The sequence below is a fragment of the Ornithorhynchus anatinus genome, chromosome 5 (assembly GCF_004115215.2).
Source record: "Ornithorhynchus anatinus isolate Pmale09 chromosome 5, mOrnAna1.pri.v4, whole genome shotgun sequence".
NCBI classification, from domain to species: Eukaryota; Metazoa; Chordata; class Mammalia; order Monotremata; family Ornithorhynchidae; genus Ornithorhynchus; species Ornithorhynchus anatinus.
In genome coordinates this window covers 9,513,517-9,585,439 of record NC_041732.1, presented here as the reverse complement: position 1 = coordinate 9,585,439, position 71,923 = coordinate 9,513,517, and the positions used below count along the sequence as shown (strand labels likewise).

Genomic DNA, 71,923 nt, shown 5'->3' with positions numbered 1-71,923 from the left:
AGGTAAGGAAGGAGGGAGCAAGGTGACTGAGTGCTTCAAAGTTGGCAGTAAGGAGTTTTTGTTTAACGCTGAGGTGGATGGGCAACCGCTAGAGGTTCTGGAGGAGTGGGGAGACAGGAACTGAATGGTTTTCTTCGGTTTTGTTTATGGTTCTGTTCACCTAGAGAGCGATGGCCTGACAGATATGAAGGGGCAGGGCATTCCAAGCCAGAAGCAGGACGTGGGTGAGGGGTCCGCGGTGAGATAGACGAGATCGAGGTACGGTGAGTAGGTTGGCGTTAGAAGAGTGAAGTGTACGGGCTGGACTGTGGAAGGAGATCAGTTCGATAAGGTAAGGACGGGGCGAGCCGATCGACTGCCTTAAAGCCGACGGCAAGGAATCACTTAGCCTCTCTGGGCCGTTATTATTGTTGATTACCTTTAAGGTCTTTATCCTATGTAATTAATCACTTGTATATATCGAGCACTTACCGTAATGCAGGGTACTATACTATGAATTTGAGAGAATACAATAAAAGAGTTAAGTAGGCACGTTCCCTACCCACGGATTTACAGCCTAGAGGAAGAGTTTATCGTTCAACGGATGAGCTTAGAGACTAGGGGACGAATTTACAGTGTAGAGGATAAGCTGAGTCTAGCGGATTCATTCATTCCTTTCATTCATCCGGTTGCATTACTATATGCGGAACACTGTACTGAGCGCTTGGAAAGTGCGATTTGGCAACGGATAGAAACAATCCCTACACAACAATGGGCTCACAGTCTAGAAGGGGGGGAAACAGACAACAAAACAAGTAGACAGGCAACAATAGCATCAATATAAATTAATAGAATTATAGATAGATAGATTAAATAATAGATATAGGAGGAGTTTACAGTCTAGAGGAGGAGTTTACAGTCTGGAAAGATGAGCTTGTAGTCTAGAGGACAAGATTACAGTCTAGAGGATCAGTTTACAGTCTAGAGGAGGAGCTACAGTCTAGAGGATGAGTTTACGGTCTAGAAGAGGATCTTACAGCCTAGAGGAGGAACTTACAGTCTAGAAGAGGATTTTACAGCCTAGAGGAGGAGCCTACAGTTCAGACGATGAGCTTACAGTCTAGAGGAGGGGCTACGGCAGAGAGAAGGAGCTTGTGGTCTAGAGGAGGAGCTTACAGCCTAGACGACTAGTAACCTAACCCCAGGAAGCCTCAGAGTCCTGGCTTACTCCGAGTTTCCAGGTAAGCCGAACTCACAGCTGAGAAGAGGAGCCAGGCTCCCCGACCCAGCGGCCTCTCACCCCTGTACCGAGTCTGTGGTGACTGAGGGGGGGTTGATGTGGAACCCGAGAGCACAGTCGTCCGGCCGGAATTCAACTTGGGAGTGACATTCCCCTAACGGGCTCCCACTTCTGGCTCAGGTGCAACTCTCTCGTTCGCGATCCTCCTTTCACGGACCCTTTCCCTTATAGGCTCCCACTCCTTATAGACACGGCGATCGGCGAGGGGCTCTGGGATAGTCGAAACCCCCTTGGGATTATCTCCCAGAGCTGCGAATCAGTTTCCGCTACTCAGGCCTATAGTTGCCAACCATCCCGAGCTTGTGGGCAGGGAATATGTCTGTTATATTGTTCTACTGAACTCTCCCAGTGCTATACCAACAGTCAGTGCTCAATAAATGCGATTAAGTTATCCAGGGCTTTGGGAGTCAGGAGACCTGAGTTCGAATGTCGGTTCTGCAAACTTGTCTGCTGTCGTGTTCAAGTCGCTTAGTTTCTCTGCGCCTCAGTTCCTTCATCTGTAAAATGGGGATAACAGACCCAATCTTCCCCCCTCTTGGACTGTGAGCTCCATGTGAGTCAGAGACTGTGTCTGATGTGATTCTCTTGTATTCACTCATCCTTCAATCATACCTATTGAATGCTTACAGTGTGCAGAGCAGTGTACTAGGTGCTTGGGAAAGTACAACGATGAACGGACACATTTCCTCTCAGCAGCATTTAGCCACAATCATTTTTGGGGGTTTTGCCCTGGAGTTAGGAGTCCTTGGTAGCAGAGACAAGTTGGGGGCGGGCGGGCGCGGCGGAACCGGCGTCCCGATGCTTCGGCTCCCCATCCTCCCTTTCCCCTGTCACAAATCCTAAACTTCCACTAGCTTCTGGCCCTGGAGGGGGGGGGGGGGCGCTCTGTTTTCTGTGATCCCAGATGTTTCTGCCACAGCGCTCACCTGGGTGTCTGGAAACCAGAGAGCCCACTGGGCTGCAGGTGGGCAGAGGGTCACCTCTGGCCTCTCTGCGCGCACTCGAGCCCTTCGCAGTCCGCAGCCCCAATCAACCCCGACGAGCTGGATTGACCAACCGACCAACCGCCCCCTTGCACATCCCCGGCCTCACCTGCCCCAGGTCCACCAGAGGCAGGAGAGCTTGCCGCTTGGTTGGGGCGGTCTTACAAAGGACACGGTCTCTGATTCATCGTGAGGAGATGGTGTTCACTTCTTCCACGGGTCTCTTGAGTTCCCTTCCTGGGGCCAGATGAACTCAGAGCCTCAGCCTGGGGTCAGGGAGAGGGACGGCACTCCGACGGGAGACACCCGGAACCATATCCATCCCGTACAGTGGACAGGTCAGCTGAAAACCGGGCTGCCCAGAGTATACAGCGGGATGAATGGCCACCTCCCTTTATTGTGGAATCAAAAATGGCTGCCTGCCACCCAACCACTGGACCATTCAGGGCAGGCGCGGGGAGTCTGTGGAAAGGTTGGTTGACTCATTCATGTTCCAGGGAAGAGCATGGCCTAGTGGATAGGGAACGGGCCTTGGACTCAGAAGGGCCTGGGTTCTAGTCCCCGCTCTGCCACATGTCTGCTGTGTGACCTTGGGCAAGTCCCTTCACTTTTCTGGGCCTCAGTTACCTCATCTGTAAAATGGGGATGGAGACTGTGAACCCCATGTGGGACGGGGACTAAGTCCAAACCCGATTACCTTCTATCTGCCCCAGTGCTTAATATAGTGCCTAACACGTAATGAAGGTTTAATGAATACCACAATCATTATTATTATTATCACTATTATTGTTATCATTCTTTCCAAGGAGCAGAGGTCAAAGGGCCAGGACTGATGAGAAGCAGGCAGGGCCCGAGGGAGAGGCCTGGAGTACTCAGGGAGCAGCATGGCTCAGGAGAAAGAGCACGGACCTGGGAGTCAGAGCACCTGGGTTCTGATCCCGGCTCCTGCCTGCTATGTGACCTTGGGTAAGTCACTTCCCTTCTATGTACCTCAGTTACTTCATCTGTAAAATGGGGATTAAAAACCCGTTCTCTGTCCCCCTCGGACCGTGAACCTCAGTTGGGACAGGGACTCCATCCGACCTGATTGTCTTGTATCATCCCCAGCGCTTAGAACAGTTCTCATGAGCTCGTTGTGGATAGGGAATGTATCTGTTGTTGTACTGTATTCTCTCAAGCTCTTAGTACGGTGCTTTGCACACAGTAAATGCTCAATAAAAACGATTGAATAATTGAATGAATTAATATTAAGCGCTTCACAAATGCCACAATATTATTATTACTTCCATTCCAGGGGCCTCTGACCACCTTCCTCCCTGGTCCAGTGGCATGTTGGCAGCAGGACAGAGTTCTTCAGTGGCATGGTGGGATTTGTCTCTCCTAACCCTTAAGATGCTCAGAATGCTGGCTCCACATTGTGACAACTGGAAGAAGATTCTAAATGACAGTGGGAAAAATTCCCTGGCCACAAATATTTATTCCTCTCAGACAGAGGGAGCTTCAATTAGAGCAGAGGCCTGAGAACTGGGCCCGTCTAGTGCAGGCTGGATAAGAATAATAATAATAATTTAAAAACATTTTTAAAACACTCACCCTTCCTTTCCTCCCTCCTTGACTGCCATCTTCAGCTGCTCATTTCCCAACAGATCCTTCCTCACTGCTTTCAAATGGCTTATGTGTCCCCTGCCCTCACAAAATCCTCCCCTGACCCCACGGCTCCCTCCAGTTATCGCCCCATCTCCCTCCTGCCATTCCGCTCCAAGCTTCTCGAGAGAGTTGTTTACATCCACTGTCTCCATTTCCTCTCCTCCGATTCTCTCCTAGATCCCCTCCGATCTGGCTTCCGCCCCCTCCACTCTAAGGAAACAGCTCTCTCTGAGGTAACTAATGACCTTCTTCTGACCAAATCTGCTGGCCTCTACTCCATCCTAATCCTCTTAGACCTCTCAGCTGCCTTAGACACTAGACCACCCCCCTCTCCTTGAAACTTTATCCAACCTTGGCTTCACAGACACTCTTCTCTCTTGGTTCTCCTCCTATCTCTCTGACTGCTCCCTTCTCAGTTTCTTTTGCGGGCTCCTTCTCTGCCTCCCGCCCTCTGACAGTGGGTGTCCTCAAGACTTAGTTCTAGGCCTCCTATTCTCCATCTACACCTTCTCTCTTGGAGAACTCATTCCTTCCAGTAGTTTCAACCACCGTCTCTGCGCAGATGATCCCCGAATCTACATCTCAAGCCCCTACCTCACTCCTTCCCTAATATCCCGCATTTCCTCCTGCCTTCAAGTATCTCTACTTGGATGTCCTTCAGTCACCTCAAACTAAACATGTCCAAAACCGAACTCCTTATCTTCCCACCCAAAGCCTGTCTTCCACTTGTCTTTCCAATCACTGTAGACAATACCACTCTCCCCTCATCTCACAAGCCTGAAACCTTGGCGTTGTCCTCTACTCATTTCACCCACGTGGTCAAGCGGTTACCAAATCCTGCCGGTTCCATCTTCATAACACTGATAAAATCTGCCTTTTCCTCTCCATTTAAACTGCCATCACGCCGATCTAAGCACTTGTGCTATCCCGCCTTGACTCCCGCATCCGCCTCCTCGCTGACCTCCCTGTCCCCTGCCTCTCCCCCGTCTCCAGTCACTGAGCTGCCCGGATCATTTTTCTAAAAAAAAACACTGAGGCCGTGTCTCCCCACTCCTCAAGAACCTCCGGTGGCTGCCCGTCCAGCTCCACATGAAACGGAAACTCCTTACCGTTGACTTTAAAGCAATCAGCTTTAACCCGATCAGCTTGTCTCTACCCCGGTGCTTAGAACAGTGCTTGACAGATAGTAAGCGTCAACAAATGCCATCATAATTGTCATTATTAGGGACTGAGGAATTAAGGAACTCATCCCAGGTCACACAGCAGATCAGGTTTAGAAGCCAGGTCCTCTGATGCACAGACCCCTCTGCTTTCCTATAAAGCCACACTGCCTGGTCTGTGGGAAAGAACCCTGTTTAGGGAGGGTCGCCAGCATCCATCTTGATTTTTCAGAGAGGGGCCACCGATGGTGCTCAAAAACTTCGGACGGAGAAACACGAGGGGAATCCCCCGTGTTCCCCAGCCCGGAGAGGAATCTGCGGATGTCGCCGGCACTCCGTCCGACACCACCCAGAACCAGAAGGTTCTCCACTGGGGATCCGGTACTCGCCTCATCCCCGCCCCAGCCAGCTGGGATCCAGAGTTGTGGCGGGTCTCCGCCAACGCGCGCACCGCCTGGGAGGGGTGGCAGCTGGAGGCGGGGGGCCGTGCGGGGGTCCAGCGGTGAGTCCCAGTCAAACCAGCTGAAAGCTGGACTCTTCAGTGTGAAACTGGACAACCGGACACTCTACTTCCACGTTCGCAGCATTGCCGTGGCAATCCGTGCGTTGATGGGGAGTCGTGAGATTTTCGAGGAAGGGAACGGATGCGCACGTGACATCACGGAAAAAGCCACGGGATCTTGGAGGGAGGAGGGAGAAGGAATGCCGCTGCCGAATCTGTTTCGGGTGAACGCGCTGATTTACAGAGAAGCCGCGTGGCCTAATGGATAGATCGCCGGCCGGGGAGCCGGAAAGACCTGGGTTTTAATCCCGGCTCCTCCACTTGTCTGCTCTGCGACCCTGGGCAAGTCACTTCACTTTTCTGGACCTCAGTAACCTCATCTGTAAAAACCCCATCTGTGTGGGACAGGGACCGAGTCCAACCTGATTACCTCGTATATCTACCCCCAGCGCTCCGTAAAGTGCCTGGTACATAGTAAGCGCGTGGCGAATATCGAAATTATTATTACAGTGGCTGATTTTGGTGATCTATAATAAGGAAGCATTTGAATATTAGTGGCAGAGCAGGCCCAGGCAGCGATGTGTAAGGCATCTCATGGTACCTTCAGGTCCCGGCTACCCTGCCCCCAATCTTGGTGATTTTAACTCCCTTGTTACGACATCCTCTGTTTATTCCACTAGTAGATGCTCAGGGTGGGGCGGGAGATTGCTCCAACTCTGATACCGCTGTTTTCTTACTCATTTCTCTGACCGAGGAGTGTCGGGGTAGGGGAAGATTATTGCTCCTGCCTCCGGTTCCTCGGGGGAGCCTCGGTTTCCCCATCTGTGAAATGGAATGAATATCCCCGAGGGAGGTTGTCGAGGACGAACGAGCCAACCCTCATGAGATGCTCGGCGATCCGCGGGGGTGACGAATCTGGGAAAACCGCGTCTGCCGAGTTCCACATTGGCGACGTTTATCGGTGACATTTTTATTTAGTGCAATTAGATTGATCGTTGCAGTAATTTAGAGGGGGATGTGCCCCGCACAGCCCTCTTGGATCAATTCTTTCTGCAGTCGGCACGATCGCCCTTGATTGCACACGGGATAAGAAGCCAGCGTTGGTAAACTTTCAGCATTCGAGGGGCCCGGAGGTTGAGATGGACCACCCAACCAGCTCGGATTTCCAGCCCCCTACTAAATCCACTGGCTCTGCATTGAATTATGGCCCATACCCACTTTATCTATGCTTTTAATAACCACATAAGAGGATGTTTTACATCTGTATAACATATGCCGTTCTTGTCCGAGCCCACAAGTTTACTTAACTGGGGCGTGGGCTTTCATATTGTTTATTCTTTTACAAACTCTAAATGTATGTTCTCTTTCCTGGCAAAATGAAGGAATACAGAGTGTCAGAGCAAAGGGTCGGCTCTGTTTTGTTTCACACTCCCACCCCTGTATTCCGATCCCATTTTTTTCCCAGCTCTTAGTTCAGTGTTCTGCACCCGGTAAACACTTCATAAATATAATTGCTGCCGCTTCTACTCATCTACTACTATTACTATTATTATTATTAATAATAACAAAAAAATAATGGTATATGTTAAGCACTTACTATATGTCAAGCCCTGTAAGGTCACTGTGGGCGGGGAATGTGTCTGTTTATTGTTCTATTGTACTCTCCCAAGCGCTTAGTAAAGTACTTTGTACATTGTAAATGTTCAATAAATACAACTGAATGAATGAATGAAGCACGGTTTAAAGCACTAGGGTGGTTACAAGATAATCAGGTGGGTCACAGTCCCTGTCCCACAGTGGGCTCACAGTCTTAATCCCCGTTTTACACACGAGGTAACTGAGGCACAGAGAAGTTGAGCGATTGCCCAAGGCCACCCAGCAGATAAGAGGAGGAGCCGGGATTAGAACCCAGGTCCTTCTGACCTCCCGGCTTGTGCTCTATCCACTAGGCCAAGCTTTGAAGTTTGAAAATTAGATTGTAAACTCCTTGAGGCCGGGCGGGGATTACTAATTCTATCGGACTCCTCCAAATGCTTAGCAGTACAGTGCTCTGCCCACAGTAGGAGGTCAATAAATACTACTGATTGCTTGACTTTGATCGCTGAGGTGAACGGAAAATAAACAAAATCAAGATGTGACACTGTCCCATCAGAAACTCAAAATCTAGATCGGGGTGGACAGGCACCTGGAAAACAGAAATAAAGTAGACAACAAGATCCAGGCAACAGAAACACTCGAGATACAAGAATCACCAGACTGAAACTCCTCACCGTAGGCTTTAAGACACACAGTCAGCTCTCTCCCTCCTACCTATCCTCATTCATCTCCCAGTTCAACCCAGTCCATACGCTTCATTCCTCTAACATCAACTCACTCGCTACACCTCGATCTCATTTCTCTCACCATCGACCCCTTGTCCAGTCCTCCCTCCGGCCTGGAACTTCCCTTCATAGCCACGTTCCCTTCATATCCACCTTCAAAGACATCCTAAAAGAAATCAAACCTCCTCCAGGAAGCCTTCTCTGATTAACCTCTCATCTCCCAACACTATTTCCCCACTCTTCTGCATCACCTATGCTCTTGGATCTGTAATAATGATAGTACTAGTGTTAATAGTACGTGTTAAGCGCTTACTATGTGCCAAACAATGTTCTCAGCTCTGGGATAGATACAAGTTAATCAGGTTGGACACGGTCCTTGTCCCACCTGGGGTTCACAGTCTAACTAGGATAAAATAGGAGGCACGGAGAAATTAAGCAACGTGGGGAAACGGCATGACCAGAGGATATGGCACGTACCGGGGAATCAGAGGACCTGGGTTCCAATCCCGGATCCGCCACTCATCTGCTATGTTACCTGAGGCAAGTCGCTTAGCGTCTCTGAGCCTCACTTACCTCATCTGCAAAATGGGGATTAAGACTTTGAGCCCCGTGTGGGACAGGAACTCTACCCAACCTGATTTGCTTGTCTTCTCCCTAGCGCTTAGTACAGTGCCTGGCCACAATAAGCACTTAACAAAAACCGCAGTCATTATAATTATCGCTCAAGGCCACAGAGCAGATACGTGGCAGAGCCAGGATTAGAAACCAGGTCCTCTGACTCCCAGGGCCATGCTCTTTCCACTAGGCCACGCTGCTTCTGTACCCCTTAAGCAATTTCACCCCATTCCCAGCCTCCCAGCACTATATGTCCATGTCCTTATAGTCTGCCACTTCCCCAGTTTGTAATTTATTTTACTGTCTGTCGCCCTCACTACTGTAAGTTCCTTGAAGACAAGGATCGTGTCTACCTATTGTATCGTACTCTGCCAAACATTCAGTACAGTCCTCTGCTCACAATTTGTGATCGATAAATACCAGGGGGTGATTGATTGATCGATTAATGGAGCAGAACGGTAGTCATTGGAGGGAAGACCCTGAGAGTCTTCGCAGGTCCAGGGTAAAGAAGCACCTAAGCAACTCCCTTCCCCAGCAAAGTTGTTGGATTACTTTCCTCCACTGATTTGAAGGTAGGCACGTTATCCCAACATTGGGAGGAAAGTAGGAATAAGGGGAGCTTCATCCTCAGCTCAGCTTTCTCAAGACGGTGGATTTCCCAAATAGCCGGGAAGCCACCCAAGAAATTCTTAAAGGCACCGAGGGTCTCGCTGGAAGTCTCATCTCACTCCACAGAGGCATGAAAATCAATTTGAATTCACACCCAAAGCTCACGACGGGCTCTGAAGATTGGATCTAGGGTAACTGCCCAAGGCGGTATTCTGCCCCAGTTATGCACCCTCCAGATTCCTTGAGCTGGAAGATTGAAAAGCAGTGAATTACTATAATCAATTCTAGAAATGAGCGAGGCGTGACTCCGCATCTCCTTATCGGCTTTGCCAAGCAATGACCTTAATCTTGTAATCATACGGGGGAGTTAAGTGGCACTGGTGTGCAATTCGGTTTAGGCCGAGAAACCCGGGGGCCGAGGCTGCCAATCCAGTCCCAGATGGGGCAGAGGGGGAGATCGGAAGACCTGGAGTCCCAGGGCTCGAGAAGGATGAAGATAGAAAATGGGGCCCATCACCTCCCTCACCTCCCGCCCTCACTGTGTGAAATGGTACCGGCCGAGGTCAGTGTGGAAATCCCAAAGGTCACAGAGCCCAACCTGGTTTGTTAAGACACTTCACCGTCTCCAATTGTGTGGGCCTAAAGGAGGGCAATGAGCCTCAGGGAAATACAATAAGCTCAGGTCTCCTCAGCTGTAAACCCCTGAGCCATTTTGATAAAATTACTCAGAATTACGTATCAAGGCCTGCCTCTGTAGTAGGGTAAGGTACATTAGAAGGTTCTGCTTGGTCATCCAGGCCATTAGATGGGGTGGCCTTGGGAGACACTAAAGATTTCCAGACATTTGTCAATCAATCAGTGATATTTAGTGAACGTTTTTTATATTCAGAGCACTGTACTAAGCCCCTGGGAGAGTGCAGTACAACAGAATCGGCTGACACTTTCCCCGCCCGAAACGAGCTTACATAACATCTGTAATAGAAAACCATCATAAGGGCAGAGGCAGAGACTTTTTTTTGTGGGCACTTGCAGATCATGTATAATCATTAAAGACCATTGATTGATTTACATATATGTGTGTGCAAATATACATATTTATAAATATGTATACGTCTTGTCTTGTGCTGTTGAGTCGTCTCTGACCCATAGCGACTCCTTGGGCACAGCTGCCCCAGAATGCCCCACTCTCCATCTGCAATCGCTCTGGTAGTGGATCCATATCCAAAATATTCTGGGAGTGTATCGTTCCATATCACGTCTGCTCCCACCGGTGTTCTTCTCGCTTTAAAACAGTCAATCCCACCCTGCTCTTTATTCAAACACAGTCATACTATTGTATTTATTGAGTGCTTACTTTGTGCAAAGCACTGTACTAAGCTTATTACCCTAGCACTTAGCACAGTGCCTAGAACGTAGTAAGGACTTAACCAGCACCATAAAAAAAGAAAAGAGTAGAACAGGCTCCGTCAGAAAGATCGGGAAGACAGGAAGAATCTTAGAATATTGCTTAGTCCGTAGCCTACAGTGCTCTGCAAGCCGTGACTCCATCCTTTCTCCCACTTCGCAGATGGAGAAGGGCAGGAAATGTATCTGTTTATTGTTATACTGTGCTTCCCCGAGTTCACAGTACAGTGCTCTGCACACAGTAAGTGCTCAATAAAGACAATTGAACGAATGAATGGAACTAAGGCACCAGAGGTCAGAGAGACTGAGGGTTGGCCATTGGGGTTGATAGCAGCAAAAGCCAATCAAAGAACCTTCAACTGATCACCCCTGGGCCCTGGTCTCTCACTGATTGAGAGGTGATGAAATTAGTTCTGTCTCCTCCCTCCTACCTATTAGCTCTCCGTCATTAACACTTCCTGACTGGCCCTTGGAGGTCTGACCCACGAAGGCCTTTGGGGAGTTTGGGTGGGGTGCAGGAGGGTGTATAAATGAGAGGTGGGTAAGGCCTTGAAGGGCCGTAGATCCTAGGGAAGTGATCTTAATGTGCACTCTGATGATTTTCTAAAGGTAAGGGCTTTGGATGGGGACATGTGGGCCAATAAATATTTGTTGGGGAGGGGACAAAGAGAGCTGAGTAGGAGGAGTATTAATTAATTAGTATATTTGTTAAGTGATTGCTATATGCCAGGCACTGTATTAAGTACCGGGATGGATACTAATTAATGGGTTGGACTCGGTCCCTATCCCATGTGGAGTTCAGAATCTCCCTCTCCCACTTTACAGATGAGGGAACTGAGGCCCAGAGGAGCGACGTGACTTGCCCAAGGTCACACAGCAGACAAGTAGAGGAGCTGGGATTAGAACCCATGACCTTCTGACTCCTAGGCCCGAATTCTATCCACTACTCCATGCTGTTTCTCTAACTAGTGGGAGAAGGTTGCGGTAAAGATTATAACCAGGGGAAGGGTTGGCAGGCTCACAAGTGCTTACCGCGCTGCATTTTTTTTTTTTAATGGTATTTGTTAAACACCCATGTGCCAGGCACTGTTCTAAACACTGGGGTAGATTCAAGCTAACTAATTGAACATAATCTGTGTCCCACATGAGTCACAGAGTCTTGACTAAGCCCTTTCCTCTTCTCCCACTCCCTTCTCAGTTGCCTTGGCCCCTTTATTCATCGCTCCCTTCCCACCCCCACAGCACTTATGTACAAATCTGTAATTGTCTGTCTCCCCCTCTAGACTGTAAACTTGTTGTGGGCTGGGAATGTGGCTGTGATATCGTACTCTCCCAAGTGTTTAGTGCAGAGCTCTGCCCGCGGTAAGCACTCAGTAAGTAAGACCGACTGCTTTTACGGATGAAGGTAACTGAGAAGTGAAAAGACTTGCCCAGGGTCACCTCGCAGAGAGTAGGGGAGGGGGGATTAGAACCCAGGTCCTTCTGACTCCCAGGCTCTTGCTCTATCCACTAGGCCATGCTGCTTCTCTCTATAATAATGATAGTAAGAATAAGGGTATTTGTTAAAGTCTTGCTATGGACTAGTCACTGTACTAAGTGCTGGGATGATTACAAGCAAATCAAGTCGGACACAGTCCCCGTCCCATGTGGGGCTCAAATCCTCGATCCCCATTTTACAGATGAGGTAACTGAGACGCAGGGAAGTGAAGCGGCTTGCCCAGGGTCACACAGCAGACAAGTGGTGGAGCTGGGATTAGAACCTATGATCTTATGATTCCCAGGCAAGCGCTCTATCCATTACACCTATGGGCCTTTGAACAAAGTCAGTGCTCAATAAATACCACTGATTGATTGAGTGAGCCAGCCCTCTTGTCTAGCTGGGGTTTAGCCCATGGAGATGGAATGCCGTGTGTCTCGAGGAAGGCCTAATTGCGTTGATCCACTGACTGTTGACGTCTGAGGTTTCAGAAGGGAACTCGGAACAGCTAAACCCCTCTGCCATCAGTCCTAGAAATAAGGTCCATGCGCATAACTCCTCTTCCTTCTTCCTCCGCTCGGTAATAATTTATTCTAACGTCTCCCTACAAGATCGTAAGCTCCTTGAGGACGGGGATCCCGTCTATTAATCGGATTGAACTCTCCCAAGTGGTTAGCCCATTGCTCTGGTGGTCAACAAGTCCTCTAGACCATAAACTCACTGTGGGCGGGAAACGTGTCTACCAACTCTGTTATATTATACTCGCCCAAGTGCTTAGGGGTGAGCCATTATTATGCTAAGCCGGAGTTGGGACGCTCAGCCCTCCAGAGTCAGAGGGCTACTAGGACCCTCTGCAGGACCTGAGGGATCTAATTAGTTATTTAATTATGGTATTCGTAAAGCGCTTACTATGTGCCAGGCACTGTACCAAGTGCTTGGACGGCTCACGGTCTCAATCCCCATGTAGGAGATGAGGCAACTGAGGTAACATAGCAGAGAAGAGGGAGAGCTGGAGTTAGAACGCACGACCCTCTGACTCCCAGGCCTGTGGTCTATCCACTGTGCCACCTTCCCACCCTAGCAGGAAGTGGGACCTCTGGGAGCACCTTCCCCGCTCCCTCCCCCACCTCCGCCAGGCTGATGGAGAGGGCTCCGATCCCCCCGCCCCAGGGGAAAACCTCCTGGAGTCACAGCCATGGAAGGGGAATGATACAAGCAATTAATTAACAATCCGAACCAACATTTGGTTCACTCTGTTTGCATTAGCAAATGGTTGCGTCAGACTTTCCAGCGGAGAGTGGGGTGGAGTAACAGGTTTTAAAGATATTCTGGCTAATGGGCTGAAATATTAAACCCACAATTAGAGGCTGGCTGAATATTTTGTTTAGAGGCAAACGGCGTATCTGATTACAGCCATTGGTTTCCTCTCTATAAAATGAGGGCATAATCACATTTTGCATGAGGGATCCACGGCGCTGGAGAAACGAGCTGGGTTTGAAAAACAAAACACAACCCTAGAGAGCTTCGTTGCAGGAGGAGGATGGTGTAGTTTATGGGCTGTTGCCCACATGGCCAACTCAGGCAATGGGGTGAGAAGGCTAAGGTTATACAGCACCTATGGCTCCATAAGGAAGCAGCATGGAATAGTGGATAGAACACGGGCCTGGGAGTCAGAAGGTCATACGCTCTAATCCCGATTCTGTCATTTGTCTGCTGTGTGACCTTGGGCAAGTCATTTAATCTGCCTCAGTTATCTCATCTGTAAAATGGGGATGGAGACTGTGAGCCCCACATGGACAGGGACTGAGTCCAATCCGCCTAGCTTGTATCCACACCAAAGCTTAGTACAGTGGCTGACACACAGTAAGCAATAAACAAATACCATAATTATTATTATTATAAGGAGATGAAGTGGGGAAATAACGTGACACCTAGTGGAAAGAGTATGGGCCTGGGAGTCAGAGGACCTGGGTTCTAATCCCAGCTCTGGCAATTGCCTGCTGTGTGACCTCGGGCACGTCACTTCACTTATCTGGGCTCCAGTTTCCTCAGCTGTAAATCGGGGTTTCGATTCTTGTTCTCCCTCCTACTTAGAGTCTGGCCCCCCCCATGTGGGACGGGGATTGTGTCCTACCTGATAAAACTCGTATCTAATCCCAGCTCTTAGAACGGGCCTTTTCACTCAGTAAGCATTTAACAAATGTCATGAGGGGGGAAAAAGATCAATCGATGATATTTGTTGAGCGCTTACTGTGTGTGCTGTACTAAGCCCTTGGGAGAGCACCATACAACAGAGTTGGAAGACACATTCCCACCCCACAGTCTAGTCAGTCAATTGTATTTATTGAGCGCTTACTGTGTGCAAAGCACTGTACTAAGTGCTTGGGAGAGTAAAACATAACAGACACGTGCCCCTGCCCACAACGAGCTTATAGTCTAGAGGGGGAGAAAGACACCAATATAAATAAATTAGATATGAACATCAGTGCTGAGGGGGTGGGGGAATGAATGAAGGGAGCAACTCAGGGCTCAAGAGGAGAGAAAGCAGAATTTTTTGGTGGAAGAGACGTGACAGAGGATAAACTGAATGTCCTCATGAAACTTGAAGGCAGGGAACAAAGTTGTCATTCATTCATTCAAGTGCTAACTGTGTGCAGAGCACTGTACTAATTGCTTGGAAAGTACGATTCGGCAACAAATAGAGACAATCTCTACCCAACAGTGGACCCACACAGAAGGGGGAGACAGATAACAAAACAAAAAAAAAAACAAGTGGACAGGCATCTGAGGCAAGAGGGATTGTGGAAGAAGAGGCTAGGCGATGGAAAGGTAGATATGCAGCTTGGCCCAGAGACAGGAGCACAGAAATGGGAAGACAAGAGACCCAGATTCTAATCCCAGCTCACCCTCTTTGGCCTCTGGGCGACCGTGGCTGAGTCACCTAATTTCTCTGGACCTCGTTTTCTTCGTCTGTAAAGTGGGGACTCAGCACCCATTCTCCCTCCCTATCAGACCGTGAGCCCCATGTAGTCCGGAGACCGTGTCTCATCTGATTGCAGAGCTTCAACCCCAGCACTTGGTATGCCTAGGACGTGCCAAAGAAATGCCACCATTAAGAGTATTCCTATAAACCCTTTCAGAGAGCAAGCCGAACTCAGGTCGAGTTCAGAGATGGGTGAAAGTTCAAAGTGGTTATGTCTAAATTCTTCTCTCCTGAGCAACCCCTAATCTTCAGTTGTGCAAGGCTGCGACGGACAGTCTGCCCCCCGGCCCCCGGCTCACTGAAACACGCCTGCCTAGGTTTGGGGTGTGAGCGTGCCTGTTTGGGAACGATGGGAGAGGAGGGGAGATCCTGACGACAAAGGGGAAGGGTGACGTGGCCTTGGAAAGCGATTACTTTTGAAATCTCCATCAGACACACGAGCATGAAGAACGCCTCAAGAATGACAGGGGTTTGGACAGGGCCGATTGCGTGCTGTGGACATGTTGGCTTGGCCTTGGGAAAACAGTAATTAAATGTAATACGTGGGAGTACTATTAAGGGTTTTATGGCTTCTCTTCTAAACCTTTCTGGAGGCAGAAGCGTAAGGAGGTGACGATGCAAATGTAAACTCCGCCCGGATTAACTACCCGTCTTGGGCTCCGCATCACTGGGAGCGTTGGGGCCTCTCACTGTTTACCGAGAAAGTTGCCCAACTTTTGCCCAGCTCCTGGGCAGGTTGCTTCCAGAGGCCCGTGGGTGAAGCCCGGGAGCCTGGAATGCACTTTTGAGCTGCCTCGTAGATAGCCACCCACCCACTGGAGGGCTCAGTGCCTCCCTCCCTCTTGATAAAATAATAATAATAATGGTATCGGTTAAGTGCTTCCAGTGTGCCAAGACCTGTTCGAAGTGCTGGGGTAAATACAAATCTTATCAGATCGGACACTATCCCTGTCCCGCGTGGGGCTCACAATCGAAGTAGGAGGGAGGACAGGTTTTGAATCCCTATTTTACAGATGAGGAAACTGAGGCAAAGTGAGTCGCCCACGGTCACACGGTAGGCAAGTGGCGGAGTTGGAATTAGAACCCAGGTCCCCTGATTCCCAGGCCTCTGCTATTTACACTGTGCCATGCCGCTGTGAGCTCTGTGGGACGCGCTGACAGAACTGATTATCTCCCAAGTGCTTGGCAGACGTTATTTTTCAGTGGAGCTTGTGGATTCCATGTAGTTTGGTTCCCCCGGAGACCAGGAGAGTTGGGGTCCATTTGATTATTTGACGGCTTTATTCCTTTCCCCAATTAGGCCCTCGTTTCCCCCACTCCCTCTCCCTTCTAAGCCACCTTTGCCCTCGGATCTGTACCCTTTCAGTGCTGGATATCCACTCCACCCTCGTCCCCGCAGCTCTTCCGTCCAGGTTCATAATTTATTTATTTCTATTCGTGTCTGTCCCCCTCACCCCCGCAGACTGTAAGCTCGTCGTGGGCGGCGAATGTGTCTCTCAACTCTGTTGTACTGTAGTACTTAGAATGTTCTGCACACAGCAAGCATTCAGTAGACACTTTTGATTTTCCTAAAACACGTGGGTGAGTGAACCCCCTTATCCCCAGGGGGTCACCCTGTAACTCGACCCCCCTCAACCCTGGCCCACTGAAGCGGTTTGCTTATTGCAGAAAACATGCCTTTTTCCAAGCATGAGCTTCTGCCCACACGGCACATTCCCGTGAATCTAACACGCGGTACATCTTTCTGAACGAACCAGCAGCAGTCGGTACCACCCACGCAAGCAAGCTCCCCTGCCAGAGACACAGTGAACTCAAGCGCTCAGCGGAGAGCAATGGGAGACGGAGACAACCTTTCCTGTCAGTCCCCCTCGCCCCCACCCAACTTCCGGTGCTGGCATCTGAAGGGAACGAAATAAGGAGCAGATCGGGAAATCTGGCGGCCTTTCCCGGAGCGGAGTTCCTCGGGATGGAAAGAGGGTGCGCGCGTGGGACTGGTTATGACTGTACGTGTCATACACGGGCTATCGTAGGAGTCGTCCCCCTCTTGAAACTGAATCCCATGACGTTTCAGGCCACGTGCGTTCCGGGAGCGAGTTACGACAGGCGGGCCCGGCCTCCGTACGCAGAGCCTGAAAGTAGCCAAGATCAAACAGGTGGCCTGAGAGCAAAACGTTCGCTGCTTCCGCTTGCCGCTCGCTCTCTTTGTGTTTGTTAGAGGGCTCCTGTGGTTCTGTGCTGCAGATTTATGTACTTAATCAATCCATCGATCCTATTTATCCAACTGTGCACAGATCACCGTTCTGAGCGCTTGGGAAAGTACAAAACAGATTCGGTAGACACATCCCCTGCCCACAACGAGCTTACGCTCTTGAGTGGGAGACATTCATTAATATAAATGGAAAAAATTACGGATATGGACATGAGTGCCGTGGGGGCTGAGGGAGGGTGAATAAAAGGAGCAAATCGGGACGACGCAGAAGGGCATGGGAGAAAAGGAAAGGAGGGCTTAGTCGGGGAAGACCTCTCACAGGAGACGGGCCTTCAGTTAGGCTTTCGAAGTGGGGGAGAGTCATTTTCCATCGCATATGAAGAGGCAGGGTATTCCAGGCCAGAGGCGGGATGTAGGTGAGAGGTCTGTGGTGAGATAGATGAGATCAAGGTACACCGAGTAGGTTGGCATTAGAGGAGTCAAGTGTGCGGGCTGCGTTGTAGTAGGAGAGTAACCGATGAGGTAGGAAGAGGCAAGATGATTGAGCACCTAGGCACTCATATGCCTCCTGAGAAGAGATTCGATTATGCGTTCAGTTATTTATGTTGATTGTTCAGTTCGTAGGTCTCTCTCCCACATTAGAGTGGAAGGTCCTTATTGGCAAGGAACATGTCCCTTACTGGTTTTGTACTTCCCAAGCCCTTAGTTCAGTATGGTGCAAGGCAGCACCTAGCACAGCACACACTGAGAAGCAGTGTGGTCTAGTGGTTAGAGCACAGGCTCGGGAGTGAGAAGGACCTGGGTTCTAGTCCCTGCTCCACCGCTCGTCTACTGTGTGACCTTGGACAAGTCTTCACTTCTCAGTTAGCTCATCTATATAATGGGGGTTAAGACTGCGAGCCCCATGTGGGACATGGACTTATTAGCATGGATCTATCCCAGTGCTTAGTATAGTCCCTGGCCCCCTAATTAGCACTTAACAAATACCGTAAAAAAGAGTGCACGAAGCCCAGAGGGTGCTCATTAAATAACAGTACTCTTTCCTCAGTGTCTTTTGAAATGGGGACAAGGGAGAGAAGTGTGCAAAAACCAATCAGTGGAATTTAGTGAGCGCTCAACAGGTGCAGAACACCGTGCTGAGGGCCTGGGACAGTACGATACCAAAGAGTTGGTAAACAAGTTCCTCGCCCAGAAGGATCTTTACAGTCTAGAGGGGAGACCCTCTAAAAATGAAAAAAATTAAAAATGAATTACGGATCCGTACGTAAAAATTTGGGGCCGAGAGTGAGGTGAATCAAGGTACAGACCCAGGTCGAGGGTAAAAGTGAAGGGAGAGGGAATAGGGAAAATGAGGGCTTAGTCGGGGAAACCTTCTTGGAGAAGATGTGTTTTCAATAAGGCTTCGAAGGGGAGGAGACTGGGGGTCTGTTCTGACTTTTAAAGGATAATAATTATAGTATTTGTTAAGCACTTACTATGTGTTGAGCAATGTTCTAAGCACCGGGGTAGATGCAAGCTAATCTGGTTGGATCCAGTCCCTGTCCCACATGGGGCTCACAGTCTTAATCCTCATTTTAGAGATGAGAGAACCAGAGAAGTGAAGTGACTTGCCCAAGGTCACACAGCAGACAAGGGGTGGAGCTGGGTTTAGAACCCAGGTCCTCCTGACTCCCGGGACTGTGCTCTATCCACTGGGCCATGCTGCTCTTTGCAAAGGCAGCCTTGACATCTGCCTGGCAGAGAATGGAAAGACAAGCGCTGCACTGTGAAACTGAAGCTGTGGCAACACGAGGGTGAGACGCCATCTGCTCTTCCGCCCCACGCCTTCCTCTCCGCTTGGCTCTTCCGTCTTCCCTGGCCCTGTTCTAGCTTGGCTGGCAGGGGCCTGGTCTGGTGGAAACAAGCTCCAGGAAGGAGGAGACCCTATTAGGGGGGGCGGTGATGGGGGGGCTTCAAGGGACGGCTCTAATAAGAATAAGAATAATGATGGTATTTGTTAAGCACTTGCTATGCGCCGAACTCTGTTCTACGCGCTGGGGTAGATACACGTTGATCAGGTTGGACACAGTCCCACATGGGTCTCACTCTCTTAATCCCTACTCAGAGAAGCAGCGTGGCTCAGCGGAAAGAGCCCGGGCTTTGGAGTCCGAGGTCATGGGTTCGAATCCCCGCTCGGCCACTCGTCAGCCGTGCGACTGTGGGCGAGTCACTTCACTTCTCTGTGCCTCAGTGACCTCCTCTGGAAAATGGGGATGAAGACTGCGAGCCCCACGTGGGACGACCTGATTCCCCCGTGTCTACCGCGGCGCTTAGAACAGTGCTCTGCACATAGTAAGCGCTTAACAAACACCAACATTATCCTCATTGTTATTATTTTCCTGCGGACGTAATTGAGGCCCAGAGAAGTGAAGTGACTTGCCCAAGGTTGCACAGGATTGCGGAGCTTGGATCAGAACCCAGACCCCTCCGACTCCCAGGCCCACGCTCTATCCACTAAGCCACGAGGCCCTCCAAGGAGACCCCGTTTTCGGAGCCGGGGCCGGGAAAGCCCCTCGGGGCTGGACCAGCACGGAGCCGCCGAGCGCGTCGCACCGATGGACGGGAGAGAAGCCGTGGGTCTCGTCTCAGAGTAGAAACCCGGGCCCGGGAAGTCCCGCCGGGGCAGACCACAGCCCCGCTCTGGGTCGGCCCACCACTGAGAGAAGGGGGCGGTGGGACCGGCCCAAGGTGGGAAAGCCCCTTTCTGCTCCCCTCCACCTCCGTCGCCACCACCCTGGGGCCTAGGGGGTCACGGTGGGTGGCAAGCCTGCAGATGAGGGAGGGAGGGCTCGTGAGCCCCTTGGGGACTCGCCCCACCCGGGGCTCTCCTCCGGGCGGAGGGGGAGAAGCGGAAGGGGAACAGAGGAGTGGGGGGAGGCAGCGGGACCCCAGCGGGAAGGACAGAGGCCTAGGAATCCCGAGATCCCGCTCCCGGCTCTGCCACTGGCCTGCTGTGGGATTTTGGACAAGTCACTTCACCTCTCTGGGCCTCAGTTTCCACATCTGTAAAACGGGGACCAAATACCTGTTCTTTGATCCCCATGTGGGACAGGCACCGCATCTGATAGGATTATTGTTTTATATCCGCTCCAGCCCTTAAACTAAACGCTTGATAAAAGCCGTCGTTTTTTAATGGTGTTCGTTGAGAGCTTATTATGGGCCAAGCACTGTTCTGAGCGGTGGGGTAGATACAAGTTGATCAGTTTGTCCCACCTGGGGCTCACAGTCTTAGTTTCCATTTTACAGATGAGGTAACTGAGGAACAGAGAAGTTAAGCAACTTGCCTAAGGTCACACAGCAGATAAATGGCAGGATCCAGAATTAGAACCCACATCCTCTGACTCCCAGACCCGTGCCCTTGCCGTGAGGCCACGCCAAAGACAACCTACTCACTTTACCTGTATCTCATCACCTACCTCTGGCCTGAAATTCCCACTCCCCCTTCATCTGTCAGGACCGGCACTCTCCCCTCCCCGCCCTTCAAAACCTTAGTACTGCTACCGGTAACAATAATCGTATTAAACATTAACCGTGGGCCAAGCACCGTACTAAGCACTGCGATAGACACAAGATGATCAGGTCCTACACGGGGCTCACGGTCAAAGTAGGAGGGAGAACAGATATTCAACCCCCATTCTGCAGCTGAGGGAACTGAGGCATGGAGAAGTCAAGTGGCTTGTTCAAGGCCCCACAGCAGACACGTGGCAGAGCCGGGATTAGAACCCAGGTCCTAATAATAATGATGTGGGTATTTGTTAAGCGCTTGCTACGTGCAGAGCACTGTTCTAAGCGCCGCGGTAGACACGGGGGAGTCAGGTCGTCCCACGTGGGGCTCGCAGTCTTCATCCCCATTTTCCAGAGGAGGTCACTGAGGCACAGAGAAGTGAAGTGGCTTGCCCACAGTCTCACGGCTGACGAGCGGCCGAGCGGGGATTCGAACCCACGATCTCGGACTCCAAAGCCCGGGCTCTTTCCGCTCAGCCACGCAGGTCCTCTGACTCCCAGGCCCATGTTCCTTCCACAAGGCCACCACCCTGCTTTTCAAATCTCATCTCCTCCAAGAGGCCTTCCCTTATTTCCTCACCCTATTTGCCCTCCCTTCTGTGATGCCTACGTTTTTCAGGCTGCGCCCCTTAAACACTTCGATACTCACCCGATCCCCCACCCCTCGGCCTTATCTCCATATTCTTCCGCTCTTCTACTTCCCATATCTATAATTTATTTTAATATCTGTCTTCTCCTTCTCTAAACTCCTAGCGGGCAAGGATCATTTACCAACCCTATCATTTTGTACTCCGAACACAAGAAGTGCCCCCCAGATTAATGATATTCGTTCAGCGCTTACTATGTGCCAGGCACTGCGCTAAGCACTGGGGTAGATAGAAGCTAGTCAGATTGGACACAGTCCTTGTCCCACATGGGGCTCACAGTCTTAATCCCCATTTAACAGATGAGGAAACTGAAGCACCGAGAAAGCTAGGTTCGTTCATCCGGTCATTCGTTCGTATTCACCGAGCACTCGCCGTTGAGCACCGTACCAAGCACTTGGGAGAGTGCAGTATAGCAGTGAGCAGACACGTTCCCTGCCCGCAGTGAGCCCACAGCCTAGGGGAGACAGACATCAATACAAATAAATAAATCACAGAGATGTGGACAAGTGCCAGGGGGCTGGGAGGAGGGAAGAACAGAGGGAGCAGGTCAGGGTGACGCAGAAGGGAGGGGGAGATGAGGAGAGCCGGGTCTTGGTCTGGGAAGGCTTCTTGGAGGAGGTGTTCCTTCAATAAAGCTTTGAAGGAGGGAGAGAGTAACTGCCCGTCGGATTTGAGGAGAGAGGGCGATTCGGGCCGGAGGAAGAACGTCGGCTAGGGATCGGCGGTGAGATAGGCCCAGTGGAAGCTCGGTGAGAAGATTGATTTAAAGAGGAGCAAAGTGTGTAGGCTGGCTTGTAGAGGAAGAGGAGTGAGGTGAGGTAGGAGGGGGCAAGGTGGTGGACTGCTTTAAAGCTAATGTCGAGGAGCTTTTGTCTGATGCACGAAACGAAGGCTTCTCACTCTAGGCTTCAAGGCTCTCCGTCCCCTCGCCCCCTCCTACCTCTCCTCCCTCCTCTCTTTCCACCGCCCACCCCGCACGCTCCGCTCCTCCGCCGCCCACCTCCTCGCCGTCCCCCGGTCTCGCCCGCCCCGCCGTCGACCCCCGGGCCGCGTCCTCCCGCGGTCCCGGAACGCCCTCCCTCCTCACCTCCGCCAGACTGATTCTCTTCCCCCCTTCGAAACCCTACTTAGAGCTCCCCTCCTCCGAGAGGCCTTCCCAGACTGAGCTCCCCTTTTTCCCCCTCTGATGCATTGGTGGATGGGCAACCCCTGGAGTGTTCTGAGGAGTGGGGTGACGTCCTAAATGTTATGGAAAAATGATCCGGGCAGCAGAGTGAGCTATGGACTGGAGTGGGGAGAGACAGGAGGCTGGGAGGTCAGCTAGGAGGCTGATGCAGTAATCCAGGCGGGATAGGATGAGTGATTGCATTAACATGCTAGCCGTTTGGATGGAGAGGAAAGGGTGGACTTCAGCAACGCTGTGAAGGAAACAACAAGGGCGGTGGTGCCGTCTACAGTGATGGGAAAGTCAGGGAGGGGACAGGGTTTGGGTGGAAGATCAGATCAGAAGCCCTGTCTTGGACTTGTTAAATTTGAGATGATGGGAGGGCATCCGAGTAGAGATGTCTCGAAGGCAAGGGGGAGATGCGAGACTGGAGAGAGGGAGAGAGGTCAGCGCTTGGAGATGGGTAGATTTGGGTATCATCCGCGTAGAGGCGGTAATCGAAGCCACGGGCGTGAATGAGTTCTCCAAGGAAATGGGTGTAGATGGAGAATAGAAGGGAACAGCAGACAAGTGGCAGAGCCTGGATTAGAACCCAGATCCTTCGGACTCCCAGGCCTGTGCTCTATCCACTAGGCCATCCCGCTTCCCTGTTAGATTGGTTGACTTTTCCCAGGCACTTAGAGTAGTGCTCTGCACACAGCAGATGCTCCATCAGTTGATTAGCTGAGAGTCTGGATGATTGAAATCTACAGATAATAATAATTACAATGACACTGAGTGCTTACAAGCACTGTGCTAAGCGCCCGGGTAGACGCAAGATAATCAGGTCACGCATAGTCCCTGTCCCACGTGGGGCTCACAGTCGAAGGGAGTGGTATTTATGTCTCCCAACCTCATTTAGACCCCTATTTCAACAAATAAACAAGATCAGTCGTACAATTGCATTTATTGAGCACTTACTGTGTGCAGAGCACTGTTCTAAGCACTTGGGAGAATACAACATAATCACATAATACAAAATAAGGAGAAGCAGCGTGGCTTAGTGGAAAGAGCACGGGCCTGGGAGTCAGAGGTTGAGAGTTCTGATCCCGGCCCTGCCACTTCTCAGCTGTGTGACTCTGGGCAAGTCACTTAACCTCTCCGGGCCTTAGCGGCGTCCTCTGTAAAATGGGGATTCAGACGGTGAGCCCCTCGTGGGACAACCTGATTACCTTGTAACCACCCCAGTGCTTAGAACGGTGCTCGGTTCATAGTAGACGCTTAACAGATGGCATCATCATCATTATTATTATTACAGAGTTGGTAGACAGATTGCCTCCGCAAGGAGCTTACAATCTAGAGGGCGATACGGATGTTCATATAAATAAATTACGGATAGGTACGTAAGTCCTGTGGGACCGAGGGAGGAGTGAATAAAGAATGCAAATCCAAGTGTAAAGGCGATGCAGAAGGGAGTGGGAGAAGGTGGACTGGATTTCTCTCCTTCCCCGTCTAACCTCACGTGACAACTGGCCTTCCTGAGCAACTACTAGAGCTTTGCACTTCCCTGGATGCCATGGGCCATTTCAGATAGAGATGCATCCTTGCACGTCTAACCTAATGGCGACGTGACAGAGAGAAGCAGCGTGACTCAGTGGCAAGAGCCCAGGCTTGGGAGTCAGAGGTCATGGGTTCGACTCCCGGCTCTGCCACTTGTCGGCTGTGTGACTGTGGGCAAGTCACTTCACTTCTCTGGGCCTCAGTCACCTCATCGGTAAAATGGGGATCAACTGGGAGCCTCAGGTGGGACAACCGGATTCCCCTGTATCTACCCCAGAGCTTAGAACAGTGCTCTGCACATAGTAAGCGCTTAACAAATACCAACCTTATTATTATTATGACCCAAGGAGAAGTTGAGGAAGAACAAACAAGAGCTCTTTGAATCTACGAGAGGGATGGGAGTCCCTTAAAATGGTGGAGAATACAGTGGGTGTCCAGCGAATTGGATCTCCTGAGGTGATTCTAGTTGAGAGCTACTCGTAGCTCTTCCTGAACCATCTGCACAGGAAGGCTCTGGGGCGGAGGAAGGACCGACGTCGGATGTCTGGGTGAGGGATGGGGACCAGTGGAGAGCCATTTTGTGAAGAGATCGATCACCGGGGGCCGTTTCTCCGCTGTGAGGAGGCCATCTTGGATGACTCGTTAGTAAGAGAATGTAATAATAATAATAATGATGGCATTTGTGAAGCGCTCACTATGTGCAAAGCACCGTTTTAAGCGCTGGGGGCGGGGGGGGGGGGGGATACCAGGTGATCAGATTGTCCCACGTGGGGCTCACAGTCTTCATCCCCATTTTACAGATGAGGTAACTGAGGTACAGAGAAGTGAAGTGACTTGCCCAAAGTCACACAGCTGACAAGCAGCAGAGCCGGGATTTGAACCCATGATCCCTGCCTCCCCAGCCCGTGCTCTTTCCACTGAGCCACGCTGCTTCTCTAATGTACTGAGCATCCACCGCGTGCAACACACTCCACTGAGCATGTCAGAAGTATGACACCAGAGACACGCTCCTGTCCACGAGGAGCTTGAACTCTATTAGGAAGAATCTAATCTACCAACTCTGTTGTATTGTACCCTCCCAAGCATTTAGTACAGCGCTCTGCACAATGGTGAAGCACACACGGGGAAGCAGCCTGGCCTAGTGGAGAGAGCACGGGCCTTGGAGTCAGAAGGACCTGAGTTCTAGTTCCGCCTCCACCACTGGTCTGCTGTGTGTGACCTTGGGCAAATCACTTCTCTGGGCCTCAGATCCTTTAGCTGTAATATAGGGATTAGGATTGTGCCCAATCTAATAATAAAAACAATTATTTGTATTTGTTAAGCAATCACCGGGTGCCAGGCACTGTACTAAGCATTGGGGCGGGTACAGGCAAATCAAGTAGACTACTTGTTTTGTTCTGTTTCGCTTTGTTGTCTGTCTCCCCCGTTTAGACCGTGAGCCCGTTGTTGGCAGGGATTGTCTCCATCTGTTGCTGAATTGTACATTCCAATCGCTTAGTACAGTGCTCCGCACATAATAAGCGCTCAATAAATACGACTGGATAAATAAGATTGAATGAATGAAAGGTTGGACACAGTCCCTGTCCCACAAGGGGCTCACAGTCTCAATCCCATTTTACGGAGGAGAGAACTGAGGCCCAGAGAAGTAAAGTCACATCGCTTCTCTGTGCCTCAGTGACCTCATCTGTAAAATGGGGATGACGACCGTGAGCCTCACGTGGGACAAACTGATGACCCTGTATCTATCCCAGCGCTTAGAACAGTGCTCTGCGCATAGTAGGCACTTCACAAATACCGCCGTTATTATTATTATTATTAAAGTGACTTGCCTAAGGTCACACGGCAGACAAGTGGAGGAGCCAGGATTAGTACCTACCCTCGACCTTCTGACTCCCAGGCCTGTGCTCCAGCCACTACATTCATTCAATAGTATTTATTCAATAGTATTTATTGAGCGCTTACTAGGTGCAGAGCACTGTACTAAGCGCTTGGGATGAACAAGTGGGCAACAGATAGAGACGGTCCCTGCCGTTTGACGGGCTTACACTACACCACGCTGTTTCTCACTACGCCGTGCTGCTTCTCAATCTGATTAGCTTGTATCTACCCCAGCGCCAAGGACCGTGCCTGGCACGTAGTAAGCGCTTAATAAATGCCATAAAAAAGTGTTCGATTAGAAAACATCGATTGAGGAAGGTGCAGTACAGAATGGGTGCGTGGTGAGCCAACTGACTGTGCCTTACTCTCATCTCACTCACCACCCCTTGCTCAGGTCCTTCCTTCTTCCTGGAACGCTCACCCTTCATCGCTGGCAGGCCCCTTGCTTCCCCCATCTTCACGGTCCTTTGGAAATAATAATAACGATGGTAGTTGTTAAGCGCTTACTATATGCCAAGCACTGTTCTAAGCACCGAGGTAGTTACAAGTTAATCGGGTTGGACACAAACCCTGTCCTACCTGGGGCTCCCATTTTCCAGACGGGTAACTGAGGCCCAGAGAAGGGAAGCGACTTGCCCAAGGTCAAGCACCAGGCATGTGGTAAAGTCGGGATTAGAACCCAGCTCTTTCTGACTTCCAGGCCTGTGCTCTATCCACTAAGCCATGCCGCTTCACATCTCCTGCAGAAAGCTCTCCCTGCTAAATCATTCCTCTCCCGACCAAGCACCTTCGCCAAACTGCCTCCTGAACGCTTCCGCATTGCCTAAACTCTGGGGAATTCACCCCCACCCTACCATTCATTCGTTCAGTAGTATTTATTGAGCGCTCACTAGGTGCAGAGCACTGTCCTAAGCGCTCGGCAACAGATAGAGACGATCCCTGCCTAATGACGTGCTCGCAGTCTAATCACCCACACAAACATCCTGTTGCGTTTATGCCCATATTTCTAGGCTCTCTTGCTTGCCGTTCACTTTAGTGTCTGAATCCTCCCCTGCCAGACTGTAGGTTACCTGACAGCAGGGATTGCATCCACTAATTCTATTATACTTTCCCAAGCGCTCAGTACAGTGCTCCGCCCACGGTAGTCGCTCGATAAATACCATTTATTGACATGCCCGGCCACAGCCCCGGACTCGCACTACTCGGGGGGGGGGGGGGGGGGGCGGGGGTGGATTAGAGCCGGGAGAGAGATATTGATATTATTAAGCGCTTACTGTGCTCTCTTGTAGAATAAAGAGGATTTGGGAGGAAGCGTCGCCCAATAGAAAGAGCTGGGTTCTAATTCTGGCTCTGCCACCGGCCTGTTTTGAGATGTTGGGCAAGTCCCTTCTTTTTTTTGTGCCTCATTTACCTGCCCCTCTGAGATTGTGGGACAGAGTCTGTCCACTCTGTGCTAAGATTATCAGAGTAAGCCCTTACCTAATAATAACAGTACTTCCCAAGTGCTTAGTACAGTGCTCTGCACACAGTAAGCAGTCAGTAAACATGATTGAATGAATGAACAATAATAATAATAATCAGACATGTGGAATTTAGCTTTACCGTGTTACGAGAGTTGTACTAAACGCTGGGGTAGATACAAGATCATTTAGATTTTATCTTGTTAATGTTGTCTTGTTTTTGTTTTGTTCTGTTTTGCTCTGCTGTCTCCCCCGTTTAGACCGCGAGCCCGTCGTTGGGCGGGGATTGTCTCTATCTGTCGCCGAACCGTCCGTTCTAAGTGCTTAATACAGTGCTCTGCACGTAGTGAGCGCTCAATAAATACTATTGAATGAATAATCAGGTCCCCCACGGGGCTCACAGTCAATCGTATTTATTGAGGACTTAGTGTGTGCAGAGCACTGTACTGAGTGCTCGGGAGAGTACAACGGAGCACACGTTCCCGGTCCACAACGAGCTTGAGGCCTAGAGGAGCAGACAGACATTAATAGGAATAAATAATATATAATTTAGCCTAAGTAAGAGGGAGAATCGTGGCTCAGCGGAAAGAGCACGGGCTTTGGAGTCAGAGGTCATGAGTTCAAATCCCAGCTCTGCCACTGGTCAGCTGACTGTGGGCGAGTCACTTCACTTCTCTGTACCTCAGTTACCTCATCTGGAAAATGGGGATTAAGACTGTGAGCCCCTCGTGGGACGACCTGATTCCCCTGTGTCTACCCCACAGCTTAGAACAGTGCTCTGCACATAGTAAGCGCTTAACAAATACCAACATTATTATTACTATTACCACCATCACCGCCATTACTGAGGCCCCCTTTCACTGCCTGACTGTGATCCTACAGTGCGACCTATATCCCTTCAGACACCCCTAGATTTATCCCCTTGTGTTTATCACGCAGATATCTAAATTGCTCTGCTGGGTGTCTTTCCTCTGGAGTCTACCAGAGATGGAGGCAAAACGCCAAGCACCCAACGAACTATCGTAAGGGAAAGCGAACCTCACCGTCTCTCTGTAATATTTTTCTTGATTTCCGGACCAAACCAAAGCACAAAATGGCCATGGATTGATCGTCGCTGGACTCGTAGCTTAAATGGGTCATATTTGCCTAGTTTTTAATGTCTGGTGTCCAGAGCCGGGGCTTCCATCATTCTATTATACTGATGACAGGGAGGCAGGAACCACAGAGAAGAAACAAATTACCTCATAAATCAAGGGCCTAGGATATAAAGTGGACAGTGTTATTAGGCTGCTTGGGAGAGTGATGGGAACAGATAGGGATGGATCCACGCTAAAATGCTACAGACGGAGAATCATCTGTCCATTTCTCCGTAAATGATGACCCCAAATGGATACGCATCCGAAAGAACACGATATGTTATTATGAACTAAACCGTGGAGGAGGGTATGAAGCAAAACACCGGTCCAAGGGGAAATCATCCATAATCTCGCATCTCTAGTCAAATCATCTGGGACTCGCCCGCCTTAGTTGCGGATATCGGGCCGGGGGGCGGCGGGGAGGATATTTGAGGTGACTCTTGCTCCAGGCCGGAATCCCGGTTCGAGAGCTTCACCAGGGCTTCGGAGGGAAATGCCGTTGCGCCCAGGGGGAAGCGTGTATCGACCCATCGAGTCTCTGTGGTATTCACCTAGAAGCAACGATTTCATTGTGGGATTATAATTAGCAACTCGAATACCATAATTATGCTCCGCTTAGCTGCTTGGCTTTCATTTCCACGTGAGACGCGAGCAAACAAGAAGAGAAGAGTTAACTCGGTGTCCACAGTGGAAAGCCTCGTGTTGGGGGTGGGGCGGGGGGACAGGGGAGGGGAGAAGGTCCGTCTCGCCTCCGCTGTGGTTGGCGCTTGGGATGCGACGTCGTCTTTCTGTGGGAACCAAGCGGGCGATAGGCCAGCCCGGACAATGAAGTCAGAACCGAAAGGAAGCACCAGAACGGAAATACCTTCTGTCTCCTTACCCCTCTAAAGACTCCGCCTCAACAGAACCCTGTGATTTTTATCGGCTTATTCTCTCAAGTCACCTCCTCTTGACCTTCGTGTTTCCCTTTCTGGGACAGCAAGATAGCAGGCTCTGTGTGTTCGTTTCTTTCCACAGCTCTGCGGCCCTCCTTCGAGAAGCTAATGAGAACTCATTAGGTTTCATTACTCGAGTTGCTATTTGCTTGGCGGATAATTTGGTTCGCTGACTCGACAGGGCCCCGTTCGGAGAGGAAACCTAATTCTGCTTTCTCTTGCGGGGCTTCTCGTGGTGCGACCGGCCACCCACCCCAGCCTCCCCGGGGGAGTCCCGGGACCGAGAGGCCACCGGGCGAGAACCGGTTGATCGGCATCTGGCCGCAACCAGCCGGAGGCAAGGAGAAAGGGGAGTTGGGCGGGCTCCGCTGGACCCTAGAAAGGCATCTGAGTGGGCGGGGAGGGAAGTGGCATCCTCGTCGGGGGTCGCGGGGGCTCCCGGCACCGCCGAAGTGCGCCACTTCCCATTTCTCCGGAGGACCCAGTGGCGGAACCGGGGGTGGCTGCCATATTGCCGGTTGTCCTTTACGGTCCTCCTGACAGGGGGTTATCTCCTGCCTGGGGTCGCCCTGTGGGGGCGGGGTCATTGGAGGAATTGGAAAAGGAAATCTGATCTCTGACCTCTGGAAACAGTCAGCTCGTTAGGGGAAGGGAGGGTGAGGAGCAGCATGATGTAGCAGATAGAGCACCAGCCTGGGAGTCGGAAGGCCATGGGTTCTAATCCCGGCTCCGCTGCGTGAATGCCGGGTAACCTGGGACAGATCACTTCACTTCTCTCGGCTACCTCATCTGTGAAATGGGGATGGAGACTGTGAGCCCCGCGTGAGACAGGGACTGATCATGTCCAACCTGATTGGCTTGTATCCATCCCAGCGCTTAGTACAGTGCCGGCCACCTAGCGCTTAACATATACCACAATTATCATTATGAATTCGTTCATACAGTCGCCATGTATTGAGCACTTAATGTGTGCGGAACACTGTACTAAGTGCTTGGAAAGTACGGTTCACCACAATTATCATTATGAATTCGTTCATACGATCCTATTTACTGAGCACTTAATGTGTGCAGAACACTGTACTAAGGGCTTGGAAAGTACAGTTCAGCAACGAATAGAGTAACGATCCCTGCCCACTTCTGTTGTATTATCCTCTCCCGAGCACTTAGTTCAATGCTCTGCACGTAGTAAACGCTCAATAAATACCACTGCTTCAACTGGGGTCTACCAGGTGCTATATCATACTTTTCCCGAGTGCTTAGTACAGTGCTCTGCCCACATTAAATGCTCAATAAATATGATTGATGACAACGATGATGATCATTCGGGGTCTCTGGGGCTGGTCGTTTCTGGGTCTGACTGCTTTTCAAGTGCTTTTCCCCCAATAATTCAGGACTCAATTCCAACCCTTTTTAAGGTATTACTATTAATAATATTAACAACTGTGGTATTTAAGTGCTTACTATATACCAGGCACTTTACTAAACACTGGGATACATACAAAGTAGTTGGGTTGGACGTAGACCCTGTCCCACACAGAACTCATAGTCTTAATCCCCATTTTACAGATGGGGGAACCGAGGCCCGGAGAAGTGAAGGGACTTGCCCAAGGTCACACAGCAGACACGTGGCAGGGCTGCGATTAGAACTCAGGTTCCTTCTGACTCCCAGGCCCAGCTGCTTCCCACGCAGTGTGTCTGTAAGTGATTTCTATACGGCGGGCACTGTACTAAGCGCTGGATCAGATACAAGCTAATCAAGTTGGATACCGCCCATTTCTCACATGAGGCTCACAGTCTTAAACCCCACTGTACAGATGAGGTAACTGAGGCGCAGAGAGTGAAGTGACTTGCCGGCCTTTGGAAGGAGATGATTGGAGAAACCGCTTGTATTTCATCTACTCCGCCTCTAACTGAAGGGGGAGAGAGGCTCTTCCCCAGGAATATCCTGAAGCAGTGGGCTTCACCCCGGGGACCGGCGTCATCCAGAAGGTCAGACCCCTTTTTCCCCGGGCCGCAAAAGGGAAACAACCCCCCCCCCCCCCCCCGGGGAATCAGGGAAGGCATCTCCAGCCGCTGCCGATGCAGTCCTTTGCCCTGGGTCTCGGACAGCAGGCCACGGGTGGAAAGGAGCCCGGGCTTGAGAGTCAGAGGTCATGGGTTCGAATCCCAGCTCTGCCACTTGTCAGCTGTGTGACTGGAGGCAAGTCACTTTGCTTCTCTGTGCCTCGGTTCCCTCATCTGTAAAATGGGGATTAAGACTGTGAGCCTCGTGCGGGACAATCTGATTACCCTGCATCTGTCCCGGCGCTTAGAACAGTGCTCTGCGCACAGGAAGCGCTTAACAAATACCAATATTATTATTATTACTGAATTGCCCTCCTCTTCACTCTGGACTGTAAACTATGGGCAGGGATCGCGTCTGCTAAACCTGTTGCACTGTACACTCCCAAGCACTTAGTACAGTGCTCTGCGTGGAGTATGCACTCAATAAGTACCGTTGATTCCTTCATTTATTCACCCCACTCACTGTACTAAGCGCTGGAGCAGATACGAGACAATCAGATTGGACACTGTCCCTGTCCCACCTGGGACCCACGGACTTGATTCCCATTTTGCAGATGAGGAAAATGAGGCACAGAAAAGTGAAGTGATTTGCCCAAGGACGTGCCACAGGCAAATCACAAGCATTTATACTTATGAACGTAAGTGCCGAAGCAGCGTAGCCTAGTGGATAGAGCATGGGTCTGGGAGTCAGAAGGACCTGAGTTCTAGTCCCGGCTCCGCCACTTGTCTGCTGTGTGACTTTGGGCAAGTCACTTCACTTCTCTGTGTCTCAGTTACCCCATCTGTAAAATGGAGATTAAGACTGTGAGTCCCATGTGGGACATGAACGGTGTCCAAACCTGATTAGCTTGTATCTACCCCAGCGCTTAACGCGGTGCCTGGCACATAGTAAGTGTTTCACAAATATGACAAAAAAGTTAGCAATTAAATATATGTTTTTTGTACATTCAGTTCTTCAGCTATTTTCATCCTGATGCATATCGTGCCCCCCGTCGTCCGTCCCCCCGCCCCCCTCCGTAACTTCAAATATGCACGGTCACAGACCTCCCCAAATCCCACCTCCTCCAGGAAGCCTTCCTGGATGAAATCCCAACAACCGAAACGTTCAGCCTAACATTCAACCTTAGCATCTATGTTTCCGGAATCGTTCATTCATTCGATCGTATTTGTTGAGCGTTCACTATGTGCAGAGCACTCTGGTGAGCTCTCGGGAAAGTACAATATAACAATAAACAGCGACATTCCCTGCCCACGGCGAACTCGCGTTATAGAGTGGGGGAGATAGACGTCGATGCACATAAATTAAAATGACAGATATGCACTCGGGGAGACGCAGAAGGGAGTGTGAGATGAAGAAAAGTGGTGCTTAGTCCGGGTAGGCCTCTTGGATGAGATGTGCCTTCAGTAAGGCTTTGAAGAGGGGGAGAGTGGTTGTCTGTTGGATTAGAGGAGGGAGGGCGTTCCAAGCAGGATGTGGCCTAGGGGTCAGTGGCGACAGGTGAGATTGAAGCACAGTGAGATGGTTAGCACCAGAAGAGCAAAATATGTGGGCTGGATGGTAAAAGGAGAGAAGCGAGGTGAAGTAGGAGGGGGCAAGGCGATGGAGAAGCCAATGGAGAAGAGTTTTTGTTAGATATGGAGGTGGAGGGGCAACCAATGGAGTTTTGTGAGGATCGGGGTGACGCGTCCCGAAGGTTTTTGTAGAAAAAAGATCCGGGCCAGCGGGGCGAAGTATGGACAGGAGGCCGGGATGTCAGTAAGAAGGCTGATGCAATAATCTAGGTAGGATAGGATGAATGATCATATTCACGTGGTAGCGCTCCGGATGGAGAGGAAAGGGCGGATTTTAGCAATACCGTGACGGTGGGACCGACAGGATTTGGTGATGGATCGAAGACGTGGGTTGAGTGAGAGAGAGGAGTCAAGGATAACGTCAAGGTTACAGGCTTGGGAGACGGGAAGGATGGTGGTGCCATCTACAGTGACGGGAAAATCATGGGGAGACCAAGGTTCGGGTGGGAAGATAAGGAGCTCGGTTTTGGACTTGGTAAGTTTGAGGTGACGGGAGGACATCCAAGCAGAGATGGCTTGAAGGCAGGAGGAGATGCGAGACGGGAGAGCGGGAGAGAGATCGGGGCTGGAGACGTACCCTCGGCACTTTTGAATATATGCATATTCAATTTCACATTCAGTTATTCAGCTATTTCATCCTGACATTCTTGCTGCTGCTACTTATAGCTTTGCTCTTCTTCCTGCTCCCTGTCTTGAAAATCATTTGCCTCCCTCAGTACACGTTTAGCTCTGGGAGGGCAGTGATCCTGGATCTTCTGTTTCACTCTACCAAGTGCTCAGGACAGGGTTCACCACGTGGCGAGCGCTCAGTAAATTGCCTGAAATCATCCAAAGTTGTTAGTTATCCATTGGACTGATTTGGAGGGTCCCACCTATCAATCGATCAGTGGTATTTTTTGAGAACTTACCGTATGCAGAGCACTGGATTCAGTCTTTGGGAAAGTAGAATACGAGAGAATCGGTAGATACAATCCATGCTCACTGTAGTTTAGAGTCTAGCGGGGGAGAGGGTCATTGAAATAAATTACGGGTAGGGAAAGAGCAGTATATGAGTATGTCTCTAAGTCCGGTGGGGCTGAGCGTGGGGTAAATATCAAGTACCTAAGGCCACAGGTCCAAGTGCTAGGGTGATACAAAAGGGAAAGGGAGTACGGGAAATTTACTTATTTATTTATTCATCTATCGATTGATTGAAATTATTGTCTGTCTCTCCCTCTAGACTGTGAGCTTGTTGCGGGCAGGAATGTGTCTGTTGTTGCTATACTGTACGCTCCCAAGCGCTTAATACAGTTCTTTGCACACGGTAAGCGCTCAAGAAATACAATTGAATGAATGAAATGGAGGCTTAGTCAGGGAAGGCCTCTTGGAGGAGATGTGATTTTAGTAAGGATTTCAAGGTAGGGAGAGTGGCGGTCTGACTTTTATGAAGAGGGAGGGAGTTAAAGGCCAGAGGGGGGATGTGGGCAAGGGGCTGGTGGTGAGAAAGAGGAGATTGAGGTGCAGTGAGCAGGTTGGCTTTAGAAGGGCAAAATGAGCCGGCTGAGGGGTAATAGGAAATCAGCAAGATGATGAGGTAGAAAGGGGAGAGTTTCGCCCTTAAAGCCCAAAGTAGGGAATTTCTTTTGACGAGAATTCCGTTTTTCGATATGCCCTCGTAATATGCTAAGTGCCGGGAACTATTCAGTCAGATCACGATCCCTGTCCCACGTGGGGCTCGCAGTCTAAGCAGTAGGGAGGATGGATATCTAATCCCCATTTTACAACTAGGGAAAGAGAGGCCCTGAGAAGTGAAGTGACTTCATTCATTCAATAGTATTCATTCATTCATTCATTCAATAGTATGTATTGAGCGCTTACTGCGTGCAGAGCACTGTACTAAGCACTTGGAATGTACAAATCGGTAACAGATAGAGACGGTCCCTGCCCTCTGACGGGCTTACAGTCTAATCAGGTCCAAGGTTACACAGTAAGCCGGGCAAGTGGCTCTGAGGCAATTCATTCATTCATTCATTCAATTGTATTTACTGAGCGCTTACTGCGGGCAGAGCACTATACTAAGCACCTGGAAAGTACAATTCGGCAACAGATAGAGACAATCCCTACTCAACAATGGGCTCCCAGTCTAGAATGGCCATGAGAAGCAGCATGGCCTAGTGGAAAGAGTGTGGGCCCGAGAGACAGAGAACCTGGGTTCTAATCCTGGCTCTGCCGACTGTTTGCTGTGTGACCTCGGGCAAGTTAGTTCAACCTTTCTCTATGCCTCGGTTCTCCTATTCTCCCTTCTACTTAGACTGTGAGCACAATGTGAGACGGGGACTATGTCCAACCTAATTAACTTTGTCTCCCCCAGTGCCTTGTGCTTGACACATTGTAAGCGCTTAATAAAGACCATAATAAAAGTTATAGTACTAATAGTAGGGGTATTTACTGAGCACCCAATGGGGGCAGCACACTTTTCTATGTGCTTGAAAAAATACATCAAAAGGAAGAGTCCTGTTCCCTGTTCACAAGGAATTTACATTCTAATAAAATGATTGATAAATAGGGTAATCAAAATAAATTGACTGCCCATTCGATCAGAAGTAGCATGGCCTAGTGGAAGGAACACGGGCCTGGGAGACAGAGAATCTGGGTTCTAATCCTGGTTCCGCCACTTGCTTGCTCTGTGACTTTGGGAAAGTCACATAACTTCTCTATGCCTTCTACTTAGGTTGTGAGCCCCATGTGGAACAGGTTGTCTTCTAATCTGATTATCATGCATTTTTTTTGTATTTGTTTGGTATTTAAGCGCTTACTATGTGCAGAGCACTGTTCTAAGCGCTGGGGTAGATACAGGATAATCAGGTTGTCCCACGTGAGGCTCACAATCTTAATCCCCATTGTACAGATGAGGTAACTGAGGCACAGAGAAGTGACTTGCCCACCGTCACCCAGCTGACAAGGGGCAGAGCAGGGATTCGAACCCATGACCTCTGACTCCCAAGCCCGGGCCCTTTCCACTGAGCCACACTGCTTCTCTGAGGTAGATCATGCGTCTGCCTCAGTGCTTAGTACAGTGAGAGGCACACCGTAAGTGCTTAACAAATGCCATCTTTATTAGTATCGTTAATATTATCGTTATTATCTGATCGACCGAAGAGTGATGAGTGCAAATACGTAAGTGGGAGAGCTGCTGATCCACTGATGTGAGGGTCTGGGGAGCTTATTAGGAGAAGGCTTGCCTGGAGGGTTTTGAGATCAGAGGGCCCCGTGCTGGCGCATGCTAGGACGCGAAGTTGGTTTGCGGCGAAAGCGGCAGTTCTCATTCAATGACTGCATCCTCAAACGCTCCATCTGTCCCGGGATGTGTTCTCCAGTCGTGTTCTTCAGTCAGTCAATCGATGGTATTTACTGACTCACTGAGGGTAGAGCACTGTACTGAGCACTTGGAAAAGTACAGTACAACCGAGTCGGTAGACGCAATCCCTGCTCACAAGGAGCTGACAATCTAGAGGGGAAGACAGATATTCTCTTGCAAGATGGGCCCTTCAGCCCCCTCCGAGCCCACCGCCTCCCCCCCCGACCCCCCCCCCCCCGTTCTCCCCATTTTCAGAAGTAGCCCCTCGGTTCATTGTGTCAGGTTAAACTTGTCAGGTTAAAATGTGATAATAATAACAACGATGATGATGATGGTATTTGGCAAGCGCTCACTATGTGCCGGGCACTGTTCTAAAGCTCTGGGGTAGATACAAGGTAATCAGGTTGGACACGGTCCCTGTCCCTCATGGAGCTCCCAGTCTTAATCTCCATTTTACAGATGAGGTAACTGAGGCCCAGAGAAGTGAAGTGACTTGCCCCAGGTCACGCAGCAGACAGGCGGCAGAATTAGAACCCCTGATCTTCTGGACCCCAGGCCTAGGCTCTAACCACTTCATCGTAAGTCATAGTGAAGTCTCTGCCGGTGTTAAAATGTTGAGTTGCTTCCAGGTAACTGGGTGGGACTCCGCCTCATTTTATCTGAGTTTCACTGTCTGCCTTGCCTGCTCCGTGTAGGTGGTATTGACATAACAGGGCTCCCGGGAATTAACGCGATTTCTAATTTTATCCTCTAGATGAGCCGAATAAGATACAAATAGAGGGAGTGTCTTGTCTACAGTGGATAGCAGCACGATAAGAGAAAAAATGTCTCTTCGGCCCGATAATAGATCACTTCCCATGTTTGACTGGTTTATACAGCGAAAGAGCTTGCTGCTTTCTGACGTTCACCATCCGGACAGCTCCTTCCTTTTCGGAAAAATGTAGAGCGGTCTTGGGGTACGGAGTGAGGGGGAGAGGGAGCGTGTCATAGGTGTGTGCGGTGGGCCGGTCGGGGTGGAGGATCACGAAGCAGTACAGTCCATGGAAGTAAATCAGTCAGTCAGTCGTATTTATTGAGCGCTTACTGTGTGCAGAGCACTGTACTAAGCAATCGAGAGTGTGAGATAGAACTATTAACAGACAATTCCCTGCCCCCAGTGAGCTTACAGTCCGGTGGGGGAGACAGACGTGAATAAAAATAAAGAAAGTACAGGTGAGTACATAAGTGCCGTGGGGCCGGGAGGGGAGATGAATAAAGAGAACAAGTCAGGGCGACCCGGGAGGGAGTGGGAGAAGGGGAAAGGAGGGCTTAGTTAGGGAAGGCCTCTGGAGGAGATGGACCTTCAATGCAGCTTTGAAGAGGGGGAGCAGATATTGAATCCCCATTTTACAGATGAGGACGCTGACTTTCCACTAGGCCATGCGGCTTCCCAGTATCCACGGGGATGGAACTATCCCCATTCTGATAGCCCCAGCTCTGAAATAACTCCCTTACAAGTTAATACCCTTGGACATGCTCCTTTAGGGAAGGCAGGCCAGGTTTCCAGAACTGAGGTTTGGGGAATTTGGGCAACAAAGCTCTCCATTCTCCCAGATTCAGGTCCAGAGCGAATTTGCCTCGAATTTATTTTTGTCACGGCGAAGACGGCGATTTCATCATTTCTCCATCCTACATTTCTGTGGAGTGGCGTTCGCGGGATCAGCGGCACGCCGGATTAAAATAGAAATCCAACCAGGATCAACACCATTCCTCCACCCTCCCTGCTCTCATTCTGCTGGTCAAATGGAACTGGTTGAGCTAATGCTTGTGGACAGCAAAAGCGAGTTGATGACAGAAAGGACAGGAATTGATGGGCGGAAATCTTGTTGCTAGGATAAACAAGGTTAAAGCAGCCAGTACATTTTCATGCGAGAATTCTGCATAACTTGTCAGTGAGCAATGTTGAGCTGCCCCAGGGCTGACTTTGAGTCCCTTTCTTTGTTTTCCAGCTCTTTTAAATGAATATGCAGATTGGGCTACTTAGAACTCTAAACACTTACTTTCCCCAAGCCTGAAAAGGTGTCTAGAAGGGAGTAGCCTCCCTTCGTCGTTCCGGCTAGATGAAAATTAGGTGCTGACTGGAAGGAGGGGAAAGACTGTGGTGTTGCAGGTGAATTTAGAGACCCCAACCTAGCCCTCTTGAAAAGTCAAGGGAGCGAAACTCAACCGATCATTCATTCATTCAATCACATTTATTGAGCACCACCTGTATCCAGAGGACTGTACTGAGTGCTTGGGAAAGTACAGCACAACAGTAAAGAGTAACACTGCCTGCCCACAACGAGCTCACGGTCTAGAGTGGGGGAGACAGACATCAATACAACAAAAATCCATTAATCGGTGGATCAGTGACATTTATTGAGTGCTTACAGTGGGCAGAGCACTATACTAAACGCTTGGGAGAGTACAACAGAGCAGGTAGAGAGAGTCTCTTCCCACAAGGCTTTTGCAGACTAGATGGGGAGACAGATATCAATCATTCAATCCATCAGGGGTATTTATTGAGCACTTACTATGTTCAAAGTACTAAACGCTTAGGAGAGGACAGTCCAAGAGTTGGTAGACGCGTTCCCTGACCATAACGAGCTTACAGCCTAAAGGGGGAGACCGACGATCTAAATGATTTATGATATAGAATAGAAATTAAATCGCAGATGGATATGTAAGTAAGTGTTGGGGGGCTGGGGGAGTGGACGATATAAACTGGCTAAAGAGTAATAGTTCCAACCTGATAAACTTGTATCTACCCCGGTGCTTAGAACAGCGTGTGACCCGTAATAAGCGCTTAACAGATACCATTCAAAAGATGCGTAGGTGATGCAGAAGGGAGGGCTGAGCCAGGAGAATGAGGGCTTAGTTGGGGAAGGCTTCTTGGAGGAGATGGGATTTTAATAAGGCTTTAAAGGTGGGAAGAGTGGTGGTCTGTCGGATATGAATGGGGAGGGAGCTCCGGGCCAGAGGGAGTATGTGGGTAAAAAGGGATTAAAAAGATGAAATTGAAGTGCAGTGAGTAGGTTGGCATTAGGTAGGTTGTAGTAGGAGATCGGTGTGGCCTAGTGGAAAGAATTCTGGCATTAGGAGTCAGAGGAACTGGGTTCTCATCCCGGCTCTGCCACTGGTCCGCTGTGTGAACTTGGACGAGTCACTTGACTTTTTTGTGCTTCAGTTTTCTCATCTGTAAAACGGGAATTCGTTACCTGTTTTTTTGTTGTTTGGGTTTCTTCTATGGCCTCTGTTAAGCCCTTACTATGTGCCAAGCACCGTACTAAGCACTGGGGAGGATACAAGATTATCAGGTTAGACATAGTCCTTGTCCCTCAGGAGGCTTGTGGTCTATTGTACTCTCCCAAACTCTGTACACAGTAAGCACTCAATAAAAATGACTTATTGATCGTTCTCCCTCTATTTAGACCGTGAGCCCTCCTGGGTTAGAAAATACCTGTCCCCCCCCTCCTCCCAAAAAAAGAAAATCAGTCAGGTAAACTTGGAGCTGGAGAACAGATGGATTAGTTTCAAGCCGACGGTAAGAAGCATTTTTGAGAAGTAGTGTGGCCTAACGGAAAGAGCATGGGTCTCGAAGTCAAAGGATCTGGGATCTAATGCTGGCTCCGCCGCATGCCTGCTGGGTGACTTTGGGCAAGTCACTTCACTACTCTGTGCCTCAGTTACCTCATCTGCAAAATGGGGATTAAGCTCTGAGCTCTATGTGGGACAGACACTCTGTTCCACCTGATTTCTTGTCTCTATCCCAGAGCTTAGTACAGTGCCCGGCACGTTGTAAGTGCTTAACAAATGCTGTAAAAAAAAAATTGTTTCTAAGCACTCAGCAAAGTCTCCTGCTGGAAGGGTAATTTGCAGAATAGGATAAAGGAAAATATAGATTTTTTTTGGCTCTTCCCAGGAGTGTGGAAATTCTGACACAGGCAAGGGCTGAAAAGAGAGTGAATCACAAAGCTTGTGTGTTGCTCAAAAAACGATGTGATAATCCCACAGAAATGCAAAGAATACATTTTCACCAACTGAACCAAAATCTCTCAGAGAGCCGAGTCTTCCGAATTTACTTGCGGCTCGCTAGGCTGGTGGTTGGAGGAGGCATATCCCTGATGTTCTCTGTCGGTCAGTAAATCGCATTTATTGAGTGCTTGCTGTGTGCAGAGTGCTGTACTAAGCGCTTGGGAGAGTAGAGTAGAGCCATAGAAGGACACATTCTCTGCCCTCGATGAGCTTACGTCTAGACAGTCTCAGCCTCAACTCTGTCAAGGCTTTAAAAGGCAAATTGGCTAGTGATTACTCTATATAATAATAAAAACAACTGTGGTGTTTCTTAAATGTTTCCTAGGTGTCAAGCACTGGAGTAGACAGATACAGATTAGACACAATCTAATTAGAGCCTGATTAGACACTCTCAGATAAGGTGCTCTCAGGCTGAGGGGGAAGGATATCTAATCCCCATTTTACGGACAAGCAGTGTGGCGTAGTGGATCTAGTATGGGCCTGGGAGTCAGAAAGACATGGGTTCTAATCCCGACTTTGCCGCTTGTATGTTGTGTCACCTCGGACAAGTCACTTCTCTGGGCCTCAGTTATCTCCTCTGTAAAATGGGGATTGAGACTGTGAGCCCCATGTGGGACAAGGACTGTGTCCAAACTGATTAGCTTCTATCTACCCCACCACTTAGTACGGTGCCTGTTGCGTAGTAAGCACATAAGGAATATCATTCAAAAAAAATGAAGCAGGCAGAGAGCATCATGGCGTCATATGGGCCCGTTTCTGCAGTGGGAACCTCGAGTGTCAATAAATCGATCATCTTTGCCCCCTCCTACCTCACCTTCCTTCTCTCCTTGTGCAGACTGGCCCGCGCACTCACTGTACCTCTTCGCTGTGCCTCGTTCTCACCTGTCCCGCCATCGACCCCTGGCTCACGTCCTACCTCTGGCCTGGAACGCCCTCCCTCCTCAGATCCGCCAAACGAGCTCTCTTCCTCCCTTCAAAGCCCTACTGAAAGATCACCTCCTCCAGGAGGCCTTCCCAGATTGAGCCCCCCCTTCTACTCTACTCCTCCTCCCCTCCCCATCGCCCCTACTCCCTCCCTCTGCTCTGCCTCCCTCCCAGCCTCCCAGCTCTCGTGTATATTTGTATTTATTTTCTATTTTTTTAATTAATGATGTGGCTATATCTGTAATTCTATTTATTCCGACGCTATTGATGCCTGTCTACTTGTTTTGTTGTCTGTCTCCCCCCTTCTAGACTGTGAGCCCGTTGTTGGGTAGGGATCCATCCGTTGCCAAATTGTACTTTCCAAGCGCTTAGGACTGTGCCCTGCACACAGTGAGCGCTCAATAAATAAAAATGAACGATCAATCAGTGGCATTTATTGGGCACTTACTACGTGCAGAGCGCTGTACGGAGTGCTTGGGTAAGTTCAATCCGACAGAATTAGTAGACACGTTCCCTGCTCATATGAGTTTACAGTCTAGAGCCTCCCCACTGGCTCCAGGACCGCTTCCAAGCCACGGAACCTGGCGGCAGGAACTGAGCAGGAAATAAAAAATCCCAGTCCTACGAGCGTCTTGTGCCATGTCCGGACCGGTCAGGGGACAGTCCCGCTGAGAGGTGGGCGGGTGGCCATCCTGCCAGAATGGTCAGACCTGGTCCACGAACCTTGCTTGGCCTTGGGCTAACTCTTCAACTCATGGGCCTGGCTGTGCCGGCTCAGATTTGGGATGGGAAGGGGGAATGAGGGGAATCTTACAAAATCCTCTCAAGGGGGGATTTTGCCGCGAGGCCAGGACTTCCAGGCAACAGGTGGGACAAAGCAGTTCCCTGCCCCAGGAAGGGGGGGGGGGGTCCTTCTCTGCCTTCAGGCTCAGGGTCTGCTAAAAAGCCACTTCTTCAAGCCCCACTCTATTGAGCACTGTATTGATCGTTCCTGGGAATAATTACAGGGATCTTGTTATGACTTGCAAATTGCCAATTTCCCGCAGAGGCCGCTGGCTTTATAGCAGGTAGGGAGCTGAGCTTGTTTGAGAACCACTGTCAGAGACCTGCAGGTTATAAACTGCCTCCATTTTAGCAAGGAAATCTCATCCACAGCCTTCAGCTTGTAGTATGTGGCCCTCATTAATTGTTGGGCTTGGTGGGGCGTGGGGAGGGCAATAGAGAGGCCCTTATTAATAATAATAATAATACTTATGGTACTTACTGTTTACTCTGTGCCCAGCCCTGATCTAAGCTCTGGGGTAGATACAAGTTAATCAGGTTGGCCACAGTCCTTGTCCCACATGGGGCTCCCCAGTCTCAATCCCCCTTTTACAGATGAGATAAGTGAGGCCCAGAGAAGTGAAGCGACTTGCCCAAAGTCACACAGCAGGCACGCAGCCGAGCCGGGATTAGAACCAAGGTCCTTCTGACTCCCAGGCCCATACTCTATCCACGATCCCAAATTGCTTCCCAATCAAATGAAGAGTGTTTCTTGAGCACCTACCCTTTGCAAAGGACTGTACTGAGTGATTGGGAGAGTACAACAGAGGAAACAGATCTGATCTTTCTCAACAAATGCAGATTTCTTGTGAGGAGCAGCTGACCTGGTAGAGGGCACTGGATCAAGCACAAGGAGACACAAAAGGATGAAAAAGGGCCGGGCTGTAGTTGAAGTAGAAGAAGCACGGGCCTGGAATTCCAAGAGACCCAGATTCTAGTCCCAACTCTGTCCGGGGTCTGCTGCGTGACCTTGCGCAAGTCACTTAACCTCTCTGGGACTTAATTTCTTTATCTTTCAAAGGGGATTCAGGCTATAGCCCCCCTAACTCTCTCCCACTGTGTGATTCTATTTATTGCCATGGTTCTTGTCCGCCTCCCCCCGATTAGACCGTAAGCCCGTCAAAGGGCAGGGACTGTCTCTATTCGTTAGCCATTTGTACATTGCAAGCGCTTAGTACAGTGCTCTGCACATAGTAAGCGCTCAATAAATACTATCGAATGAATGGATCTGTTAACCTCTCAATGGCATTTATTGAATGCTTACTTTGTGCAGAGCATTCATTCATTCATTCAATAGTATTTATTGCGCGCTTACTCTGTGCAGAGCACTGTACTAAGCGCTTGGAATGTACGATTCGGCAACAGATAGGGACAATCCCCTCCCAATGACGGGCTCGTACTAAGCACTTGGAAGAGTACGATACAACAAAGTGGACAGAGAGGTTCCCTGCCCACAAGGAGCTTACCGACTAGAAGAGAGGCAGACCGTAATATAAATATGGATATGTAAAAGCTGTGGGGCTGAAGATGGGGTGAAAGTGCTTTTACTTTGTGCCAAACGTTTTGCTAAGCACTGGGCCAGGCACAATAAAATCTGATCAGGAACATTACCTGTCCCACATGAGACTTGTGGCCTAAGGGGGGTGTATTTAATCCCCAATTTTACAGATGAGGAAGCGGAGGCCCAGCAGCCAGCAAGCAGCGGAACGAGGACATTGGGAGGATATAAAGGGGTGACCGATCAATCCCGCAATTGCTCCCTGGTATTTACTGAGCTCTTAGTAATAATAATAATAATGTTGGTATTTGTTAAGCGCTTACTATGGGCCGAGCACCGTTGTAAGCGCTGGGGTAGACGCAGGGGAATCAGGTTGTCCCACGTGGGGCTCACGGTCTCAATCCTCATTTTACAGATGAGGTAACTGAGGCACCGAGAAGTTAAGTGACTTGCCCCAAGTCACACAGCCGACGCGTGGCCGAGCCGGGGTTCGAACCCATGACCTCTGACTCCAGAGCCCGTGCTCTTTCCGCTGAGCCACGCTGCTTCTCTTAGTGGGCGCAGAGCGCCGTATTAAGCACTTGGGACAGTACAATGTGAAAACGCTTTGGAAAAATTAGAGTACTTTTCCAAAACAAGGAATTACCGTTATTATCACTACTACTGTTGTTGTTCAGCCAACAGTAGTGATCGTCCAGGTGGCTAGAGATGAAATTTCTCCAGGAGATGGTGATTCAGGTCTCCATCAAAAAGAAAGACGAGAAAGGACTCAGTTTTGAGAGCAACTCCCTCCCTATTCTACCGCCACCTGAATTTGCTGTGAATGTTTAGACCGCTTGGGTCGAATGTGTCCCACCCGTGATACCTCGGCGACAGCCTTTGCTGGGTTGACAATGGATGATTTTAACCACAACAAAAGGCAGTCGTGTGGCTCATCACCCTAAATAATTTTTCTTCCGACTCTTGCTTAGGATATTTCCAGAAGAGCTGTAATTCTGTTCGAAAACAACCCGGGATTTCTATCGCGTTGGGTGTAAAAGATATTGTGCTGTGAGTCTACTGAGGCTTGTGTGTTTGTATAAATCTCTCTACTCAAAATATCTCCAACAGTTGACTGACGGGCCTTGTAATTTAGCAGAAGGCTAAAAATTAAAATCTTGCAACCTGCTGAGAGCGAAAGAATTTGGTAACATCGCGAGCTGCTAACGTTCAGTTCCCGGGCAGCAGATGGTCCTGCTGTTCATTTTGGAGATGGAACAAAATATTTTTATTTAGATTTATTAAGTAATTCACCATTTGTTCAATACGTTTTATTAAATGCAGAGCCGATCGCCGTTTTGAACGTACTACCTGATTTACATAAAGCCAGACCAGCCCTAATTACGGTTTCCTTCCTCGCCTTTTCATTTGGGTTTTTTGTCCTCTGCCTTTATGGCCCATATGTTTGCCTTGAGAGAGTGCAAATCGTTTCTCTATAAATAGATGGAGTTCAGAACAACTTTCTGTTGCCAATTATCTGTCCACACATCAACATTACCATAATTGTAACAGTGCATCTCTAATCTCCGTAATAACACGTTCGAGTTTAAAAATTGGACGGGGGTTTCATAAATTGTATAATTTGAGGCTTTCCTGAGCTAACAAATCTGCAGGCGGATCGCACCGGAAAGTTACGAACTTCAGATTGTTTTAAGCGGTAATTGCCCGAGATTTGTATAATGACACACGAGAAAGGAGCGGTGAATAATGTCTGCCATATATCCCGGAGGTAGAAACGTATCGGAGGCAAACCGATGGCTGTCGGACGTGGCTTTGGCTTTCATCCTCCTCCTTGTTGTGTTTGCAGAGGCCTCCGAAGGACGGAAGGTCACTGGGTCGGTGCTCCCCCCGCCGTGAAGTTGTCGGAGGAGGATGTTTCTCCCGACGGTTTTCTCGGAGAAGCGGCCTTCCAGGGGGAGGGGGTGCAAAGATTGATTCTCAAGCCTCGCTGGGAAAGGCTTCCATTTTGTCCTCCTAGGTTCCTCTGGGCCAGGCTATTCACGCCTGCGCTCTCTTCGGGCTTGGTGATTCGAAGTCTCTCGTGAGGCAACGGAAGCCGACGACACCCCGACGTGGACGTGGGTCCCCGGGGTCCTCGCTGTCTGGGTGATTGCCTTTCGGGGCCCAGTTCGGTGGTCCGTTAACGCCTTCGAATTAAGCGCGGAGAAGACGAAGGGATTATCGACCCACCTCCCCAGCGGCGATCTCGTCCGTCCTTCCCTCCTTCCCCCTTAATTCATTGCTTTCGATGAGTTTTTTGATCCCTGTCACCTCCCGGACGCACCATCAATCATCAGTCAGTGATTGTATTCATTGAGCACTTACTATGTACAGAGCCCTGTACTAAGCGCTCGGGAGAATTCAGTGCACCAGAATCAGCAGACATGTTCCCTGCCATCAATGGGCTTACAGTCTAGAGGGGGAGACAGACGTGAATATGAATTTAAAAGTCATTAATTCATTCATTCAGTAATTTATAATACATAATTTGAAGATAGGGACATAAATGCCGTGGCGTATGGGGTGGGCCGAATATCGTCTCGGGGCTCTGTCAAGCACCCTGGTGTGAAACTGTTGAAGGCACATCTCCTCCAAGAGGCCTTCCCTGACTAAGACCTCCTTTCCTCTTTTACCACTTCCTTCTGCGTCACCCTGACTTGCTCCCCTTATTCTCGCCCCCTCCCGGCCCCGCTGCCCTTATTTATAAAGAGAGAGGTCATGAGTTCGAATCCCAGCTCTGCCACTTGTCAGCTGTGCGACTGTGGGCAAGTCACTTAACTTCTCTGGGCCTCAGTTACCTCATCTGTAAAATGGGGACTAAGACTGTGAGCCCCACGTGGGACAACCTGATTCCCCCGTGTCTACCCCAGCGCTTAGAACAGTGCTCTGCACATAGTAAGCGCTTAACAGATACCAACATTATTATTATTTATATGTCATTTCATTTATTTATATTAATGTCTGTCTCCCCCTCCAGACTTAAGCTCGATGTAGGCAGGGGATGTGTCTGTTATATTGCTGTATCGTACTCTCCCAAGTGTTTAGTACAGTGCCCTGCACACAGTAAGTGCTCAATAAACACAATTGACTGGCTGCAACTCCCCTATGGGCCCTCCTTATTAATAATAATCATCATCGTGTCGGTATTTGTTGAGTGCTTACTGTGTGCCAGGTACCGTACTAAGTGATGCAGGGAATACAAGCAAATCAGGTTGGTCACGGTCCCTGTCCCATGTGGGGCTCACCGTCTCCATCCCCATTTTACTGATGAAATACTTGAGGCCCAGAGAAGTGAAGTGACTTGCCCAAGGTCACACAGCCGACAAGTGGCAGAGCCGGGATCAGAACGCTTGACCTTCTGACTCCCGGGCCCGTGCTCTTTCCACTACACCGTGCTGCTTCCTTCCCCCCCCCCCGCCCCCCGGCCTCGATCCTCCTCCGCTGTCTCACACGGGGGATGGGCCGGGCAGATCCCGTCAGCGGGGGTCCCCGCCCCCCCCCCCCCCCCCCCGGAATTCCCTCGGGGATTAGGGTATTGCGCGTCTTCAGGCCCCGGAAGAATGATTCCGGCATTTCCCTGCTGCTCTCTCACTCTGTCTCTTTGGGCGGCAGGCCAGAGATCTGGATCGGGGCCTGGTAAGTGTTAGAAGCTGCCCTCGCTTGACACCTTGCTTAAGAACCAGTTCCCATGAGGCATCGTAACTCCCGGAACCCTCTCCGCGTGGCCCGACCGGGACTTGCTTGTGCACGCTCGTTGCGGGCAAGGAAGGCGTGTGTCGCTTGCCATGCTGTCCTCTCCCCAGCTCTTAGTACAGCGCTCTGCACTCGGTAAGTGCTCAGTAAATACGATTGACTGATTATGGTTTACCCCACCGAAGGTTGGGAGGGCCCAAGAAAAAGAGAGTCCATTGGACATGTTTCTATCTTGAGTTGCCAAGGAAGAATGACCATTTTGGCCAAAGGCCACCGGATATTCTTTGAGGGACTATGGAAGCTCACTCTGGGCAGGGACTGTATCTACCGACTCTGTTATACTATACTCTCCCAAGCGCCTCGTCCAGTGCTGTGCACACAGTCTTCAAATGCCTTCAAGTCATTTGCGACCCATAGCCACTCCACGCACACACCCTCTCCAGAACCTCCCATCTTCTGCCATGATGCCGTTCTGGTATGCGCGTCCGTAGAGTTTTCTTGGTCGAGGAACAACGCGTAGGGATTTTGTCTTTCCTCCTGAGATCCTCCTGAGAAGCAGTGTGGCCTGGTGGAAAGAACACAGGCTTGGGAGTCAGAGGACTTGGGTTCTAATCCCAGTCCTGCCACGTGTCCGCCGCGTGGCCTTGGATAATTCACTTCACTTCTCTGGGCCTCAGTTACCTCATCTGTAAGATGGAGATCAAGACTGTGAGCCCCCATGGCAGAGAGGGACTATGTCCAACCTGATTACCTTATATCTACCCCAACGCTTAGAGCAGTGCCTGGCATATAGTAAGCACTTAATAAATGCTATTAATAATAACTTCTCTCCCGGCGGACCGTAAGCTCCTGGAGGGCAGGTATTTTGTCTAACAACTCTATTGTACTTGAACTTCCCCTCAGCACTCTGCACCCGGTAAGCACTCAATAAGTGTATTTGCCTGATTTTTTTCTGCCGTTGTTCCTCTTGATTTTTCTCTAGACCTTCCCCCTCCAGATTCCTCTTCTAGACCCTTTCTGGATTCCTCCCCTTGTCACTCTGGACCCCCATTCGAGACCCTGTCCAGACCCCTTTTTAAAGTGGGGAAGCTAAAGGGTAGAAGCAGCGCGGTCTAATAGAAAGAGTACAGGCCTGGGAGTCAGAGGACCTGGGTTCTAATCCCAGCCCCATCGGTTATCCGCTGGACGACTTTCGGCAGATCACTTAACTTCGCTGGGCCTCGGTTCCTTCATCTGTAAAATGGGGATCAGGATGGTGAGACCTACGTGGGACGGGGGCTGCGTGTCAAATCCTATTATCTGTATCCACCCCAGCACTTAGTACAGTCCCTGGCATATAGTAAGCACTTAACAAATACCAGAATTATTATTATCATAATGAGGATTAAGACTGTGATCCCTATGTGGGGCAGGGACTGTGTCCAACCCGATTATCTTGTATACACACCAGCTCTCGGTGCAGCACCTGGCACGTAGTAAGCGCTTAACAAATATGATAATAATAATAATAATAATAGTTATTATTGTCATTGTCGTTGTGAACTACGATCCCTGACAACAACCAACGAAGAACTTTTCTTCCCCGCAGCTGGTGTGCACAGGGGCACCAAATTAGCTTAGAAAAGATCTGTATGGCAGGAGGCTCTGGAGAGCGAGGAGAGGGTCCCACAGGAGCTAAATTACCTGACCGATTCAATCACTGGGAAGTGTTGATTTCTGGCACGAAGGGCAGAGCTCAGTTAGGGAGCCAGGGATTGCACAAAGCCTGAACTGTGGGCCCGGCTCCGCCCTCAGAGTTATGCGGGGAATGAATAAATTGTTGTCGTGGTTAGGTGAATCACAGCCTCATCATAATGAAGCAACACAACCGGAGCAGAAAATCGTGAATTAAAGGCTGGAAGGTGGAAGTACTCACTGGCGGTGAGTTTGGAAACAGCAGACATGAGGCACGTTTCACGAGATGCTCTTCGATGGGAGTGGCCGGGGCACGGGCGTCCGTGGGGTCAGTGGGGGTGACGGTCCCCATAGTTGGATGGACTGGATCTCCAGCTTGACTCATCCGGACTCTCAGACAAAATTTGGGTGTTTCTAGCCTCGACTGGAAAGATCCAAAATGGCGGCTTGCTGGCCTTTTGGCTCTGTGAAGCTTGTCCCGCTCTAGCCTCCATGCTCACAGTGAAAAGTGCTTTGGGGTTTTTTTAATGGTAGATGTTAAGCGCCTACTACGTGCCAGGCACTGTGTACTAAGGGCCTGTTTTGATGTCGGTCTCCCCGCTTCTAGATTGTGAGCCCGTTGTTGGGTAGGAACTGTCTCTGTTGCTAAACTGCACTTTCCAAGTGCTTAGTACAGTGCTCTGCACACAGTGACTGCTCAATAAATATGATTGAGTGAATGAAAGTGCTGGGGTAGATACAAGCTAGTCAGATCGGACACAGTCAATCTTTTTTATGGCGTATTTACTGTGTGCACTGTTCTAAGCAGTTGGGAGAGTACAATATAACAATAAACAGACACATCCCCTGCCCACGGGAGCTTGCTGTCTAGAGGGGGATCACATAAGGCTCACAGACTTGATCCCCACTTTACAGATGAGGTAACTGAGGCCCAGAGAGGCCCAAGATCACATAGTTGGCAAGTGGTGGAGCTGGATTTAGAATCCAAGTCCTTCTGACTCCCAAGTCGACACCTCTGGATCCATCGGTGGTATTTACAGAGCACTCTCTCCTGGCAGAGTACTGGTCTAAGCACTCGGGAGAGAAAAACAGTTAGCAGATACGGTCCCTACCTTTACGAAGCCTATGGCCTAGCCGAGGCGAATGTCATTGGAGTAAATTTCAGGCCCGGGAAACAACCGAGTTGAAAGATACGTTCGTCGGGGCGGTGGGGGTGGGGCGAATCCTTAAGTGCTTAGGGAACGAGGCCCCAAGTGAACGGGTGATGCGGTAGGGAGAAAAAAAACAGGGTGGGGAGATGAGAGATTAGTCGGGGCAGGCTTCCTGGAAGACATGTTGTTTCATAATAATAATAATAATATTGTTGGTATCTGTTAAGCGCTTACTATGTGCCGAGCACCGTTCTAAGCGCTGGGGTAGACACAGGGGAATCAGGTTGTCCCACGTGGGGCTCACAGTCTTCATCCCCATTTTACAGATGAGGGAACTGAGGCACAGAGAAGTGAAGTGACTCGCCCACAGTCACACAGCCGACAAGTGGCAGAGCTGGGATTCGAACTCATGAGCCCTGACTCCAAAGCCCATGGTCTTTCCACTGAGCCACGCTGCTTCTGGGACTAGAAGACGGGGAGAGAGGTGGCCTGTTGGGCAAGACCGGGGAGGGAGGTCCAAGGAGGAGGGAGGGCCTGAGCAAGGAATCAACCACGTCAAAGAGAGGAGAGCGAGACTCAGGGTGTAGGTTGATGAGAGGCAGCTTGGCTCAGTGAATAGAGCACGGGCCTGGGAGTCAGAAGGACCCGGGTTCTAATCCCGGATCTGCCACTTGTCCGCTGGGTGACCTTGTGCAAATCTTCTCTGTACTTCGTTCCCTCATCTGTAAAATGGGCGTTAAAACTGTGAGCCCCATATGGGACAGGGACTGTATCCAACCTGATTAGCCTGTATCTACCCCTACCGTGCCTGGCACACAGTAAGCGCTCACCAGGTACCGGAATTATCAGTGTTGATGTTACAGGAGCAAAGGGTGCGGGCTAGGTTGTCATGGGAGAGGACCAAGGATAGGTAGGTGGGAGAGAGACGCAGCGTGGCTCAGTGGAAAGAGCCTGGGCTTTGGAGTCAGAGGTCATGGGTTCGAATCCCGGCTCGGCCTCTTGTCGGCTGTGTGACTTGGGGCGAGTCACTTCACTTCTCTGTGCCTCAGTCACCTCATCTGTACAATGGGGATGAAGACTGTGAGCCCCACGTGGGACAACCTGATTCCCCTGTGTCTACCCCAGCGCTTAGAACGGTGCTCGGCACATAGTGAGCGCTTAGCAAATACCAACCTTATTATCATTATTATTATTATTATCAGAGAGCTGATCGAGTGCCTTAGAGACAACGGCGAGGAGCTGCTGCTGGATGAGGAGATGTATGTGCTCCCACTGGGGGGTTTGGAGAGGAGAGGTTTTTGGGATGTGAGATGACAGATTAGTGAGAGAAGGCTTCCTGGAGGAGTTGTGATTTTCATAGGAGTTTAGCTGTCCTCTTGGATGGCTTTGGCTCTCACTCATGCTAAGGTGATGTTGCTGCTATGATAATAATAATAATCGTGGGATTTGTTAAGCATAGACTGGCACGTGCCCGGCGCCGTAATACTAACAATAATGTTGGTATCTGTTAAGCGCTTACTATGTGCAGAGCACTGTTCTGAGCGCTGGGGGAGATACAGGGGAACCGACCTGTCCCAAGTGAGGCTCACAGTTAATCCCCATTTTACGGATGATGAGGTAACTGAGGCCCCCGAGAAGTGAAGTGACTTGCCCACAGTCACACAGCCGACGAGTGGCAGAGCCGGGAGTCGAACCCATGACCTCGGACTCCGAAACCCAGGCTCTTTCCGCTGAGCCACGCTGCTTCCCTGAAGTAAGCACTACAGTGGATACAAGAAAAGGGGTCAGATCCAGTCCCTGTTCCACATGGGGCTCACGGTTTTAATTTCTATTTTACGGATGAAGTACCTGAGGTACAGAGAAGTTAAATGACTTGCTCAAGGTCACACAGCAGACAAACGGTGGAGATAAATCCCAGCTCCACCAGTTGTCTGCTGTGTGACTTTGGGCAAACAACTTAAATTCTCTGTGCTTCAGGTACCTCATCTGTAAAACGGGGAATCTGAGTCCCATGTGGGACAGGTAACTGTGTTCAACCTGATTATCTTGTAATTACCCCAGCGCTTAGTACTGTGCCTGGAACATAATGTGGCTTGGTGAATAGAGCACGGGCATGGGAACCAGAGGGACCTGGGTTCTAATCTGCCACTTGTCTGCTGTGTGACACTGGGCAAGTCATTTCACTTCCTCCGCGTCTCAGGTACCTCATATGTAAAATGGGGATTAATACTGAGAGCCCCACGTGGGACGGGGACTAGATTCAACCTGAAAAACTTGGGTCTACTCTAGTGCTTAGAACAGTGCGTGGCACATAGTAAATGCTTAACAAATGCCATCATCATCATTATTATTATTATTACATAGTAAGGGCTTAACCAATACCATAAAAAACCAAAATCAAACATAAAATTCAGACCAACTAACTCTTTGGAAGGGTTCACCATCCATTTTTACCTCTAAGTTTTTAACGGTTTTCTGGCGTGTGGATAATTTAACAAGAAAACCTTTCAGGATGGATTGAAATTGGACAGATGTTTCGATTCAAAGGTCCCAGATGACCCGTTCGAGATGTACCACAGCTGATAGCTTAACGTGAAATTCAGGTAATCAGAGGGGGGCTTTATCCTGCCACGAAACCGCTCTCTGATTTCTAGCGTCCAGAGAGAGAACTGAAACCCAGAGCCAAGCGAGAGGAGGACCCGAAACGCGGCATTTAATTCCAGACCTACGGAACAAACCCCGTCATGATGTGTCTGGCATTGGCGGGATCCGAGAGGGGAAAGCCCCACTGAGGATTTGCAAGGGTACAGATATGAAAATGATATTCAAGTGGGCCGGGGGGAGGAGATGGAGAGTGAACACAACAGAACCAAAGCCCGGAATTGTCTCGACCCAAGAGGCGGACGTTCCATTTGAACAATTCTTTCCTCATCTGCACGGTGAGAGCCAGCCTGTAGGAGGTTAATGGCTTGGGGCAGAGGTGTATAATTACCTCCCAGAACCGGGGTTCTGAGCGGGAAGACAACCGACTTGTGTTTATCCGAAGAACGGAATCCAGGGTCTCCCCGCCAAGACACCCACCCGGCCCTGGGGGCGCAGAAGTCAGTCAGCTGTGTTTATTGAGCACTTACTGTGTGCAGAGCACTGTACTAAGCTCTGGGGACAGAGGAATACAACAGTAAACAGACACATTCCCTGCCCACAAGGAGCTTACAGTCTAGAGGGGGACACAGACATTAATATAAATATATTACAGATGATAATAAGCACTTATTAGGTGCCAAGCCCTCTTCTAAGCGCTGGGGTAGTTACAAGCTAATCAGGCTGGACACGGTCCCTGTCCCACAAGGAGCTCACAGTCTTAATTCCCCTTTTACAGATGAGAATACTGAGGCCCAGAGAAGTGAACTGAGTTGCCCAAGGTCAAACAGAAAACAGCGGAGCTGGGGTTTGAACTCAGGTCCTTCCGTCTCCCAGATCTGCGCTCTATCCACTAGGCCAAGCTGCTTCTCCTCTTGATATGTATATAAGTGCTCTGGGGCTGGGAGGAGGGGAGGATGGATAAAGGGAGCAATTCAGGGGGACGCAGAAGGGAGTAGGAGAAGAGGAAAGGAAGGCTCACTCAGGGAAGGCCTCTTGGAGGAGGTGTGCTTTCAATAGGGCTTTGAACTGGGGGGAGAGTCAGTCCCTGTCCGGGAGGCCTTGGACCACAGAGAGAACATGCTGGGCTCAGAGACCGAGACATTCCGGGAGCCGTTTCTGCCCCTGTGAGGAAAGGGCAAGGAGATGGTGGTGTTGGGTGTCCGAAGCCACCTTGGCGCCGGGAGTGGGGATGGCGTTTCTTGAGCATCCTTAGGGTGCAGCGCAATGGCCAAAGCACCGAGGAAATGTTCAGTCTGCAGCAGGGTCACGTGAGTTGGGCCGGGGGCGGGGGCGGGGGAGGGGGAATTGCCTCCCCAAGCCCCCACAGGGGACTGGGAGCTCGATCCAGGATGGGCGTGAGGGCGGTCACAGCCAAGGCGAGGTGCCCATCCTGAGCTGTGGATTTCTGGGTTCTGTTAGATGGGTTCCCCCCCGCCCTCAGGTCACACCTGAAGAGCTTCCAGTACTCTACCAGTCTCGGTTACAGGAGGGAGAGTCAAACAGAGGTCTATCCGTTCCATTCCTAGCTTGGGCAGTGGCTAGTGAGTGGCAAGCAATCCGCTACAAGTCAAAACTCACCCCTGCTGGGCAGCAACAGCGTGGAGAGAGTCGAGGGCGGAGACTCAAGTGGACCGCACAGAAGATGGCGGTGGTAAAGCACTTCCGGATTTTGACCAAGAAGACTCTATGATCCACTGCCAGAACGATCGCAGACGGAGAGCTGGGCGTTCCGGGACAGATCTGTCCGTCGTGTCGCTATGGGTCGGAAATGACTCGGCGGCATAAGACAAGACCAGATTAGATGGGCAAATCATATTTCAAAATGTCCGTGGTGCGTGGTGGATAGTGCCCGGTTCGGGGAGTAAGAGGACCCAGGTTCTAATCCCCGCTCTGCCACTCGCCTGCTGGGTGACCCTGGACGAGTTGTTAATTTTACTCATTTTTAAATGGTATCTGTTCGACACTTACTAACTATCGGGCACTATTCTCAGCTCTGATAGCTACAAGGTGATCAGGTTGGACACAGTCCCTGTCCCGCATCGGGCTTACCGTCCGACAAGGAGGGAGAACAGGTAGTGTAGCCCCACTGTACAGTCGAGGAAACTGAGGCACAGAAAAGTGAAGTGATTTGCTCAAGGTCACACAGCAGACAAGTGGCAGAACTGGGATTAGAATCCACGTCCTCTGACCCCCCAGGCCCGTGCTTTTTCCAGCGCGGCTTAACGTCTCTGGGCCCGAGTTTGTTTCTTCATTTGTAAAATAAGGATAAAATTCCTCCTCACCCTCCATCTCCTATTAGTGTAGTTCTGTGCGGGCCAGGGACTCACTGGGTTTGAACTGATTACGTTATATCCCCTCAGCACTCAGTACAGCGCTCGTCTGGTCTTATGCCCGTCGAGTCATCGCCGACCCTTTGCGACGCCACGGACACATCTCTCCCGGAACGCCCCATGTCCACCTGCAATCGTTCTGGTAGTGGATCCGTAGAGTTTTCTTGGTCAAAATCTGGAAGTGGTTTCCCCATCGCCTCCTTCCGTGCAGTAAACTTGAGTCTCTGCCCTGGACTCTCTCCCGTGCCGCTGCTGCCCAGCACAGATGAATTTTGACTTGTAGCGGATGGTCTTCCACTCGCTAGCCGCTGCCCAAGCTAGAAATGGAACGGGTAGACCTCTGCTTGACTCTCCCCCCCACAGTCGAGACCGGTAGAGTCCTGGAAACTCTCCAGGTGTGACTCTGAGAGGGGAGTGCAGTACTTAGTGCAAAGTAAATACTAATATATGTCCCCATCACCAATATCCTCCACCTTACTCTTCAGTCTTAACTTCCATCCCCAAAGCGGATCACACCCTCTCCCAACTTCCCCCAGACCCCTGGTTAATGGGCCCGAGTCTGCTTCCGCTCCTCCTTGTGGGCAAACAGCGTGGACAAGCGATTCAAGATGAACACAGTCAGTGTCCCACGTGGGTCTCACAATCTTAATCCCTGTTTGACGGATGAGGGAACTGAGGCCCAGAGAAGCGAAGTGACTTGCCCACGGTCGCACAGCGGGCAAGTGGCAGAGCCAGGATTAGAACCAAGGCCCGGGCTCTGTCCACTAGTCCGTGCCGCTTCTCGATGGCTGGTGCTCTTTCCACCAGTTCACACAGCCGGCCAAGGGATCAACTGTCTTCTTTGATCTTGGGTTTCCGGTCCATTTACGTCCCCATCTGTAACTTTATTTAGAGCAGTAATAGTGTTAATAATAATGTTGGTATTTGTTAAGCGCTTACTATGTGCAGAGCGCTGTTCTAAGCGCTGGGGGGATACAAGGTGATCAGGTCGTCCCCCGTGGGGCTCACAGTTTTAATCCCCATTTGGCAGATAAGGGAACCGAGGCACAGAGAAGTTCAGCGACTTGCCTAAAGTCACACAGCTGTGTCTGTCTCCCCCTCTAGACGGTAAACTCACTGTGGGCAGGGGATGTATCTGTTTATTTTTCTACTGTGCTCTCCCGAGTGCTTAGTAAAGTGCTCTGCGCACAGTAAGCACTCAATACATACAACTGAACCGGTGCAGATTGAGGGGAGGAAAGTCAGCCCGGCCGGGAGCCAAGCCCCGTCTAGACTGTCAGTTCGTTGCGGGCAGGAAACGTGTCTGTTATGTTGTATGCTCTCCAGAGCTCAATACGGTGCCCTGTACACGGTAAGCGCCCAAGAAATATGATTGAATGACTGAGGAAGACTCTCCAGTGGAGCTCCCTGTGAGCAAAACCATTTTCCCGTCTTGTTCCCGCTCCACCCTGCCAGAACATGCGGGTGACTCATTTGAGTCTTCCCAGGTACCCGGGGAGGGCGTATGTGTCCCAATCTGGCGGGATGGGGAGATCTCCGATTGCTCCATCGGGAACAACTGGACGACCAATTCCAGAATCTCTCCTATGCATCCAGTTTTCCTGGCTGGAACTCCTTCCCCCATCACATCTGGCAGACTGTCCCCCTCTCCATCTTCAGTGCCCTATGAAGTCCACGCCATGAAGACGATGGTATTTATTAAGCGCTTACTATGTGTCAAGCACTGTTCTAAGCGCTGGGATCTTCTTCTTAGAAGCACTGGGGTGAAGGCAAGCTAATCAGGTTGGACATAATCCCTGTCCCATATGGACCTCACAGCCTTAATCCCCATTTTACAGATGAGGTAACTGAGGCATACAGGAGTTAAGTGGCTTCTCGATCAGTATTGAGCACATACTGTGTGCGGGACGCTGTACTACGTGCTCAGGAAAGTTCAGTACAACAGGGTATTTCCCACCAGGAATTTACTGTCTATAGTACTTCCCCACTCTCTGTCTTCATTCCCTGTTTTTAATAGTATGTGTTAAGCACTTACTAGGTGCCAGGCGCCGAGTAAGCGCTGCACGAAACACAGGCTAATCAGGTTGAACACCATCCGTGCCCCACATGGGGCTCACGGTCTTAAGCCCCAGGGAACTGAGGCCCGGAAAAGTGAAGGGATTTGCCCAAGGTCACACAGCAGATAAGTGGAGGAGTCTGGATTAGAACCCAGGTCCTCTCCCACCACACCGCAAGCCCAAACACTTGCCGCTCTTAACACCAACACACTCTCTGAACCTTCATCTCTCCTCTTTTGCCCTTGACCCCGTGCCCACGTCCTCCAACTCCCTCCCCTTTCGTATCCCGTCGACCGCGGCTCTCCCCGTCTTCAAGTCTTTCTAAAATCGGCTCCCCTGACTCACCTCTCACCTCCCCACCCTGTCTCTCCCCCTCCGTGTCACCTATCGCTCGAGTCCTCATCCGCTAATAATAATCGTGGGACTTGTTAAGCGCTTACTCTGTGCTGAGCACCGTTCTGAGCCCTGGTGTGGGAACAAGTTCAGGTTGGACGCGGTCCCCGTCGCACACGGCGCTCGCATTCTTAATCCCTGGTTTACAGACGAGGTAACTGAGGCCCAGAGAAGCGAAGCGAGTTGCCCAAGGTCACACAGCAGACGTGGGGCGGATCTGGGATTAGAACCCAGGTCCTTCCGACTCCCAGGCCGGGGCTCTTTCCACGAAACCACGCTGCTTCTCCAACGTGCTTCTGCTAAGCACTTGGGCACCTCCCCCCGTCTTTAATCTCAGTATCAAACAACCCATCAATCAGTGTTATTTACTGAATGCTTTACTGTGGGTAGAGGACTGTACTGAGGGCCTACCTCTGTCCTGGACTCCTTCCCCCTAGGTGGAATTTATTTTATTGCCTCTCTCCCCTGCTAAATTGTAAGGCCTTTGAGGAGAGGGATTAGGCCTACTGACTCTATTGCCCTCTCCTAAACGTTCACGGCAGTGCTCCGCACGGAGGAAGCGTGCAATAAATACCATAGATCGCCTGGGGATGCAGAAATGTCATACTTCTATACCCGGCTCCTTGCCCCTACCTGGAATTCATTTGAGTGCCCGTCTCCCCTGCTGAATTATAAACTTCTCGAGGACAGCGATTCTGTCTACTGACTCCATTGTCCTCTCCTTAATGTTCATAGCAGTGTTCCGCACGCAGTAGGCGTGCGATAAATGCCATCCGTTGCCTGGGGAAGCCTCCGTAAGTCAGTTCGCAGTCTAAATTGCAGCTTCTGCCTCCCTGCCCAAGCATAAGACGTTGAAATAACTCGTTGTTCTCTCATGTTTCCTTTGTATTTTTCCAATCGGCTAGCAAACCGATCCGACAGCGGAAAAAAACTGCAAGCTAAGGAATGCTATTAAACACAAAAAGTTGCTGTTTTGATATTTTCGTTGTAATTTCCCCGACCCAGAAACACCCTTCGACTCCCAAACCTGTCGTTCTCACACCTGCTACCGTTTAATTCTCTAAATCCCGACTGGCTCTCTTAGCTTCTGTTATCAGATTCGTCTGCTCCAAAAGGGTTCTTCTCACCCCTCCTTCCTCCTCCTCCGAGAGGCCTTTAATCTTTGCTTTGCTTTTTTTTTTTTTTTCCCTGACATCTCCTCCTCTCTTGTGAAATGCAAATTAATTAGATTCTAATTACTCACTCCGTGCTGTTTCTGTTTCACTCTCTTGTTAGGTTAGTCTAACGTCTTTGTTGTCAGCTGTGGGTTGTAGGTATTTGGTCCATTAAAAGCGGCTGTTTCAGGAGGAAACACAGAGGCTGGGATTTTGTCACGGGTGGTTTGTTGTAGTGTTGCGCGCACAGTAAAGCACTCAGTATATGCCCCCGATGGCCTGTTCTGATTCCCTTTCTTCCCTCCCCATCTTGATAACTTCAGAAACCTCCTGGCAAGGAGAAGCAGCGTGGCTTAGTGGTTAGAGCACGGGCCCGAGAGTCAGAAGGACCGGGGTTCTAATACCCACTCTGCCGCTCGGCTGCTGTGTGACCTTGGGAATGTCGCTTCCCTTCTCAGAGCCTCAGTTACCTCATCTGTAAAATGGGGATTAACAATGTGAGCTCCATGTGAGACAGGGACTGCGTCCAACCTGGTTAGCTTGCTTAGAACGGCGCCCGGCACTTAGTAAGCACTTAACTAATACCATTTAAAAAAAACAACCAAGGAGCAGTGAAGGCTTAGTGACGCAAGAGTAAGAGGCAGGAATGAGGTGTTAATTCTCTTTCAGTCAATAAATGGTATTTATTGAGTGCTTACTAGGCGCACAGCACTGTAGTACAGTAGAACGGATACATTTCCGGCCCACAACGAACTTACAGTCTACTCTCTGAGCTCACTGCTTATCTGGGGAGACGTCTAGCCGCTCGGATAATACTATCGATTGATGGATGGATTAGGTCCTCCCTGCCTCAAACTCCTTGGGTGCTCAGAATGATTTCCTAGAAGGTGAGAGTCAGCACTGATTGATTAATCTATCTATTGAGCGCCTACAGTGCGCAGAGCACCGTACTAAACATTTGGGGGAATCCAATAGAGCACAGGCCTGGGACTCAGACGGTCACGGGCTCTAATCCTGGCTCACTTGTCTGCTGCGTGACCTTGGGCAAATCACTTCTCCGGCCCTCAGTTAACTCATCTGTAAAATGGGGATAGGGACTGCGTCCAGCTAGATTTGCCGGTATCCACCCCGGCGCTTAGTACAGTGCCTGGCACATGGTAAGCACTTAACCAATACCCTCAGTATTATTAGTTGATCCTGTCCCCGCCCTTGAGAAGCTTGAGGCCTAGCGGGAACCAGAGCCACCAGAGCCACGGTCTGAAGGCCATCAGGAGGGGAGAGATGGGCCTCGTACAGTTCTTGGCAAAAGACGGTCAAGAGCAGAACCGCCAGCTGGGACTCGTCCAGAGATCGGGAAACTAGGGCAGGACGTGATTGGGAAATGCCCTGGGAACGTTGTCAAATGAACAGAACGTCAGGATGGAGCAGGTACAAGCTCAGCTGCTCCAACCCCAACCGAGCGCTTTCCTGAAGGTCTCTAATGGCGTTCCTCGTCCAAGAGCGGGGTGATTCAGAGGGCGGACATTTTAATGGTCATCATTAGAGCTAGAAGGGAACGCCCTCAGGAGGAGGGGGGAAGCGGGGGACGGGGGTGGAAGTTCACACCTCTCCTGCCGATGATTATTGCAGTCTGGCTGGCACAACCTTCCGCGTCAAACGGGGGCCGCTCTCCCCCTCCCGGGATTGTCAGCCGTTGTTTCGAAAAGTTTTCTTCCAAATGATGGCAAGAGCAGTGGCTTGGGGGTTGCCCGACGAGGGTTTGGGGGGGCTCCCCTCCCACAGAGTCCGCCAGGACTTCTGAACTGTTTGTCCAGGACTGGATTCCCTGGGAAGAGATGAAGGGAGATGGAAGCCCAAGATGTTTGATTTCTAAGGAAAATACTATTTTTGCCTCATCCTCCTCCTCTTCCTCTTCTTCCTCCTCTTCTCTTCCTCCTCCTCCTCTTCCGTCTCCTCTTCTACCCTTTCCCCCTTCTTCCATCTCCTCTTCTTCCTTCTCTTCCTTCAACCCTCTGAATCCCAGGCCCATTCTCCTCCCCTTCCTTCCTTCTCCCCTTGATCCTCTTCCTCCTTCTCCTCTTCCTCTCCCCCTCCTCCTATTGTTCCTTCTCCTCCTCTTCATCCTTCTCTTCCCTATCCCCTTTTTCTCCTCCTCTTCTTGCTTCTCTTCCTTTAACCCTTTGACTCCCAGGCCTATTCTCCTTCCCTTCCTTCCTTCTCCCTTCGTCCTCTTCCTCCTTCTCCTCTTCCTTCTCCCCTTTTCCTCTTCGTCTTCCTTCTCTTTTTCCTTATCTTCTCCCTCTCCTCCTCCTGCTCTCCCTCCTCTGTCCCTCTCTCCCCTCCTTCCACTTCCCTGTTCCCTCTGCTCCTATTTCTCCCCACTCCACTCTACTCCATTTCCTTTGTCTCTTCTGCCCCCCGCCTCTGGTGTTTTCTCCTGCTCTCTGCTTTGTAACCTGAGTCATTTAGTTCCTTGAACCAAGCCAGGTCTTCAGCTTCATAATAATGATAATAATGATGGTGGCGATGATAATAATAACAACATTTGTTAAGCTTTGACTATGTGCCGAGCACTGTACTAAATACTGGGGTAGATTCAAGATCATCAGGTCCCACTTGGGGCTCAAATTCTAAATTGGAGGGAGAACGGGGATTGAATTTTGCGGATCTGGCAACTGAGGCCCAGAGAAGTAAAGTGACTTGCCCAAGGACACATAGAAGACTAAGTGGCAGAACCGCGATCAGAACCCAAGTTCTCTGATGCCCCGGCTTGTGCTCTATCCACTCGGCCACATTGCTACCCAAAGGCAGCTCCCCACTTCCTCTTCTCCTCTCCCCCCCTCCTCAACTCCTCCATTTCCTTTCTTCCACGGCTCCTTCCACCTCTGTCCAAACATCTCCCCTTGACCCAGTGCCTCTGAACCCCAAGGCGAGGAATCGTTCCTCTCTGGGAGAAGCAGTGTGGCCTAGTGGAAAAAGTATGGGCCCGGGAGGCAGAGGACCTGGGTTCTAAACTCAGTTCCCCGACTTATCTGCCGTGTGACTTTTCTTAACTTTTCAGGGCTTTAGTTTCCTCATCTGTCGAACGTGAGTCCCGTGTGGGAGATGCACCTTATCCAACCTGATTAGCTTGTATCTAACCCAGTGCTTAGTACAGTCCCTGGCACATAGCAAGCACTTAACAAATAACCACAGAAAAATTCCGATAACCTTACACCCCATTCTCTAGGCCTCCAGCCAGCTCTCTGTCCTTCCTGTTTCTCTCTCTGGATCACTTCTCGGAGATGAGGGCACACAGTGTGGATAAAAAGCTGATATTAAAAAAAGAAAACACCACTTTCTTGATATCACGGCAGTCCGCAGCCCGTGGCTAGGGAGGGGGTGAGGGGGCGGGCGGGGGGGGGGGGTAACAAGATTCGAAAAGCCATAATGAGACCACAGAAATGAACCCTGCAATTACTCTCCCCATCTTTCATCAGAGCAGCTACCCACGCTGAGTCTGCAGGAGAGTTCTCCCGTCTCCAGCCCACACTTCGCATTACAGAACTTGTCATGTGGGAGAAGTTGAACCGAGAGCAAATCATCCCCTCCCAGCGCCGCCAAATCCAGTGGCGGAATGACAGCTCTTGGCCTGGTAATTCAATCTACGTGGAGTAGTAGATAGAGCAAGAATTTGGGAGTCAGAAGGTCATGGGTTCTAATCCCAGCTCCTCCGCTTGTCTGCCGCTGCGTGAACTTGGGCAAGTCGCTTCACTGGGCCTCAGTTACCTCATCTGTTCAGTGGGCTTTGAGACGGTGAGCCCCTCATGGGACGGGGACCGTGTCCAACCCGATTGGCTTGTTTCCACCCTAGCGCTTAGTACAGTGCCTGGCACATGGTAAGTGCTCAACAAATACCTTCATTATTATAAGAAGAAGAATAACGTTGATATTTGTTAAGCGCTTACTATGTGCAGAGCACTGTTCTAAGCGCCGGGATAGATACGGGGTAATCAGATTGTCCCACGTGAGGCTCACAGTCAATCCCCATTTTACAGATGAGGGAACTGAGGCACCGAGAAGTGAAGTGACTTGCCCACAGTCACACAGCTGACAAGCGGCAGAGCTGGGATTCGAACCCATGACCTCTGACTCCAAAGCCCGGGCTCTTTCCAATTATCATTATTATTATTAGCATTTATCATTATTGTCTAGCGGAGACCAGCCATCTGTTGGCTAGACTGTGGGCTGTGCAGTCCTCGAGACTGGAAGTTCCTTGTAGGCATTCATTCATTCGTATTTATTGAGCACTTACCATGTGCAGAGCACTGTTCTAAGCACTTGGAATGCACAGATCGGTAAACAGATAGAGACAGGGACTTGTCTACCAACTCTGTTTTACAGTACTCTTCTAAATGCTTAGTCCAGTGCTCTGCACACAGTAAGCGCTCAACGAACACCATTTGTGGATTAACCCAGTTAATGGATTGATTAACTAAGTCCCCTCGCCCTCTAGGACCTGTCCTGAGTAACAGTGATGGATTGCCCTGAACCATTTTCTCTCTCTCTCTCTTTCTGATTCCCTCTGAGTTCACAGCGGTGGGTTAAATTTGGTTTCCTTTGATTGCTTGTTTGGGAAGACGTTTATTCCCTCTGGACTGTGAGTTTGTTGTGGGCAGGAAACGTGTGCACCCCCTCTGTATATCGTACTCTCCCAAGCGCTTAGTACAAGCCTCTGCAAACAGTAAGTGCTCAGTAAATACCCCCGATTGAGTAGACAAACAGAAATACACTTCCTCTTGCCAAAAAATGTTTTGGGTACAGGAGGTAGTAATAATGTTGGTATTTGTTAAGCCCTTACTATGTGCCGAGCCCTGTTCTAAGCGCTGGGGTAGACACAGGGGAATCAGGTCGTCCCACGTGGGGCTCACGGTCAATCCCCATCTTGCAGATGAGGTCACTGAGGCCCAGAGAAGTGAAGTGACCTGCCCACAGTCACACAGCTGACAGGTGGCCCGGCCGGGATTCGAACTCATGACCTCTGACTCCAAAGCCCGTGCTCTTGCCACTGAGCCACGAGGAGGTGTGGGACAAAGCCTAGTGGAAAGAGCGTGGGACTGGGAGTCAGGAAGCCTGGGTTCTCACCCCAGCTCCGGATGGCTGTGTGACCTTGGGCAAGTCACTTAACTCTTCTGGGACTTAGTTTCCTCATCTGAAAAGCGGGGACGAGAGACCCGCTCTCACTCTACCTTAGTCTGTGAGCCTCCGGTAGAATGGGAACTGTGTCCTATCTGATTTTCTTGTATCAATCAGCTGTATTTATGGAGTGATTACTGTGTGCCGAGCACAGTCTCTGCCACTTGTCAGCTGTGTGACCTTGGGCAAATCACTTAACTTCTCTGTGCCTCAGTTCCCTCATCTGTAAAATGGGGATTAAGACTGTGAGCCTCACGTGGGACAACCCGATTACCCTGGATCTACCCCAGCTCTTAGAACAGTGCTCTGCACATAGTAAGCGCTTAACCAATACCAACATTATTATTCTTATTGTTACGAAGCACTTGGGAGAGTATAATCTAGCAGTCGGTGGTCATGTTCCCTGCCTGCAGTGAGCTTACGGTCTAGAGCGGGGAGACGGACTCTAAAAGAAATGAATTACGGATTTGTACGTAAACCCATCGGTCGGATTTATCAAGCACTTGTTGTGTGCAGAGCGCACAGGACTGTGACAGAGTTGGTAGACACATTCCCTGTTCACCACAAACTTCCAGGTTAAACGCTGTAGGGCTGAGAGTGGGATGAAGCAGCGTGGCTCAGTGGAAAGAGCCCGGGCTTGGGAGTCAGAGGTCATGGGTTCGAATCCCGGCTCGGCCACTCGTCAGCTGTGCGACTTGTGGGCGAGTCACTTCACTTCTCTGGGCCTCCATCTGTCAAATGGGGATGAAGACCGTGAGCCCCACGTGGGACAACCTGATTCCCCTGTGTCTACCCCAGCGCTTAGAACGGTGCCCTGCACATAGTGGGCGCTTAACAAATACCAACATTATTATTATTATCATTATGAATGAAGGGAGCAAATTCCAAGTTTAAAGTTGTACCTATCCCAGCACTCAGCACAATGCTTGGTGCAAAGTAAGCACCTAATAGATATCATCATCGTGGTGAACGGTTCACTGAGAGTCCGCCAAAGTGAGCAAGGCGGAATCTCAGGTCTGTGGGAAGCAGAGTTAGGGAGGGGCAGGAACTCCAGTATTCAGTGCTCAGCTCCCCCGCTGCGTTGCTGGGTGGCTCTGGGCAAGTCTCTGCCCCTCTCCGCTCAAGTTTCCCCATCTGCAGAATGGGATAATAATAACTCTCCCTTATCTCTCAGAGATGGTGGGAGGCTTTAATGAGATGATGTGGGTCAGATCCTTTGTGCTGGGTAAATAAGGGGATGATTACCGGGGCTATTATCATTATTTATCATTAGTCCCCGTGGAAGGGTTGGTAAATCTGGCTTCATCTTCTCCGCCACCAAGTGGAAGCCAACTGGGACCCGATCCAAAATGGGGGGTGGAAGGCCGGGCGGGGAGGGAGGCGGGAAAATGTCCAGTGCCGTCTTGCCTGCTGCAGGAGCTGTTTCAGGGGCTCAAGGTTGGCAGGGGGGGTGGAGACCCTCAACTCCTCCAGTCAGTCGGGCAGTCGTATTTATCGAGCGCTTACCGTGTGCAGAGCACTGTACTGAGCACTCGGGAGAGCGCAATATAGTAATTATGGTATTTGTTAAGTGCTTACTATGTGCCAAGCATTGTTCTAGGTGCTGCAGTAGATGGAAGGTAAACAGGTAAGCAGGTTGTCCCACGTGGGGCTCACGATCTTAATCCCCATTTTACGGATGAGGTCCAGAGAAGTTAAGTGACTTGCCCAAGGTCACACAGCGGACAAGTGGCGGAGGTGGGATTAGAACCCATGACCTCTGACTCCCAAGCCCAGGCTCTTTCCGCTAAGCCATGCTGCTTCTCTAACACAATATGAACCCAACGTAACAGTCAACGGACACATTCCCTGCCCGCAGCGAGCTGACGGTCTCGCCACTTGTCCGCTGTGTGACCGTGGGCAAAGTCACTTCGCTTCTCTGGACCTCAGTTACCACATCTGTAGAATGGGGGTTGAGACGGTGAGCCCCATGTGGGACAGGGACCGGGTCCAACGAGATTATCTTGTATCTAGCCGGGGCTCAGAACAGTGTCTGGCACAGGGTAAACGTTTAACAGATACCTCCACTGATAGGCTCCTTCCCCAGGCGGTAACAGACGTTAGGGGTGAGACTCAAAACCCATGCTGAGAGAGGCAGCGTGGCTTAAGCGGAAAGAGCTCAGGCCCGGGAGTCAAAGGAACTGGGTTCTAATTCCGGCTCCACTAATAGTCTGTTGCGTGATCTGGGGCGAGTCCATTAGCTTCTCTTTGCCTCAGTTACCGTGTCTGTAAAATGGGGATTAATACTGTGAGCACCGTGTAGGATGTGGACTCTGTCTAACCTGCTTAGCTTGTCTCTACCCCAGGGCTTAGTCCAGTGCCTAGCACCTAGAAAGAGCTTTACGAATACCACCCAAGAATACAATAGCCGGAGTGGGAAGCTGGAAGCAGAATAGATGGTCAGAGGGAAGCAAGGTGGTCGGGTGGGTATAGGACAGTCCTGGGAGTCAGAGGAGCTGGGTTCTTATCCTAGCTTCACCACTTGTTGGCTGAGTGACCTTGGACGGGTCACTTCACTTCTCTGTGCTTCAGTTCTCTCATCGGTAAAATGGGGATTCACTGCCTGGTCTCCCTCCTACTCAGACTGTGAACCTCATGTGGGGTAGGGACTGTGACCCACCAGATGATCGCCCCTCTACCCCAGTGCCTGGCACGTAGTAAGCACAAATACCATTAAAAAAAAAAATGAATCGGCAGCCTAGAAGCCGGTGGGAGGTGGGGTGGAGGTGGGGTTGAGATGGAGATGGAGGTGGAGGAGGGATAGAGGTGGAGGTGGCTCTAGTCCAGCTGACCAGAGAGCCAGGGAGCCTAATCCAAAGCCAGGGTGACCAATGAACCCGTTGTAGGGCAGCGATTGTTTCTATTTGTTGCTGAATTGTACTTTCCAAACGCTTAGTACGGTGCTCTGCGCACAGTAAGAGCTCAGTAAATACGACTGAATGGATGAATGAATGAATGTTGTGTTTGGGAATGCGGAGTTCTAATCCTGGCTCCGCCGCTTTCCGGCTGTGTGACACTGGGAAAGTCTTTTTACATTTCTGTGCCTCTGTTACCTCATCTCTAAAATGGACACTCAGTACTGACTTAGTCTAAGAGCCCCATTCATTCAATAGTCTTTATTGAGCGCTTACTATGTGCAGGGCACTGTACTAAGCGCTTGGAAATGTACAGATCGGCAACAGATAGAGCCGGTCCCTGCCCACTGTCGGGTTTACAGTCTAATCGGGGGAGACGGACAGACAAAACCAATAGCAATAAATAGAATCAAGGGGATGGACATCTCATTAAAACCCCATGTGAGAGAGGAGCTGTGTCCAACTTGATTATCTTGTATTCACTCCAGCAATTAGTCCAGTGCCTGGCACAAAGTGAGCGCTTCAGAAATACCATTAAAAAAACCCCACTAATTTCCCTTAAGACCCACTTTCCTGTGAATTTTTTCACTATATGTCTCCCCTACTAGACTGTAAGCTCCTCAAGGGCAGGGATTATGTCTACTAACGCTATTATCTTCCAAATGGTTAGTACAGTGCTCTGAACACTATAACTATTGATTGATTTTTTTTTTAATGATGGTTGATAAGCATTCACTGTTGGCCAGAAACTCTACTAAGCCCTGGGTTAGGTTCAAGGTTGTCAGGTTGGACCCATTCCCTGTCCCGCCCGGGACTCACAGTCTGAATCCCCATTCTACAGATGAAGTAACCGAGGCCCAGAGAAGCGAAGCGACTTGCCTGAGGTCACTCAGCAGACACGTGCAGGGGCCGGGATTAGAATCCAGGTCCTTCTGACTCCCAAGCCCATGCTCCATTCAACTAGGCGGCACTTCTTCTTGATTTGATGCTATCTGTGATGTGGCCTAACTCCTTAGCACTGGGCCATTCTCGGCTTGAACCCTAGACCGTCTTGGAAGGAGCGCAGAGAAGCCAAAAGCCTTACGGTCCGTCTCCGTCTCCCTCTTCCCAAACCCCATCACCCGGAGCGTGCTCTGGAGTTTCCCACTCGGGAACGAGAGTCCGGATGGCCGCCGGGGAGAGACCAAAGGCCGCTGTGGGTTCCGGGCTTGGTTCCCCGGTCGTAAACTAAATATCTGTTGGCCGTAGGTAAGGAGAAGGTGAAAAAACAATGGCTGATTGTCTTGTCTTTCCACAGGCCCTATCAGGTCACCCCAGCAGAAACCACCTCCAGCCTTGGGAAACCAGCTCTGGCGCAAGAAGAAGAATAACTGTGGTACTTGGTAAGTGTTTACTGTCTGCCAGGCACTGTAGTAAGTACTGGGGTAATAATAATAATAACGTTGGGATTTGTTAAGCGCTTGCTACGCGCAGAGCACTGTTCTAAGCTCTGGGGTAGACACAGGGGAATCAGGTTGTCCCACGTGGGGCTCACGGTCTTAATCCCCATTTTCCAGATGAGGGAACTGAGGCACCGAGAAGTGAAGTGACTCGCCCACAGTCACACGGCTGACAAGTGGCCGAGCCGGCATTCGAACCCACGACCTCTGACTCCAAAACCTGGGCTCTTAGCCATGCTGCTTCTCTGAAGGTAGGTGCAGTTGTAAGCACAGCCTGTGTCTCACATGGGGCTCACGGTCAAAGAAGGAAGGAGAACAGGTACTGAATCCCTATTTTACAGGTGCCAAGCCAAGTGACTTGCTCAAGCTTAGGCAGCAGTCAAGGGGCAGAGCCGGGACCAGAACCCGCTTCCCAGGCCTATGCTCTCTGTCTCCCTTCCCCAATCTCATTGTCTTTGCCCGCTGCTTCCCTGGCCCACTGTCGCCAGGCCTTGAGACTCATTCACTTGCATTTACTGAGCGCTTGCTGTGTGCAGAGCACCGTAGTAAGCGCTTGGAAAGTAGAGAGTTCAGCAATAAAGAGAGACAATCCCTGCCCGCACCGGGGTTACAGTCTAGAAGCGGGGGAGATGGATATCAAAACAAATTGAGACTCAACCCGTTCCGTGGTGGGGAAGAGGCCGGGCTGTGGGTGGAGGCCGGGTGTGGGTGGAAGGTGGCCCGAGGGAGGAGGCCGACCACCGGCCCCTTTTCCACACTCTCCCCGTAGCCTGGAACTCCCTCCCCCTCCAAATCCTCCAGACCTCCACTTTCTCCATCCTCAGATCATTTTTAAGGTCACATCTCCTCCAAGGTCTCCCTTCTTTGTCATCTACAGCGCGGCTCAGTGGAAAGAGCCTGGGCTTCGGAGTCAGAGGTCATGGGTTCGACTACCAGCTCCGCCACTTGTCGGCTGTGTGACCGTGGGCGACGCTGTGTGACCTACGCCACTTATGTACATATCTTTAAATTATGTATTCTAAACTGTAAATTATTTATTCCTATTTATGTCAAGACCATAAACTCATTGTGGGCAGGGAACATGACTGCTGATTCTGTTGTATCGTAGTCTTCCGAGTGCTTAGCACAGTGCTCTGCACATATTAAATGCTCAGTAAGTACAACTGATCGATTGACTGATTGGCCACGGGTGGAGACCAGGCCTCGGGTGGAGGCTGAGCTGAGGCCAGAGGCCGGATCGTGGGTGGAGGCCGGGCCGCGGCTAGAGAAGAAGTGAAGGAAGCAGGCCTCCGTCCCCCAGGTGATGAATACGCCCAGCATCTCCGAACCTCACAGAGGGTTCAGAGGACTGTGAGTCCCAAGCCCGGGAGTAGCCACGCCTTCCCTCTCTCAAGAGGAGCCCGGAGCAGAGGAGCTCAGCACAGAGCCCGGAGCCCCCCCTCGGGGAGAAACCGAAGTCCCCACCTTAGGGCGAGGAAATAGCAGAAATGAGAGCCCCTAGTCACATCTCCAATAAGCCCTTTATTCCCCAACTCCCTCTACCTTCTGAGTCATTTATGTACTTGGATTCATTCATTCATTCTGTGTGCAAAGCACTGTACTAAGCGCTTGGGAGAGTACAGTATAACAACAGACTCATTCCTGCCCCCAACAAGCTCACAGTCTAGAGGATCTGTGCTCTTCTGCCATTTGGTATCCACCCCACTCCCAACCCCACGGCATTTAAGTACACGTGTCTGTTATCGAAAGCCCTCCCCCCTCCTCAAATCTGACAATTACTCTCCCCGCCTTCAAGGCCTTATTAAAGGCCCATCTCCTCCAAGAGGCCTTCCCAGAATAAGCCCCACTTTTCCTCTCCTCCCACTCCCTTCTGCATTTCCCTGACTTGCTCCCGTTGCTCTTCCCCACTCCTCCCAGCCCCACAGCACTTGTGTCCATATCTGCATTATTTATTTGTGTTGATGTCTGTCTCGGCCCCTCTAGACTGCGAGCTCACTGTAGGCAGGGAACGTCACTGTTTATTGTTGTAATGTACTTTCCCAAGTGCTTCGTACAGTGCTCTGCATTCACTAAGCGCTCAATAAATACGATCGAATGAATATCTTTCATTTATTCATTTATATACGTGCCTGTCTCCCTCTCTAGACTGTAAACTCATCCTGGTCAGTATCACGTCTACCAACTCTGTGGTATGGTACTCTCCCAACCGCTTACTACAGTCCTCTGCACACGGTAAGTGCTTAAGAAATATGATTGATCGATTGATTGATTAGCCAAGCCTCTTAAACCAACACACTGGGAGTGACCACGTGGGTTAGAAACCCCATCCTCCACACTCAGCACCCTCTGGGACCTGCATCAATCAAATGAACGGTATTTATTGAGCAATTACTGTGCGCACAGCACTGTACTCAGCACCTGGAAGAGTACGATACAGCAGAGTTGGTAGACGTGTTCCTTGCCCATAAGGAGCTTATAGTCTAGAGGACAAGCTTGCAATCTTACAGAAGGGTGAACCTCTTGGTGGCCCCTGGAAATAATCAATCTGTGATATTTATTGAGTGCTTACTGTTTGCAGAGCACTGTACTAAGCACGTGGGAGAGAATATCACGGCAACATTGGTTTACACGTTCCCTGCCGAGGTTTCTTCAGTTCCAGGTCAAAGGCCAAAAGCCATGCAGGTTTCTACTTAACCACTTCCGGAGTGGGAAGCGGGGATTGTATCCAGCTGGAATCTTTTTTTATTTATTTGTGGTATCTGTTAAGCACTTACTACGTGTCGAACACTGTTCTAAGTACTGCTGTAGATATAAGTTAATTAGATTGGACACAGTCCCTGGCCTGCAAGGAGCTCACAGTCTAAGCATCGGTGTAATTATTACTATTTTTGCATCTGTTAAGTACTTACTATGTATCAAGCACTAAGTAGGAGTGAGAACAGGGTAAATGAGGTACAGAGAAGACAAGCGACTTGCCTAAGATCACAAAGCAGACAAGCGACAGAGGCAGGACTAGAACCCAGGTCCTCTGACTCCCAGATCCGTGCTCGCTCAATCTTCCACCTGAATGATCTCTCCCTTCTGCAGGAAGCGGGGAGGGATTCTCCGTTGGGGAGGATGTTTGTGAGATGGGAAGACGGACTGACGGGAATCGCGGGCTTCAAAAGTCTATCGCTCCCTCCAGTTGAAAATGTGTTTTCAGGTGTCTGGCTGACAGGTCTCTTTTCTCCAAGAGGACAATGGTATTGGAATGTTAAATAGAGGGGGGCTGATACAAACCCTGGGGCTCCGGTGGTGACATCTGGTGACAATCTCCTCTGGAAAGAAACAACCACAATCTTGGCACCTGGGAAGAGTTGGCTCGGTGCTGAGGAAGGAGCGATCTAGATTGCAGTCTTGCCCTCAATCAGTCGATCGATCGATGGTATTTATCGAGTGATTACCGTATGCAGAGCACCGTACTAAGAGCTTGGGAGAGTGACAGGATTGGAAGACACATTCCCTGCCCACAAGGAGCTT

General features: G+C 50.3%; 1 non-coding gene across 1 annotated transcript; it reads right to left on the bottom strand.

The window, feature by feature from the left end:
- Positions 1-55,567: 55,567 nt before the first annotated feature.
- On the bottom strand, positions 55,568-55,705 carry LOC114812615. The gene has a single exon (XR_003760266.1). It is a non-coding gene; the product is annotated as a small nucleolar RNA SNORA7 (small nucleolar RNA).
- Between the last annotated feature and the right edge of the window lie 16,218 nt (positions 55,706-71,923).